Source organism: Cygnus atratus, chromosome 3, assembly GCF_013377495.2.
Source record: "Cygnus atratus isolate AKBS03 ecotype Queensland, Australia chromosome 3, CAtr_DNAZoo_HiC_assembly, whole genome shotgun sequence".
Taxonomy (NCBI): domain Eukaryota; kingdom Metazoa; phylum Chordata; class Aves; order Anseriformes; family Anatidae; genus Cygnus; species Cygnus atratus.
Genome location: NC_066364.1, coordinates 66,102,764 through 66,174,852, shown reverse-complemented (window position 1 = coordinate 66,174,852; position 72,089 = coordinate 66,102,764). Strand labels below are relative to the sequence as shown.

Below are 72,089 nucleotides of genomic sequence, written 5' to 3'. Positions count from 1 at the left end.
TGTTTCCTTCTTCCTTTTCCCTCCTTTATTTTAAATCTTTATTGTTGTTTGTCCAGGTGTACAATGCATTAGAGAAGAAATTTCTTTAGTGATAGTCATTAGCAAACAATATGTCCTATATTACTCATTTTTCAAGAACTCACATTTGTCCAAGGCAGGAAAAAATAAATAAATAAAATAAATGTGTAATTCTTTGGAACATGGAGAATTCCAAGAACAAGATATTTTCAGTGGTATTTATCCTGCCAGGGACTGCTGTGAATCTAGCTTAAATATCTGAGTCTTTCTTAATAAAATAAATAAATAAATAAATAATAAAAAAAAATCAACCAAACAAAAAATAAAGCCCACCAATTTAAAACAGAGTTTGGAAGAAGTGACAACTGTGAGACCTGGAAGTTGCGTTGTCTTGTTTTAAACAACTCAGTGGAATAAAGGATCAACAAACTAAACAAAACATCTACTGATTAGGTTTGTCAAATTTAGTCTTTGCTCACCTCTGCACAATTTCTGTTTCTGTGTATATATATATGTTTGTTAAGCTACAAGCCTAGTGGACAGTGGTTGTCCTAGATTATGTCAGGTTCACTTAGCATGACAAGGCACCAAAGATCCAAAGATTATTCAACCTTTTTGTTATTGTTATACTGGAGAACTTCAGTGTTTAGACATTTATGATTTAGTGGCCTTTGAATCCTTTTCTACATATTTGAGGGTTGGGATTTGCTGTTTTGTATTGTTTTGATTTTGGTTGGTTGATTTGTTTGGTTTGTAGGTTGTTTGTTTTGTTGTTGTTGCTTTTTGTTTGTTTGTTTGTTTGTTTCTTGTCTGTTTTGTCACAATTTGCACATGTTTGAGCATTAGACAAAACTGTGAAGCCTGTGGTTCTATAGGTGTCCTTCTGTAGGGTGGTAAACTCAGGTAAACCTGGATCTCTTGCTTTGGCTTGTACTAGCCCAGACTGCTAGTCATGTGCATGAAATCCCAAATCTTTGCAAACCAGTAAAGTTCCTCGATTACATATGGTAAGCCATTATCTGAAACAAGCTCATTCTGAAGCCAAATCTGATGCACATTGCCATGGTACGATTAATCACAGCACTGAATAACATCATTGAATTTACTTCAAAAATGAATTTTCAATAACTAACTAGCAGAAATAGTAGTTTCTCTTTGTTCAGGTATGTCATTCTATGGTCAGTTGTTGCCAGGCTCTGCTGGATTCTTTACAAACTGTCTAAGGTCCGTTGCAGCTTTGTCCTGATATTTTGCACAAATAAAACAATCTGTGTTCTTCTAACTGTACATTCATGCTGCCAGTAAGATACTTTTTTGTTTGTTTACTTTTTTCCCTATCTTTTACTTAGCAGCATGCACAGGGATCCCTCAAGAGTCTTTCTGAATCTCCAAAGACAGTTTCATAGGGATCACTATTTAATCTTTATTCAGCAATACTCTCTTTTACTCAGGAAACCTGTTTTTCATTTGAATGTGTTTTAAAAGCCATGTGAACCCATCTAAGGTCAGAGACACATGATAGTGCAAACCTAAAGAGATAAAATACTTCATTTCTTCATGATTTCTTATTTCTTTACAATTCCTTCATTTATGCTGTGGGTTTACGTACAGATGCACAAATATTTTGTAATATCACATGACACTTTTTTCCTAAGTCTTCCTCTACTTTTCAGAAAAAAATATCTTCCCATGAAACTTGCTGGAAAAGATCTGCTAGAGAACACTTTGTTTTGCATTTGCTTTTCACTTTCAGTTCATGCTTTGTAACTTGAAGATCATGAGGTGATCTCAGTGGGCTGATAGTTTTCTCAAGAATGATGCGTTTTACCTGTTAACGTTCAGCTGTTGTAAAGCTATTTTCTATGCAGAGATGCTATACGGAGAACAGCTGAGAGGTATGTCCACTAGGAAGATTTTCTGAAGACAATATTCAGTTGTGAAGCATGAGTTTGACAAGGTGGGACACTAAGGAGAATTTCATATTGATGCTGACAAGTCTGACACAGTGCAGCATGAAAAATATATTGGAAACCAGGTATAATGAATGCACTGTGGTTTATGGTATGCTATGAAAGTTAGACTCTATACGCCAATGAAGTAACACGAGCTTAATCCGCATATGTTGACTTGAGCAGAAACTCCATCTCACATACTTTTGAGTGTAAATTCCTCGTGCACTCAAGGATATTCTAGCGTCCAGCTAGAGAGGGCATTTATTCCTTTTTTTTTTTTTTTTTTTTCCAGTGTAAGGCTTAACTTCCAGCCTTGAAGTGCTTTGGGTCTTTCAATCTTGGTTACAATTTGCTTAAGTTTCTTGAGAGCCTTTTCCCAATAACACCCCTTCACTTGCTGTTGTGAAACACCTACTTGTAGTGTTAGTTTCACATTTTCATTGTAGGATTCAGCTTTGTTTGGAGGGTATGAATACTCCTAATTTGGTATGTTTGCCATTTGTTACTGTGAAGCTTTTAGATAGCTATCTGTTATGTTAAAGGTTAAACTAATTGGGAGTGATGCCCAATTCATCGTTATAAATCCAGTCGCTTTCAGTGTACTGAACTATCACGATTATGGATGCACAAATAACGTAACACACCCTCAATCTAGTCGCGTTCCATGAATTACCATGGACACACTTAAAGAGTTTGCTTGCATTCAATGAGAACTACCATGGCTAGATTAATGAGCAGTGCAATTTATTAAAGCAACAGATACACAGGTTCTTCGGATTGCCAGTGATAAATTCAATTTCTGCAAAGCACGTGTAAACATCAAAAGTATGAGTAATACAGCCTGGCTACCAACATGTTAAAAGATATAAAGTGACTCTATAGAGATTTCTAAGTTTCCCAGGGAGGCACTTGGCATAGTCATGTGTGTGAATCTTACCCAAAGGTGTCCTGATGGGAGGGAAGAGAGGCTCAGCCCATCGACTGATCCTAGAAGTCAAAAGGTATCTTTCGTGATGGTATCTTCTCTTACATGATGGTGTCTTCCCTAACATCCTCTCTTCTTTAAGCTAATCTATATAATTTTTTATCTTTTAGGTGGAGCTTGATTGATTCTAGTCATACATACCTCTTTTATGATTGGTGCTAAATTTTCTCTCTTTGCTTTTAAAGGTATAGACTAGAAAAATTTAAAGTGCAAGCCCGGTGAGGGGTGGTTGCACCTTGGAGGCGAGTAGCCTTTGGGATGGAGGTGAGTTTTGGTATTTTAATGATATTATAATGGGCAAAGTTCACCAAAAGGACAGCATTTTGTCAAAACATGCCAAGCCTTTGGACCAGGATAGCAAATATGCAGTTTGTCAGTTCTGATGTACATTCAAGTTCAAGCAATTATTCCACACTATCATACTTTGAGAACACCTTTTACAAGCATTGAAAGTATTGAAAGGATAACCCATTGCAATCATTCGATCTGATGTGCTAATGTAGGACTGAATATCTACTTTGATAAATATACTTGTTCTGAAAATACTTTTGATCCAACTGAGAATAGGGAGGCTCAAGCTTTGGCTACATTGGACCACAATCCCTTGTTACAGAAACAAAAATATCCCACATTTTAATATTCACATCTTTACATTCATCTTCTCCATGACCTTCCAAGATTTCTTTTCCAATGACGTGGATTTTGCTGTTGATAGCACTTATCATGGCTCATTTGCTATGGTATTATATTTAAAAATAAATGTTTAACAAGAGAAAACCCAGATATGCTCCTGAATTGTATCAGCTGTACAAAGCTGTCAGTAGATTTTCTACAAATTTCATTATTTCAATTTATGATATTATTTTTTGCTTAATACATTGGGACAGAGATTTCCCTGGAAGATATTCGTGCTCATACTTAAGAATGCTTTTCTCTGTTTAGTAGAGTGGAGGTCTTATACTGCCTCCTAGTCTCTCTGATGATAGTGATGTTAATTATGTAGAATGAACATGTGGCACAGAACTTTAACTTTTCTCTGAGATGTAACTTAATGACATGACCTGCAGGATGGATTTTGTGGAGATTTATTCTGCTTTTCTTCTGAATATATGAAATTAGGCTTTTTCAAATGTCTGTGTTACAATAGTAAAAATGTATATTTATTTCCATTTGTCCCATTAAGGACAACCCCCTCTTTGTTATTATTGTCTTTGAAATCACATACTTTTATTGTTGAATCTCATTGGGTACTTCCCCTAACTGTTCTCCTGGTTGATCCATTCTCCAGGTAGGTTCTTGATATATTACACACAAATTCATTTTCACAGAGGGATTTGCTCAGAAAACAATGGGCTCAGTTACCTCAAACAGTCTGCAAAGATTTCTTTTTCATCTGTATCAATCTGCAAATATCAGGCCAGGAGAGAGAGATATTAGAAAAGAAAGCTCCAAAGGCCTTTCACCTTTCTGCCAGATTTGGAAAATAACAGTTTCATTACCATTTTCCTAGTTCTGTTCTTGACTATACAATTCAAACTCCATGGGCAGTAAGTTACCTCCTTTGTACTTCTGATATCATGTTTAAATTACCCACATGTATGGAGATACACACAAGACAGGGCAAATGAAGCAGGCTTTTTGTTTATAAGATCTCTCAAAAATAATCTTCAGTCTCAGCCATTCAGCACCATGTGTGTACAAGCACACATTCATGTAAAGTAGTAACATCCAGGAGTCATTTCCTGTGCATCTGTTAAGGTATAATGCTTCAATAATCTAGCTTGCCTCTGTTTAATAGAACGGTTACAACACTTTATTCAACAGAAGGGGAATCATCATGAAGTTGAATATATATGTGCGTGCTTGAGGATTCCAGTGAAAATCATATTAAAAAAATCTGAGAGGTTTCAGCATCTCGATATTGTAGATTTTCGGACACTGCAATATGTGCAATCTGTGTTAAGGAATATTGTTCTGAGGCTCCAACAGTTCTTGTATAGCAAAACTGAACTCTCTTCAAGTAAAATATGTCAAATTTTCTTTTAAAAATAAAGTATAATTCATTGTTTTGATAAGCTACTCTTTAGTGTTTAATGGTTTTAAAGAAACTTTAGCTGTCTGAACTCCACTTGAATCCATTGGTAAATACTAATAGAAAAACCTGTCTGCGTTGTGTTAATACAAAGATCTGTGCCTCCCAAATCAAATGAAAAACGTCCTGGGAACCAGGCCCAAAATATAAATCTGAGGATCTAATATTAGCAGAAGACAAATGACACACCAAAAATTATTTTTTAGTTTGTTTAATAGTGGCACACTATATGTACTCACTGGAAATTGTTTTAGAGTAAAAAGTGATAGTCCATTTTCTTGTGCAAAAATAGACTGAATTATTTCTTAGGCACCTAAATTTGAACCGTATTTTCTTTCTCTCCTTTTTTTTTTTCTGTGACAACATGTAAATCTCATTGTTATTAATTAGGATGGATATTATATAGTAGATTCAGCAGACATCTTTTCAAAACACTTCATTAGGCCCTTCTAGAAATGCTGTACAACAAGCTGTTGCTGATGATCAATAGTTATTTTTTGGGCCACCGTATTTGAGTAAAGTTTGCACAAATATTTTTTTTTAAGATGGAGTTTCTGTTCACATAATCGGTGAAATCCAAGTGCTAGCAATTAATACATCTTGCAGTTAAGCTTATAGGAACGAGATAGTAAGTCTCACCCCCATAAACTAAATTGCTGGCAAAGGTGACATTAAGAATTCCATCCCAAATAAAGCAATCAATCAATATTCCGTCTCTGTTTACTCTCCAGTCTTTAGAACTGATGGTTACGCTAGCTAGATGGATTTACTTAGAACAGTGAAAGACATTCAGAAAGACCATCCAATTTCTTGATTTATTTGCTATTGATGCATAAAATAAGCTTGTCTGTGAAATAGCCATATTGAAATTGCTGTTCTCATGCATTTTTCATTGTTGTTATTCAGCTACGCTGACTCTTGAGGGTCAGATTAAAATTCATTCATCTAAAGTTGTACTGGTGACAGTAGATAGCCTTAAATTAGCTCTTCCAGTTAATATCTGTACCAGTATTTGTAAAACCATTAGTACTGAGAATATTCTGATTGGACAATGCATGTTTTAACAGAAATTCTTTTAACCTTCTGTGCCATGAAAACTTAGAAAGCACTGCTTGATATTCTTGACATTTAATTCATCCTATTCCAGCAAAACATTGTGGTCTTCACAAAGTCTTTTATTGCTGGTGATGAGAGGTCATTGCTTATTAGATAATCACATCCCTTCTCTGCAATAGTGGGCACACACATTTAATACAATTATAATGCTTAACACTTTTATAGTGCTTTTCTTGCAATTGCTTTACAGACATTATGTAATTAAATTCTCAGCATTCTTGGGAAATAAGCTAACTCCTTATTACAAACAGGGATATTGGGCCAGAGGCAATTTTCAAATATAGTCTTCAATTTTTAAGCTGGAAATTGGAGCTTAACATGTCTTAAGATCAGGCTGTGTGGCACCAAAATTACCAGTCATTTTGAAAGCTGTAGTATAAAGTGTTCTACCTTAGGTCAGTGAAGTAGCTAGGGTGAGAAATAGGATTGAAAATCCAGTCTTGATTCTTCAAGCTTAGAGTGAGATGCTGAAATCTTTCTTTCATGTAGATGGATTCTGCAATCTGTACTGAGGTAAAATGCCAGCTGCCTTTGACTGAGCATACACAGGCAGGCACTACAGTGCACATCCATCACTTTCCATCTTTTGATGACACAAGAAGTTTTCTGATAAATAGTCTTAATATACAATCATGTTTAAGCTATAAGTCAACTTACTCTGAACCTCACTGAATATTTACCTCACAGAAGCACACTCAGGAGCACGATGGAGGGCAGCAGGAAGCTGATGCACAGCATGTGGAGCAAGGTTGCAGAGTAAAAGGCAAGAGGAAGCAATGGCTCTCAGTAAGCCCCATCTCTATCCACAATCACTGTTCCTCAGCATCACCTGTTCTGACAGCAGCAGACACAGGAGGAAGCATTGCATTTTCTAGAAGCACCAGCATAGGTTGCCACCATCTTCTGGGGAAAACTGATGAGCCGGACCGAAACACCGCATATACCAAATTGGTCCTAATGGCTGCCAGCTGAGTTGCATGGTATCCTTTCACCTCCCACTCACCCTTCCCCAACAGCTCCATTTCCAATTCCTTCTGCCTCTCTCCTTCTTTTTTAAAATCCTTGTTCCTATCACAACCACCACTTCACAACACACATGCTAACTTTCTCTGCACTTTTGTTCCCATTTCTGTATTCAACACTTGCCTTTCCCTGAGCTGTTGTTGCCCCTTGTTTTTCCCTTACTTCCTCAAAGACCTTCTTCAGACCATTTTCATAATGTTAACACTGGTCATGCTTAAATAACTAATGCCATACTTGTAATCAAATGCTATCTTCATTCTCCTTGGCTTCTCCTTGCATTTCAACGTTAGGGTAACTGCCTTGAAATACTACCTTCCCTTTGTTTCCACAGCTCAGTCCTCTGCTGTCTCATCTCCTACCTCTCAATATTTATTTAGGACTCTATTCTGAAAACTGTGATTAAGAGCATTTATGTTCAGGGCAACAATGAACTCATATGCTTAAAAAATGTATTGAGTAAAGATGCCTTTCTGAACTAAAGCCCAAGTAGCTCTGGTTTAGATGTTACTCTTTACCATTCTTACCTTTGGGATCAATACTCCATTCCTCTGCACAATATCTCTCAGTATTTCATCTCTAAGAGATCTCTTTCTCCACTCCCATTCTGCTTCCCTCTGCCCAATGCAAGTGTCAGAAAGACTCATTCATACATCTTTGAGAGTTCCTAATGTTGATTTAATCTTCTAATGGCCAAAATTGAACCATGTCTTCTTCCTTAAGACCTCATTTTGTCCCCCTTGTTTTTGTCTGTAAAAAGTATTTTCATGTTCCTAAGCCACCCTGTGGGTGCATTCTGTCTGAAGTCATTATGTACTATACTTTACTCTACTTGAGATCATAATAAAGCAGACAATATGATGTCCAGAAGTATTGATTATTGTAAGGATGTTTATTATGTTATAGTGTTTCTATATTGTATTACTAATTTCTGTCCAGAGCTGTAATGTTGGTATGTTTTGGGAAAAAAAAAAAAAAGGGAACTTATATTCCCTGTCATAAAATTGTAGACTCCAAATTGAAATGTTGTTAAATAAACTAAATCCTAAGGCTCTTGCTGAGGAATGTAAAGTAGTTACAGGGTTAAGAGTCTCTTTGACAGTCCTCTATTTGCTTTGTTGTTCTCTCTCTCTCTTTTTTTTTTCCTTTATTTCTGTTGTAGGTTTTAATATGCATATATAGATTTATTAATCATGGTGGACTAAGAATGGCTTGGAGGTAATGGCATAGGGAGGAAACTAAATGTCAGGAGCACTGAATGGTTTCAGCTGCTGAAATCAGGTTGTTATTCTGTTCCCTTCAGTAGGCTTTAGATCGTGTCCCAAAAGGGTAAAGAAAGGAAAGCACCTTAGCATAGAAATTCTGCTAACCAACCAAGATAGTCAGCTGGCTGCAAATGTAAAGGACATGGACAATTAAACTTTCAGAGTCAGTTAAGTGTGGATATTAGGATGTTAATGAAGAAAATAAATCCATGTTAGTAAATGAACATCTCCAGGGAAAAAAAAAAAAAAAGTTTATATCTAAAGCAGCCCATATTACAGGCCATAGGTATTTGTGGGACAGTCAGAGCTGCTTTGCCCAAGCTTGGGAGGAGTGGAAGGGGTCAGGGCCATGCTGGAGGGATCAGGGAGTCAGGAAGTCTGTTATACACCACCACAGAGGTGGGGTTTCTTGGCTTTGCTTTCTGCCAGGATGCCAGCTTCTATCTATCCAACATAAAGCAGTGAGGTATAGATATGTTTGGCTGGAGTACCTAGGACGCAAAGTCCATCTGCATGGTAAAGCACAATGCTAAGCAGACCAGCAGAGGTGTGGTAGCTCAAACGCAGTCCAAAGAGGATGAATTGTGGTCCTTGGACTCATGGCATCTCACAAAGAGACAGCTGTTGTGTCTGCACTTGCAGAGTCATTGTGCCTTCCTTTGGCTTGGGAAAGGTGACTGGCAGAGTTTAATCGGATGACTTCCATAGTGTGACTCACTGCATGGTCCCTGGTGCTGTCAAGGCCATTTTAAATATTTGGGTATATCAGTGGAGACTCAAACCTCTCTGGAGTGAAATCTCAATTATTTTTCATCATAAACCAAATTGCACATTATATAACTGAACATAATCTAAGTGCTAATAAAAAATGTAAACACCATTGCCATCTTGTGGCTTAAAGTTGCTTTAACAGACTTTTATAAACATTATATGCTCCCTCTGATGTTCTGTAAACATAACGCATTTTCAATTAAATAGGCGAATCAAAGTGGCACAACATAGAAACAATGTCCAGACCTGCACATCAGAATCAATTACGGGAGTGGAGAAACAATCCTATTTGTCTAGAAGAACTAATCACATGGCCAGCTGTTGGGAGCTGAGTGTGCACAGATCATTATTGAATGAAATAGTGGTGACATATTTTGCTCCATAGAAATAAAAGTACATTCTGCAAGAATAACACTTTTGAACAACTACCTATCCTTTGTGAAAAAAAAAAAAAGTGTATAAAGTATGAGACGATACTATTTTGAGCTGATGTTATTTACATCAAAAAACTTCTTAGACTGCAATGGGAAAAAATATGCTCTTTTTATTTTTTTTAAATAATTTTATATTATGTAATATTAGATAATGTAATGAATACAGAGTGCTACAGGTACACATATATCTGCATAAATTATGTTTAGTTTCTTCATTTTCCAGTTTTATAGCTGCCTCTGCAACTGGTCCTCTGAGCACTGTTAGAAATAATATAAAGTATTAAATAGGGAATGCTCTCCTACATCAGATCAGTGGTCCATGTGTTTTACACAACAAATTCATTGGGAGCTTAATGTTGAATATTTATTTTAAAAATAATTTATTTATTTATTTATTTATTTAATTGTTTAGCTAAATAACTTGTAGCAAACTATGTCAGAGCATCAGATTTCATTTTCTTTTTCTATATTCAGTGACCAACAGCTAATGAACATAATCTGGCAGGAAACAATGTCTTCGTCCCACTGAACTGTGATTTTTCAAGATTTCTTCTGCTCAGTTCTTGTCAGAACTCAGACCCACAGAAGTTTTCTTCAGGTTATTAGGGTCACATCAGCCACAGGATGGCTGGTAGCCTTCTGTTTATGGCACTTGCTCAAGATGCTGACAGCTAAGATGAACGTCCTCGATTGCTATTCTCATACCCCCGTATTCAGTAAAACATTGTACTTTGTTACATTGCTCATTCATATGGGATTTTTATCTCTGTCCACTCTTGACCAGAAAACCCAGCCTAGACACAAAAATATTCTGCCAATAAGATATTCTCTGTTTCTTCCCATATAAACTTTGGCTTGGTTTGTGTTTTTCTCTAATTGTTTTCTTAACTTCTCCTTATTATTATTATTTAATATTTAGAAAAGCTTCTCAGTCTTAACAGAAATATTGTGGCAACATGTGAACAATTTAATATGACACAAAAAAATGATGACTAATGACCAAAACCTATGAAGTATAAATATGAGGCATTTTGTTCTGCTCAGTGATTCCATTTCTGCACTCCTCTAGTTTGGGAAAACATTAAAGCCTTGTCCGGAATTAATTTAAATTTTTGCATATTCTGAACTCTCTCTTTGTATGTCTAAATGTGTATAAATCTCATGTCTGTGTGTATGATTTTTTAGAACCTATTGTAACCCAAAGCCTATAGATCACATTTTGACTAAAGTAGAACAATGAATTTACCCAACTCTTCTGAGAAAAAACACCATAGTTGTGTAGTGTAGTAATAACATCTACAAAGTTTAATTTGATCCTATTGAGAAAAAGAGTATAACATCTACAATGTATAATACTCATAGAGAGTTTTCTTATAGAATATATTTACATCAGTGAGATTAGTTTACTTTTAAATGCTACAGATATTCTTAGTTGCATACTTGCACAAGTTGCATACTTTTCTGTGAGAATGAGATATAGGTTACTTGTAGGGTATAAATTACATTTAGTTTTACAATGGTCTGTTGAGTAACCGTAGAAGGCAAACTATACTGTCTGGACTGGACTGAATCATTATCACTATCTAGATCCAAATATTAAACTGCATCTAGTATTACAGCACCTACTGCCCCTAGTGTGACATCAAAACACAAGGTATAAGGATGCCAGACCTTCAATAAGGACCTAAACCAATGGCTAGGAACTGTCAAGAATGAAGACACTGCCCTCCTGAAAAACAGGAGCTGCTCCCTCCATGTTGGGCTCATTGCAATCAGTTTGCAGTCAATCGTCTTCCTTTGGCTAGAGAGAAGCAAAAATAACTTGGTTCCTGGAGAGTTACAGATCCTGCTGTAGTAAACCTGTGCCTCCAACAGAAGACCAAACAAAACAAAACAAAACAAAACAAACAACCCCCAAAAACAACAACAACAACAAAAAAACACCATGCTGCTCCTAGCAAAACAGCTTTCATGAGAAAATTAGGTAGTGATTACTTGATTACTCCATAGCACATCAGAAGCCAGAGGTCAGAATGTGCTCCTATGAGTTAGATGTTGTAAATTAACATAGTGAAGGACATAAATAAATGTTGGTAACCCTCATCCTGGACACCCTCTCTTCTGCTTTGCCACATTTAAGGGCTGATCTGTCATCTAATTACTAAAAATAGGTAAAATAGGTAGCCCCTGTTGGTGAAGGCTTGTGAAGTCAAAGCTTCTGGCATTTGATTGCACTGAGAAGGAGTAACAGCAGAAATGTACCTCCTCAGGATTGGGACCTTATAGTGCCAAGCAGACGCTGATTGCAGATTTGGAGAATGTTTTTTTGTTGTTGTTGCTGTTGTTAGATTTTTTTTTCCCCTCCCTTTATCAGTTAGCTTCTTCACACATCACCTCTACCTAAACAAATATATAGGTCTTTAAAAAATGCATCTTTTAGAATTTTACCAATCACCATTGTGATATTTCAAATATTTTAATCTGTCTCACTAAGAATACAAGTACTGAACATGCAGTTTGCTCGTGTACACAGGAGACAGTTTACAGAAATTCACACTGAAGTTATAGATATGAAACTTTAATGGATTTTGCCTGATACTCCAGTGCACATTGCTGGCAGATACTGCACACATGAATCCAAAACTGGATGAAAAACTTGTAGCTTATGGAGTAGGCTGTTAGATTGCAAATGTGTGATCTAGACTATAGCCTACAATTTTTGGTCCAATTTGGCAAGCAGCACATATCCATAACATCCCATGAGCAGACCAAAAAATAGACTAATTCAGAGCCATGCTTACACACTAGTTTCCTCCTTAATCTCCTTTTGGTCTCAGCACTGGGGGAGAGAGAGGAAAATAGAGCTGTTTCACAGCTCTTACTCATTGTGCAAGGCATTCGTCAGACAATAAATATGTGCATTTACAGCAACCCCCAATCACTTCACTGGTGCTCTGCCTTTTGGCCCTTTTGCAGAGCCCAGGTGTGTGGAGTCTGTAACAAGACAGCGTAGAAAGTAACAAGTTGCTTGGCTACAGGAGCCATGTACTGATTTATTTCCAGGGTACAGCGTCAAGACTGGTAAATTTTCAGATTTTACCCATTGTTATCCCGCATTCATTTAGAGATATACTAATTCCAACGCATGCTGCAATAAATCTAGCCCTGGGATTCCCATTGCAGGTTTGCACCCCGTGCTTGTTTAGCGTACATTTACCAAATGTCTTCAGATAAAGCCATTCAGGAAAAAACAACACACAAAAAAAAACAACACCTCTTTGGGAATTGTGTTTTTTTTGCCTGAAGTGCTGTCCAGTTTCCTAGGAAAGATCCTTGAAATACACAAATTATGTAAACAAATTTATAACATGCACACATTTATGCAGTAACTTAATAAATCAGAATATACCATATATTCTTTATAGTTCCCTTTAATGTTCTCTTTTTTTTTTTTTTTTTTCTGTTGAACAAGTGTCATGCTCTGCTTTTGTTGGTTTAGATACAATTTTGTTTCTCATCCAGTGCCGTAAAGAACATTTTTGTTTGTTTCTTTGGGAAAGCAGCTACTTAACTTGGTATATATGAGGCAATAAGGATTTTGATCCCATTTTTCAGGAACTGATAGTTCATATTGTAGAATATGGGACCCCACTTTGGGACCCCACATTGGAGTAGGGGCAGAGAGTGACTGTGAAGGAGTGGCAAAGCATTAGGGAGTGACCACAGCCCCCATTCCCTGTTCCCCTGCACCACTCAGGGAGAGGAGTTAGAAGAGGGTGGAGGGGGTGGGGGAAGGTGTTTTTTCTTTTAGTTTCTCACTGCTCTAGCCCGCCTGTGATAGGTAATAAATTATATTAATCTACCTATGATGAGTCTATTTTGCCCATGATGATTGGTGAGTGATCTCCCTGTCCTTATCCCAAACCTTGAGACTTTTCCATTGTAATTTCTCCCCCTTTTCCTTTGAGAAGGGGGGAAGTGGTTGTGGTGGAGTTCAGCTGCCCAGCAGGGTAAAACCACCATAAGAATACAAAATATAAAGAATATGTTTTCCCCTATTAATATGCAGGTGAGAGTAATAGAAACGTGGTTGTTTGTGTTCAGTATAATTTGTCTCATCTATCTACACCAAAAAGGGGCAACGCCAGTCCATCTTTTAACACTTAGAAGCTACTGATTTACCACTGACATATGTGGAAAAAAGTGGCTTCCATTTTGCAGGCAAACTGAGTGGGCCATTCTAGCTACTGGCAATCCAACACACATGGAAGGTATTAATTGAAATGTTATGATTATTTTTAGATTTTAAAGGATATTATCTTGCACTGGTGGAATAAAATCAAACTGAAGCTCTGACAACTTTTTAATCCCTTTGACAGTTATATTACTGGGGACTAAGGATTTTATTTTTGTGTTTGTTTTAGCTTAAAAAATTGGATATACTAAAAATAAAATTATTCTATTGTGTTAAGGACTGATTCCCATAGCTGTAATACTAGACTAACCTTTGTTACAGTCTTAAGATTTCAAGTAACCATGTACATAATGCTCATGAGAATTACAGTAGCACATACTATTGTAAGAAAATGGCTAAAAATAGTTATTAAAACTGTAATTGTATCTGGTCTATACAAGGGTAAAGGTTTGTAAGTAGCTGTGCATTAGTTACTTTAGTGAAATAGATTTACATGCAGTAAAATTGAAAGGTATCAGTCAGTGATCTCTGAATCAGGTTAGAAAGGAGTTATGCCTTTGCTTATGAGACATTCAGATCCAGTAAATATATACCTCCTTTTAAACTAGAACAACAGGAGCTCCTCCAAAACGTAGAGAAAGAATCTTAAGAATGCTGGCAGAATAGAAGCTTTCCTTTGTGCAGTTTAGAAACCTACAGAACTTATTTTCTTTCTCAAAATATGACAGATTTTTCATCAAGTTCCTGGAAAGGTGCCATTTTGGAGTCCACATGCTTTTTCTTCCTTCTTTATATCAGAAAAATAATTAAATATTTTTCTTCCCTCCCCAACCCCATCCAGGATAATTCAGAATTTTGTTGAGTAAAATATGGTCACTTCTCTGCCAATTTGAAAAAAAAAAATAATAATACAGATTTGACACACCCAGGAATTTTCTCTTTTCTTTTCTTTTCTTTTCTTTTCTTTTCTTTTCTTTTCTTTTCTTTTCTTTTCTTTTCTTTTCTTTTCTCTTCTCTTCTCTTCTCTTCTCTTCTCTTCTCTTCTCTTCTCTTTTCTCTTCTCTTCTCTTTCTTTTCTTTCTTCTTTTCTTTTCTTTTCTTTTCTTTTCTTTTCTTTTCTTTTCTCTTCTCTTCTCTTCTCTTCTCTTCTCTTCTTTTCTTTTCTCTTTTCTTTTCTTTTCTTTTTTATTTTTTCTTCTCTTCTCTTCTCTTCTCTTCTCTTCTCTTCTCTTCTCTTCTTTTCTCTTTTCTTTTCTTTTCTTTTCTTTTCTTTTCTTTTCTTTTCTTTTCTTTTCTTTTTTATTTTTTCTTCTCTTCTCTTCTCTTCTCTCTTTTCTCTTTTCTCTTTCTCTTTTCTTCTCTTTTTCCTTTCCTTTCCTTTCCTTTCCTTTCCTTTCCTTTCCTTCCCTTTCCTTTCCTTTCCTTTCCTTTCCTTTCCTTTCCTTTCCTTTCCTTTCCTTTCCTTCCCTTCCCTTCCCTTCCCTTCCCTTCCCTTCCCTTCCCTTCCCTTCCCTTCCCTTCCCTTCCCTTCCCTTCCCTTCCCTTCCCTTCCCTTCTTTCCCACCTGCCATAAAATTTAGAAATATATGAAGTTTTTCTTTCATTTAAATATTTTTTTTCCTCACTAGGACACCAGTATGGATATGGCTACCACTTAAATAGCAAGTATGCCCATCAGTAGCTTCTCTACATGGCTTACATCCAAACGGTGACAAATGCCCCTACTTCACTCAGACTTCAAGAACTAATCTGTTTCATAAGCCTCAGGATTCATTTTTTAGTGAGAAGAAGATGTTCATAGTATAACTGAAAAGAGCTGAAAATGCCGTGGCTGAATCAAAGGGCTATTTTATAATGTTTCAAGACTCTCCTGCCCAGAAAGCAATATAAATGTGTCCCTGTCTAGATACAATTCTCAAGACAACTCCTTCTCACACATATGACATTTCTTACTTCACTGAGTTAAAGTAGGCTTTCATTAGCAATTTGAAAGGGAGCTGCTACTGCCTCACAAGAAAAACTGCCACTACCATCTCTAAACCTGCAAAAATAAAAGTGGACCATCTTTAAAATGGGACAGCTATTAAGTAGAGAAATGCACAGTGAATTCTTAATCCAAAAAGCAAGGAAAATGTCTAACAACAATTTTCAGAAAATCATATTTTCTCAGACTCGTATGCTCTTAAAAATTTCTTTTTCTACGAAGAGCTATACGTTAAAGAGAGAGTGACACACTGATGCATGCTATATTAACTCTCAGTTATATAGGCTAACTTCCTTCTTGTTTGTTTTTGCAAGTGAACACAAGGTATTGCAGAATGCTAAATACCAACCAAGTCTACACAAATTACTGAAAATCTGAAGTAATCTGATAGATTTAGAAATTGCTGCAAAATTGTTCTTCTGTAAACAGAGTCTGGGATCAAAAATGATACAAACAGAAACTTACCACCTCACTTAGAAAAAGTCCATTTATAGCCAGTGAAAGTTTTGCTTTTTTGAAAGGGTTCAGCTACAGATGCAGAACGGAAAACAAATTACCTAAATCATTTACAGATGCAGAGCTTCCTGAAAGGCTGCTACAAAAAGTTTCTTCCCACTTCTTCATTAATGTCTGCAAGAAACTAAGTTTCAATATGGATAAGTAACAGTTAATGTAAATGTATTTAATATGAAATGCAGTTTCAACTATCAGCTTGTACCTTTCTCATACAGAGCATTTTACCTTAAAATGTATATTGGTTTACTGCTGTGACAACTGGACCATTTACTTGCAAAGCGTATTAAGAATTCAGATAGCAAATATATAATATTCCCAGGCAGATTTTTAATGGGAAGGGAAATGGTCTTCTTGGCCAAGCTTTGGAGGAAGTATATCAGTTGTGGCAGGCTTATGACAGCAAAGTAAAATTCCTAGTCAGTGTAAAAAAAAAAAAAAAGAAAATAATAATAATTTATGGGGGACTTAATGCCATGATGCTTTTCCTGTGTCTCTTTGATGAAATAATTTATCAGACTTTAGAATTAGTTTCTTTTTTTATCAACTTTTGTTTATAAAGGCATGTGTAATAGTCACCACATGTCTTGCTTAGCCACAACTCTTGTAAAAAAATATGAATACAGTGGAATCAGGTCTTCATCTAGCCAAAAAGTCTCAAACATTTTCTCATTAAATATTTTAGACCCATTTTGATCCCGTTCTGTTTGAAATGTTACCACTGGTAATTTCTCCTACTTAAAAATATAAATTAGACCACTGACATTGCTTCATGTAGCCCACAGAAAGATGCTTAGTACCTTTAGTTTAGTAAAATTAATATCTTTAGCCATAAACCAGATAACCCTTATTCGGTTCTGATAGGGATTTTTTTTTTCTTTTTCTTTTTTTCCCAACAGAAAGAGTATTAAATGTTTTAACTTTATTGCAGTCTCAGAGATGGTTCACTTGAAGATTGAACACTGATTTCTTCACCACTGTTGGAGGTATAAGCTTGAATGAACCCTTAGAGGAATAGTTGAGCCAAAACACTGAACTATCCGTATGAAACAGTTTAACAATGCTTATTAGCAAGATTCATTTTGTCTCTTTAAATAACTCTAGTGAGGAAGAAATAGATCATGGCTTGGCAAATATTACATTTTAGGGAAATAACTTGCCCTCAGTGTACTGAAGCCATGAGAAAATGATGCAGTCTGTCCCAAGAGATTGCCAATAACACATTAAGTTGTGTTATGACATCTATGCTTCTATGTATGATACTTATTTTACCTATCTCTAAAAACAGGTTAAAGGCAGAAAAGGGGCCTCAGTGCTAAATGTCTCTTGAAGACATTGACTTGCTTTCTATTTTAACCCAATTTGGTTAGATCCTGGGACAGTCTTTTAGGCTTTGTGGTTTGCTCTTCCATCTTTAACAGGTCCTGGGTCCCAAGAGGCGATGAAAGAAGTTTGCATTCAATGTTTAGAATAGCAGGCAATGGCTGCAATTTATCATGGTGAGGTACGTGTAAACGTTATCTTGGCCCTTCAACTAGCACTGGAGTCATATATTTACCACAGCCTAAAACAAGAGGTCTGAATATGCTCTTGTCCACCTGCTCCTCCTTTAGAAGCTTTCTGCAAAGGACTATCCTCATACTAGCAAAGCAGCAAGAAAAATATGAATTACGATTTTGTCCATTTGCTTATAAATTGAAGCTCTCTTGGGAAAGTTTTTCAGTCAAAAGGGAAGAAAAATTGTAACCAATATATTGAAAGTGCTTCTAAACCTGGTCTATGCATAAAAGTACCTTAGATCCATCTTAGTACTTAGTTCCAGTGCTATCAAACTTTACTGAACAAGAAACAGTGTTGTACATCTCATCAGCAGACTGGCAGTCTCCTCCTTCTGATGACAGAAGTCTGGTTTCCAAATCAACAAGGTGGAAATGCTGCCAATAGAGGAATGTTTTTTTTGTAGATTGGCTTTCTCACAAATGGGAGCAGTTATTTGCACATAGCAGCTGAAAGAAATTAAAGGAGAACAAGTAATAAGGCAGAGTGTGCAGAATACAACCTATGTGGAGTTTTCTGTGTATTTTGTTAATACTAATTGAATATTAATACCTGTTGTGTATTTCTATGTGGTTGAGAAAGTCTTGCAATTGAAGACGTTGCAGCATTACCTGTTACATGGATACCACTAGTACCTACATTTATCATATAGCAACTGAAAGGATTGTTTCTCAGGATACATTTTGATTGTTTTTAATCATGTTATTCAGACAATAAGTAGCTGACTACTCCTACATTTAAACTGTTAGAGCAAATGTAGGTTGTAAGTTTGCCACTCTGATCCTAATGCAATTTTTGTACATATATTTTGCAAACTTTCAGTTCAGTTTGTTAAAAAAAAACCTTCTCTAACATTTCTTCTGAACCTGTTTCTAAAATAAAGCAATGTGAGAAGAGGGGGCAGCAGATTAATTAGTGAATAAATGAACCAGTTAATTAATATTACAATTAAATCTGCCTGAGGTATGCTTATAGCATCCTTGACCGTTTCCAAGTAATGAAAAAGTGTTTGCTCTTACCCTCTTTCTCAAAGCACCACTGAAGATGTGGCTTGTCTGAAACAATGCTCATATGAAGTTGGTCAGAATGAGGTAGATGAGAGAATTACCATAATGTCAGAATTATTTTGTGTCCTATGGTAGGGCTATTCTTCTACTGTTCACAGGACTAAAGTAGAACAGAAAATTTGTAATTATATACAATATGCTGCCAAGAGATCAACTTTGTTGCTTTTGGCAATCACTAATAATTTTTTTTATTTTGCAAGAGCAGCATAATGTTTTATTTCTGCCCCCATTTTTCATAATATGTTAATTTGCATATATTTCAGCAAGAGTGAACCATGTTACTATGGGGAAAAAAAAAAAAAAAAGCTCTAAGAATCATCTGAAACAGAAAGAATTTACCATACATGAAAAAAAATATAGTAAAAAGAAAAATGAAGATAAAGGTGAAGTACAATCACATAACACATTTCAGGACCAAGCCTTCATGTTGAAAAAAAAAGGTTTGCCTTTCCTCTGGTAATAAACCAGAGTCCTATTTTGCGTGTCTGGTCATCACAAGAGTGTCTGGGGGCTAAATCCAAACAGAACAGATGAGCTTGGCTCAGTACTGAGCTCTGAACACATGCTCCCCACGGCTGGTGATGTCCCCAGCGTGGTCCCCAGGCTCCATGTCCAGCACAACCTGGCCCTGGGATTTACTGAGACCAGACAAGCAACGCATCAGTGAATACTGAAAAGAGGACTTCCCTTTATTCCAAAAGTAGTCTTTTGAAGCTCTGGGCGGGGAGCAGCTGCCCTCCTTGCCCTGGAGCTCAGCACCTTAATCAGACCCCTTTGCTGCCACACGAGCCATGTGAGGCAGCAGCAATCCTGTGTCTGCATACTAAAGGGATTACAACAGTCAGCAGTGAGCCCTCACCGGACCCTGCATCTCCTATGGGGGTTAGAGCCATGATTTTGCTTCTGGGCATTGAGAAGTATACTACCTGGGCTCTGTTTTTTATTATTATTTTTTAAACTAAAGGTGAGTACAATAAATTGGAGTAAAAATCACTGGAGAAAGGAAAGAAGAGAGAGCAATGAACCTGGCAGCCTCAAGAAGTTTTCAGTATTTCACATCTATCACTGGCAACATGTTTAAAAAAAAAAGAAAACAGATGAATATATCCACTTCTATCTAGTCATTTGAGAAATGTGAAAATGAGGGCAAAGGAAGAGTAAGTCTTTTTTTTTTTTTTTTCTTTTTTTACAAACAAACACAGTACAATTTTCTGTTGGTATTGGTCAATGACCAGGTGGAAATTTGTGACGTTCATTTCACAAATCTACCAACTCACTAACTACCACAGTCTGCTTCATCACATGTGCTCCTAGTGGAGTGATGGTGGTAGAGGACTGCAGCACATCCACTCAACAGCCCTTTCCTACTGTGCCATAAAGCTCCCATACCATAACGGCATTTAACCCCATCCAAGATTTCCTGGCACAGGAGCATGAGGGCTGTAAAATCTGCTTCGCCCTTGGACTTGTACCACTGGACAGTCAGTAACTTGGCCAGGGTCTTATGGCTGAAGAGTCTGAGCCCCAGCTTTCCAAATGGTAATAAGATCCTGCTAACAAAATGTGTTTCCAAATTTGCCCTTCCTTCTTATATTCCTCACAAACTTTATGTAAAAAAGATAAGCAAATATATTAATATGGGTATTAAATTATTATAATGCCACAATTGTGATTATTTGTGATGCTTTTGTCAGAGATGATAGCTGTACTCCAGATGAACTACTAAAATATAGATAGGAACAATTGGATAGAGCAAGCCTGCATTTTGCTCATTGCAATAATCTCCCTTCTGCTGCATCTCACTGGCTGCCACAATTGTTGCCAGAATCATGCACAAGACACAGGAGAACTAGAGGCAGCTACAAAAGAGATTAAAAACACCAAAATACAAATATTTGAAGGGAACTTGAAAAGCTATTAAAAAAATAAAAATTCTATACTTTGAGCTTTCATCATTTAGAGCAAAATTTTAATTGCCTTCTTACAGTCTGAATGAGACTCCAGGATATTTCCCCACTGTTTAATCCTGTGATGCAGCTCATTTTCCCCTTGCTGATCCCTTTCTCTTCCTACTGGGGACTCAGGCTGTAACTCACCCTGACCAGCAGAACAAAGCAGCTTCCCTTTCTAGTGGTGAGCCTATATTTCAGTAAAACTTTCCCCCACGAAGCTCCCCTTTAATTGGGATCCCAGAGAGTGAAAGACCCTGATGAAAAGAGGAGCAGGACCTACAGAAAGCGGTTCTTAACTGAGCAATGATGAGTGCCTGGGACCATGATGAGCCAGCAGGACCTGAGCAGGCACAGCCCCCTGCTACAGTGATGGGGAGATTGCAGAAGGCTTCAGTTTCATTGCCCATTCTGCCAGTCCCCTTTTGTAATCTGAAATTACTGTTGTCTATCGTCATAAATCTGATTTTCAGATTTATTTTTTTTTCCTAGGTTGATATAGACTGAATGGATTTATCCTTTCTCCTTAGCTATCAGACTAAATAGGAACTGTTCTTTTGGAAACTGAGTTCTTACCGCTTGCATTTAGTCCCTTACGTCTCATGTATTCTCACTACTTGGCTATTGTTGTTCATATTTCAACACTATTTTAAAAGGAGATATGCAATTTATAGCAAATAAAAGGTGTGAAAGACTGAATCAAGGCCATCATTGATTTCACTGAAAGCAGAGTCAAATGCTGAATCAAACGGAGCACCTTGGAACTTAATCCTACAGACTATTCAGATTAAATCCCCATTGAAAACATGGGAGAATTTGGTATAAGCCTTTCATTATCAGAAACCAAAATTTCCATTGCAAAAAACATCACAAGACTGCTACTGGCAATTAAATCTGCTCTTTGCCTGGGATAAGGACTTAATACCAATTGTTTAAACCAACCCTTTTAAAAACACTGTGTTTTAAATATATATTTGGAAGGGTGAGGAAAGGGAAAAACAGGTTTGACAGTGCATCTGAACGTCAGATAAGGTGAAGGTGTATTGTATATTTTTTTCGAACTATGTCAACAAAACAGTACTATCAGATTTTGTGCTAAATGTAATTCACAGCTAAGGCATTTACTAATTTTGTGGGTCAGTATGGCTATATTTGATCTTCACATCCACAATTCCATGAGACAAAATATTAATGATTAACTTAATGCATTTGTTAAACTATAAACTGGATTTTTTCCTCATATTTGTTCCATAGTTTTTGTATAGTTCCATGTTTTTGTATATTCAGGGTACTTTTTGTTAATTATTCATTTACCTCTTTGGAAGAATAATTACATTAAAAATATGTAAGATGGCTATAAATCTTATTTGATTTAGGCAAGGAGAAGATGGGTATTCTATTGAAAATAGGTTTTACTTAAGCAATATCTTGCAAAGAAATCATTTTTTTTTATTAACACAAATACTACAAAGCAATCCAAATATCATTCCTGTATTGTAAATCACACACTATTGCAGCTACCTATACAGATTCAAACATGCCCTTATTGTACACACACTAATGAGAAGCATTTTTGCAATAAATACACTTTGCATATGACATTTAAAGCAGTTGATTAAGCGAAAGAGATAATTAAAAGTTGGTAGAAATGTTGGATATCCATTTATGCATTTTCTATGTTTTATAATTGCATTAGTGTTATACAAATGTATTCCAACATTTCTGCAAGTATTAGGACTGGTTTACTAGATTACTTGCAGTGAAAATATTTTAAACTGTCTCTTGTAGCATGTTTCTTAATATGAAAGCCTGAGTATTTCCAGCAGCAGTGTTGTGTGGTAGTGTAGTGCAATAGGCAGCATAGAGTTAGGACATGACTAAAGGTTATCTATGAAGAAGACATGGTCAGGTGTGCCCTGGTGCAGTGAATGCTAATATGCCTTCAGTAGAAGCACATTATGCTTTTATTTCTGACTGTACACTGAATTATTTACACCTTCAAGGCAGCTGATTGAACTGCAGCATCAGTCAATTAGCAAATCAAAAATTTATATGATTCCAATTTAGCATGGAGTCCTTCTCTCTCTTTTTTTTTCTTTTTAGATTTTCACCCTGACAGTGACAAATTACTCCTCTGCTGGCTGAGATTGGAAATTAAAAGCATTTAGAGTTGCTCATGCATTTATGCTAATGAGAACTTCTGATATGATTTGCATGCAAAAGAGGACAATCTGAAAGCTCATCAGTTTTTCATGCTTCCGCATTTTGATGTAGTAGGATTTTTTCTGTTTTCTGCAGAGCAGAAAAAATTTTCTTGGGGAAACAATACTCTATGTGAACAAAAAGAGTTTTTCTTTTAAGTCAGAAAGTTTTTTTTTTTTTCTTTTACCCTCCAGATTCTTGTCAAATCATTTGCTTTGCTGTTTCAGAACTGCAGCCCACATTCATTAGCATTTTAGATGTTTATCAAAGGAACGCTCCAGTATCTGCCATGCAAGATTATAGCTCAAGGTTCATTTTAAATTCAGCAAGAAAAAAAGACCCGAGGACAGATGAGAAGAGGGATGTGCACTCTGACAGTCTTCTTCACACATACACCCGAATTAATCCTATTTAGAGCAAAATTTGATTAATCACCAAAGGTGGCAGCTTTAAGTTTAGTGAAATAGTTAACTCTGACAAATTTTGGAGACCTCTTTGGCATAGTCTTTCTGGAATGCAAATAAGAAGCCAGGCATTAAAAGTGAGACAACAGATAACTTTAAAATGATTAGTAAAGATATTGCTGCCACTTTTAGGTGTTTAATTTTGTTCACCAATTTACTATAACAAAAGACAGGGTGACAAAGAAGGGTTTGTATATAGCAGAAAACATCAGCACATTTATTCTGCTTTTGCAGTACATGATTTTGTATACTGCAGGTAGCAGAGTTAAAATAATTTGCTAAATAAAGAAGAGAATTATTTTCTGATTGCCTGCTTTTCCTGAGCAGGTTGATCAGGTTATACCTGTGTATGTTCTAGTTTTTGTGTATATGCATTTTTTGTTTCGGAAATTATCTTTTTGACACTGGTAATTTGAAAGACCCTAAGCATTGTTCTGCATTTATGGAAAGTTTTGGTGCTATAGTACTTTCTGAATATTAGCATAATCCAGTAATTCTTCCAGCTCCCAAAAGTTACTGTTTAGAGTTTTAATTTTAATTATTTCTTCTATCTTATTGTTCACCTGATCAAGTTCCAATTTACTGTTTGTTTAGTAAAACAAAGAAAAAACATGACATCTTTTTTTTCACATCTGAGTTAAAAATAAGAAATTAAATGCAGATCATAACATATTCAAAGCATCCTCCAGAATACACTTTACACCTTGGATCAATTTTTCCTCCAGGTACATACAGCAGCACTGAAGATTTGCAGGTTTCAGGGGTGTAACAGAAAAGTATTTCAATCATTGATTTCACTGGCATTGTAGCGAGGTACTTTACAACCAGTGCATTGTGTGCTCAAAACCAGTTAACACCAGATGTGTGTGTACTATGTTCTGATAACATCTTCTGTCTTAAGGCAGTATTCTTGCTTCATGTATGTGAAAATAAAATATCTGTTTCTTCAGTAACTACAGCATTTCCCCTTTCTCATTGCGTTTTCTCCTTTTTTTCCGTTTTGTTGTGTTGATCCCTGGTTCATGCAATAGATGTCTGAATTCATCCCTTGATGAGACTGAGAAGGGTGTGGTAGGACAATCACAAAAAGGGAAAACAAAATGAAGAAAAAAGAGAGGAGCCAAGGAGAGAAAGGGCCATGCAAGATCATAACTCAGTCTTGCCTGTCCTCTTTGGCACATTACAAGTTATGTTACAGCGGAAAGAAAGGAGCTACCTAAAATCTCCCCAGCCCTTGATGATAAGTTTGCCTGCAACTGCCACCATTAAATGAAACAAATGGCTTCTCATCCTTGCTTCAGAACAGAATCTTGGTATCACCCATTCAGCCATGCTTCTTTCAATAGCCAGCTAGATGGCTCTCATTTCACATTTCTGAAGGTGCCTGGCCAAAATCTCTCACAGGGTGTTCTTCTTCCAAGTCAGAAACTTTGCAGCTGCAGCTTCTGATATTAACTCCCTGAGGTTTTGAACTTTTCAAACAGTTGAACTGGCTTACCAGTGATTGAAGTCTGGCTTTCTTCTTCCTCATACATTTCTGAGCTATGCAAGTGACAAGCCCTTGGCTGTTAAGATTAGGTCTCAACAACAATGACTGTCTTCCACTTTCCTGCCACATCCATAGGAAGCCCTTGGGCTCTGTGGATGTTTCTGTCTTACAGTAAACACATTCAAATGCCACAGACACAATATCAGAAGAGAACTGGAAATATCTCCACTTGCCAATATCTTAAGAGAGGGCACCTCAAAAACTCTGTGGATATAATGTAAATCTTACATGAAGTTCTTTCTTCATCCACCTTCACCAAAGTTTTCATTTAACACAGGTTAAAAGAAAAAACCAGAAGAATTAATTACTTTTTTCCTTTCTTTCTCTCACAAGTAAACTTCATTTGCCAGGATTACATTGCTTCTTACTGAATGCCTCTTGCACTGCACAGACTGAACACTTTAATGTATCTTGCTCTGCTGTCTTTCCTGAAAAGCCCTGTTGAGTTAACCTACCAAAATACCAAATAAATTAAGCAAATTATTTTTCTAACTTGATACCTCATGCAATGTGAGTTGTCTCCAGAGTCTCTTTTTAAATCTCTGCTGAAATTCACTTTTTCTGCACATAGAATCAAAGATCTCCAGAATCAAAAAGCTACTATTTATGTTCCTAAGAAGAATTTATATGCCCAGCATTTTCTTTCATCCTTGCAAAGACAGATTTCTTGCCCATTCTGAATTCTTTTCACAGTAAGAGGATTTGCAAAGACTTCCATTTGAAGACACTCAAGATATAGCTGCTCTGATTTGAGTGAGGTGTTTTGCTTTGTCATCCTCAGTGATGGTGGCCTGTGGTGAGGAGGAATTTTTTCCCTTGAGATTTCCTTCCTAAATTGCTCCTTCATGATTCCAATTGAATAGTTGAGATCCTTGAAACCAGAGATTATAACAAACAAATGTAATCATTTTGGAATATAGTCTCCCAAAATAATGTAGTTAGTTTCTCAGGAATGGTAAGAAACCTTCAGTCTTTCTCCCTCACAGTTCATATATCTTGATCTCTCTCTTTCACTCCATTGGCAAAACACCATTTTCACAGGCTCCTCCTCCTGGCCTATTTTTGGGGGCAAGCCAGTACTCTTCATCCTTCAACAGATACCTTGTAAAACACCTGTTGTTCTTCAGTGAAATAGGCAATCCAAAAGTATCAAAAGAGAATTCTGAAGGCTATAATTTGAAGGTTTCATTCATTTTGCATTATTTTGGAACTAATCTTCTATCCTCCTCCTCATCCTATCTTCATTAATATAGGTTCAAATTTGCCAGGTAAATGAGTTCAACTCTGATATCTGTTGAGCTTTGGAGTTGATTCTCATCAGGATTTGTAAGTTCATATGCTGGTAGAATGCCTGCCTTGAAGCTAGTTCGATGACCTAACATATCTGTTCCCAAACGCAGGAAATGAACAACAATTACCTTTGCTAACAGAGAGTGCATCAACAGTTAAAATGGCTGTCCTGTGTTTGCACAGCCATTTTCCTGTGTTCAACAGGAAGGTGGGAATATTCTGCTATAAATTTATCCACATGCAATATAATAACAGAAAAAAAATTCTTTGCAATCACTCTTATTCTGTTGGGAGATTTCTTAAAATTTGCCATTTCCCTTTTATAGAGCAGTTCTGGTCAGTTATCACAATTTCATGTGTACTAGAAACTTTGAAAATAGGTTTGTATCTGGTCTGCTTCTGTAGTGAATTTAACTGGCAAATTGTTTGCTTTCTTCTATTCTGATAGCAACCATAATGATGCAATTTCTTATTGTCTTCATAACAGGCACAAAAGTAGAGTTTGACAAAAGGAATTACTGGGAATAATTTTCCATTCTTCAGTTTACATCTTAACACCAATGTAGACAAAGTCATGAATAGTTATAGGAAGTACTTTAGAAGTGTTGCATTATATTGCCATGTTCTCTGTGTGAAACTCCCCTTGAAGTCAATAAGAGTTGTGTATGCTATTCAGTGGCATAATCAGGCAATAAATTATGAAAGCTCTGCAAACACCAAACAGAACAAGCCACAAACAAATGACATTAACAAATGACAAAAATACCCACTGTTATGCTAATAAAAGACTTAAAACTAATAGTTTTGAAAGTGATAAAATTTGTGTGGTTGGTAGGATTTGGCAACCTTTAGCAATCTGGTCAGGGGGAGAAGTTCACCTAAATGTATACCTGCCTATTTCAGAATTCAAAACCTCTTCCAATCAGGCAGCAAAACTCAAATACAGCTGAGATGGAAGACCAGGCTGAATGGAGACTTGTATGCTCTGTTGTTTCAGTCTCTTCTGCTCCAGGACTCCTCATAGGAGGCTTTGCTGGGGCTCAATTTTGATTCTCAGATGTGTCTTTATGTTACTGATGTAACATAAAATTTTATGTTTTTTGTCATAAATTTTATGTCATTTTTAAAAATTATGTCATTTTTCAAAATAAAAATTATGTCATTTTTCAAAATTTTATGTCATTTTTACTGATGTAACATAAAATAACATTTTAAGTCAGTAGTAAAACAACATGTTTGAAATCCCCTACCAGAAACTTTGCTTCAGGAAAACCTGGCTACAACAACTGCCTTTGAAAATGTACTTTTTTCACAGTACATTTTAAATAAAATGTTGAAGTAGAGTTTCCCAAACTGACCACTTTAAGCCTGTAGTCCAAGATGGAATTTACTAAAAAATTCAGAAGGTCTTGATGCTTACAAAAAGAAATGAGAAATGCGAGCCTTGCGTTGACTAAAAGTGACAGTCTGAAATAGTTCTTTCAGATCTTAAAAGCCAATTAAGAATAAACAAAGGATCCCAGAGGTCTGAGATTGCTTTAGGCCCTACAGCAGAGTCTATCTTACAAGCAACAAAATCTTTTTAGAACATAGCCCTCTTTCTCCTCTGAGTATTTGTAATCACAAGACTAATGTGTGCTGAGATGCTGCAGCTGTTATCAGAAGCCAGCAGTTTATCACAAAGCAGGGGGAAATGTGGCTGTCACTGCAATGGTTCTTCCACCTTTCCATTCAGAGGATGCACCCATGGTAGTGCTTGGACAGAAAAGGTTTCTGACTCTCCCTATGAAAGCATTCTTCAGTGCCTGCAGGAATAATTCTGAAGCCTAGGTTATAAAAGGGGATGTGGTGCTCCACCCAGCCCTACTTTTAGAGCAGTGACAGACTGACCAAAAATTAATTGGGCTGATCCAACTTCTTCCTACAATGTTTCCCCACAGCCCATCTCCCTTGAATTAGCTATGGCTAGTTCCAGGATATTTTGTCTGAAAGAAGGCTCATGCCCATTGCCTGCTCAACCTTCCTTATCATAAAAAAAAAAAAAAAAAAAAAAAAAAAAAAAAAACACTCCAGAACAGGTTTTCAGTTTTCCAAGATCCTCCATTTCTTTCTTAACAACAGCAGTTGAACATAGCAAGGGTGTTATGTTCCCTTGTCAGACTTAAGAGTGGCTGCCCAATGTTTTCACCATTAGCTCCTGCTACAGCTCAGACAATTAATTAGTTTTTTTTGTGGGTTGGATAGCACACGGAGAGCAAGAGCACTCTACAGAAACAGGGAAGGAAATGCTCCATGTGTAAATTGGACAAATCTTCTCCGGGTTTATATTAAACAGTATCTGGAACCATAGATATCATATGAGACTTCAGAGCTGAAAGCCATATACAGCTAGCCCCCTATCCTGTGCTGAGTAGGCTGTTACTGCAGACCAATGAATTGCATCACCAAAGCACAGTAGGCTTGTCCTCCCTCCTGCCAGGCCTTCTTGCTTAATAGACCAGTTCTTAATTCTCTTCCTTCAGGGAATCACCCCCAGAAGCTCAGGAAAAGGTTGCTTTGGGAAGTGGGTAGCAAGGGAAAGGCCCAGAGGAGGGCCCCCGCAGTCTGGTAGTTAAGAGATTCTCTCCCATTGAGAAAGTCCTTCTACACACCTGAAATTCCCCTCTTGCCCCTTAGGCCTCATTGTTGCAAGTGTGGTCTGGAGCCCTCTGCTTGCAGGAGCTCTACTGTGATATTTTGGTTTCACCTTAAAATGTGATTTTGTGGGTAGATGATGAGCATTTTTCATTCTTGGCAAAATCAAGGGCTCTTATGGAAAGAAAGCACCGTAATAAATACTGCTTTCTGATCATTTATCTTTTGCATGCAGAAAAAAAATCGTAGAAGTGTGTGTGTTTTTCATTGATATTCATTTGGTCTTTCATGAGTTACATAATTTTCTTCAAAAAATAAAAGGAAGAGAGAGGGAGAGAAGAGATTTATTGTATAATTCCCACAAAATATTTCATACATTGCTATTTTTTTCCACAATCCACTGGTGTGGACAGCAAGAAAATGTCTATTACTATGTTACCAATTACAGACGCACCCTCCTTCAGTCTACAATTTCAAAAAGACAGTGTACATTTTTCAAGTCTGAAGAAAATTATTGTGGACATTTAGCCAGCAATAGACAGACTTCTAAGCAGGTTCTACATTTACTTGAATTACTTTTATGTGTGCCAAGGCAAATATGGCTTACCTTTATATTTCTGTTTACCATTTACTGGTTTATACTGTCAGAGTAGTTATTTTATGTGGAACAGAACATGTAGTACTTTTTCGTGTTCCACTTTGTGTCTGTGCATAGCTGGCCGCAGCTCTCATGCTTGTACTTTACAAGCACTCCTGGACAGACTGGAAGGCCAGAAACATAACACAATGCTAGCATTGGACATGTGTGCTACTTTTCATCATTCTATTTCCAGGACAGTTGGATTCAGCCTTTAGTGGTAGGTTCTCTGTGTCCAAGCTGTCCAAAAAACAAGAATTTTAATTCATGAAATGTGATGTTTAGAAATTTCTTTTAAAAGAGAGAGAGAGAGATGTCAAGACCAACCCATTGTTAATTACCAACAGTTGAATGGTTAGCCCATTCACCTACTTAGAGCATTGAATTTACTTTTGGCCTCTCCCATCCTACCAAAGGGCCGGTTGTTGTTTGCTCTCAAACTGACTTTCCTCCCAGGTAAGGCCTGAGAAACGACGGAGAGGATTTTGGATTGTTAAAATGTCCCAGACAATTCTATTTATATCATTAGCTCCAGGCTTGTTTCTCTGTTGTTGTTTTTTGTTGCTGTTTGTTTGTTTGTTTGGGGGTGGTGATGGTGGTGTTCTGCCATAGATTTCCTCACAAAAGTTTATCCTGTATGTATATTCTCAGAAAGACCATGTGGTCTCATGGAAATTTTGATGAAAGCTTCCTAGAACTTACAAGATCTTGTACTTAATATGGTTTAGATTCTATTTTCTAATGGCCCAACCATTTTCTAGACCTTCCCATCTTTTGAAGGCATGGCCAGGTCATAATTCGTCATCTGGTTTCTAAATAACTCCAGCCAAGCTCCTCTGCTTTTTGTGAATTTAATGAGTCATTTTGTGCATATTCTTTGTCTAAATGAGATACATGAATCTGAATCCAGCTCATTGTCCCCAGTAAAGGGGCAAGGCTGATCATTTTTTATATTCCCTTTTTTCATTTATGTAACTCTATAGTTGAATACAAGTTGCTGGTTGGTTTGTAGTGATCATTTAATGAGTAAACAATAATGGTGAGAGAGAGGTGTTCTGTCTGTATTTATTTTCTGACATAACTGACAGCAAGACTGATATCTTCTCCTTCTTTATTCTTTTGTTACAGCAGTACTAATCATACCACACAGAAACACATTTGTCATTATATGTAATTATGTGCAATATGTTTACATTATAATATTTTATATTGGAGAGTCATAGGTTTCATAATGTTTTTACTTCCAGTTCCTCTCTGCTACAGATTATTTCAGTTTATGCATATTTATAAATGATATTTAAAAGTACAATAGCACATTAATTATAATAAAATGGTGATTTGGAAACAGGAGCAACTAGAGAACTGATCTAGATGGCTACATAACTTCTGACAGAGGGGCAGCATTATTTTAGTGCATGCGAAAGTTTCCTTTGGCTACTTTACAGCACAGAGAGAAACCACAACTTATCAGGAAAGCTGCCATTTTTTATGTGATTAAAGCAGGTCTGAACAATCCTTGATCTTTCAGAAAACTTTTGAAATACATGTTCCTCTGTAGACCTGTTACTAATCCCGACAGCAATGTGTTTTCACCCTCTACTCCCATTTTTTTCCACTTCCTCCCTCTTTTCTCCAACCCAATTAGCAGATTAGCCAGCAGGCTGTGATGCCTGAAGAAGCAGAAATTAAATCTACTTTTATCATACACTGAACTAACTATGGAGTTATCCAAGAGCGCAACCATACCTCAGAGAGTCCCTTGCTTAAGGATCCTCAAGGGTGGGTAACGAAATCAAAGATGTTATCAAAGAGTCCTCGAAACTTATGATAATATCCATACCCAAAATATTTCCCAGTGATATATGGATGAAGCCCTGATGTTGTGGTTAGATGACATGCTGTAAGGCCAGCTTACCCCTAATGTGAGTGTGTGATAGGGCTTAACAGGACAGATGAGAGACAGAAAACAGCAGTAACCGCAAGCAAGCACAGCTCCTCTCTGTGCTGCCATCAGCAGAAGGAGAAAAGATATTTATTTGTGGTGCTTTTGTTTTTAACTGTGTAGTTGCAAATGCTGGTAATATGACAGTGCTGACAAGGCAGATGTAGTTGCTAGGTTTTAACAGGTTGAGGAAAACTCATTATGTAGGCAATAAAGGTACATTCAAACTACAGCGATGTTTTCTATATTGGTATGTTACCATTCATTTACTGGCACATGCTGATAAATATTTTGTCTACATGTGAAAGCATCTTCAGAATATACTTCTGTAAAATTCAGTCAACCTGGAGGAGATATGTAAAGGTGAAAGATCTGCACCACTTTAGACAGGTCTGAGTAGTTGTTTCATATCTTATTTTGCATAAAATAAAATATATATGATTATTGTAAAGATGATGAAATGGTGGCCTAGGCTATGCTACATGAACTACTCTCACAGGTAAAGAACAGCTTGTAAGGTTGGAGAACTATTCAGGTTTGAAAAGATTTTTGGAGGGAGGTACGGTATAAAGTACAGGTTCATAAAGTAGCTATTTCTGCATAACAAGCTATTTCTGCTCTTGAAGAAATGAGAGTGACTGTGGAAAGCATATATTTTACTTCCACAGCAGAGGGGTAAGGACAAGTTCCTCAGATAATGGACTGCCATAGAACCTCTTGCTTTGACACAACACTAGGATCTGTTAAACACTGAATATTTTCACTGTTTTTTTGCCAACAAACTCAAAAATAGACTGTCAAATGTCTCTGCCTCCATACAGAGCATCATAGTAATGTGAAGTCTGTTTCTGCACACACACACCTGAAAGACTTACTCTCTCTGCTCCATTCCATTCCTCTGATTGTTAGCGCTCAAGCTTAATGATGATGCTCTCTGTATAAAAAAAAATAAAATAAAAATAATAAAAAATAATAATAATAATTAAAGTTTTTTTTAAAAAAAAGTAGTGCAAATACTTTGCTAATATATTGTTAATCCAATCCTGCTGACAAAGCACATTCACTGTGAATATCTTTCCAGACTAATTACGATTTGAGGCTTTCTTTTTCCTTATCTTCATGAAATCAAAGAAAAAGAGAAGGTTCAAGATTTAAAAAGATCTTTGAGGATCAGGACAGAAAAGCTGAATCACAAAAAGAAAAGACAACAAAACACATTTCAGAGGAGCAGAAAGGTAAAGGAAACATTTAAAGACAGATAATTTTCATAGTAGGTAAGAGAGAATTTTAAAATGCAGCTATTCATATTTATAGTTCATGGCACATTTTTCTGTTTTAGTTTTGCATGAATTTACTTTTAAATTATTGTACATATTTTGACTGCGTGTTTTCCAAGTAAGTTTGAAGAACATGTGGGAAAATTCACCTAAGCAACAACATCCTGTAAAATTTCCAGTGGTCCAAGTGATAACACACAGAAGGTCAAGTTAAACACATATAGAAACATGCAATAATTTGCCACAAATAGAGGTAGTGCTATGTCATCCCATTCCAGCTACGGGGAACATACCACCAAAGTCTGGGAACTGGTTCATTTTTATGTTTCAGGGAAAAATCCATTTTTATTTATCTACGCAAATGCATAACGTGTCATGTTCTACGTCTTCTGCTTCAGATAGGCTGCTGTGGCAAATTCTCATGTATGTCATACAGAGAAAGTTTATTTTTTATATATATTTATTGATTGGAAAAATTAACTTTTAATGGGACGCTGGTGTTAATCATCTCTAAATGATAACAGAGGTCTGGTACAAGGAAAACATAAAGGAAAAGGACAGTAAATGATGATTGATTTTGTATCATTCTCCTGCCATATTCCACATTCCACTTGTTCTTTTTATTTCCTTACACAATAATTTAGTAACGGCCTCTGGTAAAATTTTACACCTAAAACATTGTCATAAAATATTCAGAAGTTACTATATTTTAATACTGCTGAGTAAGTGTTTTGTTTTTATTCTCTGGTGATTATAGCATGGAGCTGTATTCCTGTATGACAGGCTAAACAACAGTACAAAAATACAGACTTTATACTTAAAGTTTAACAGCAACATGCACACAAAATTTTGGGGGCATGTAAGGCTTGAAAGGCCAGGTAGCATCAGCAGGTACTCTGGCAGGTTGAATTCTCCAGGGGACGGCTCACTGCAAAACAAAGAGAGTGGAGAAATGCAGAGCTCTGCCACTTTATAGCAAGAAGTGTTGTACGTGTCTGTTTGGCGAAGAGCTGCTCTTGCTGATTACCTCCTCAACATCTTTGCCCTGGCAGACCTCAGCTGTGCTTCCAATCCCTTCCATGTGCAAATGACACTGCCTGAATATGAGGATGACATGCTACTTAATATTTGTACAGGCACACTTAAACACTAATCTGCAGGAGCTCGCCTTGCATGCCTCTCCCCTGCAGAGGGGCAGCTAGGTGGGAACTGCCTGCTAGTTTTCAGCAGAAGTGCACAATTCCCAGAGATCCATTTCTCTCTTTTTTTCTGCTTTTAAATGCTGCTGCCTAGAGATTGTTTCCAGACTTTTCCTTTATTTATAATGGTGAATACTTTGCTAGCAGTAGACAAAGAATTCCTCATTATACACCAAATACTAGCCACAGTTTTTGTCTGCAGCAGGTTGCATCAGTCATACAGAGAAGAATCCATCCTCAGTGCTGAGTTTGGAAATCACAAAGTGGTTCCAGTTTCACATGCCACTTAAGCTAATGCCATGCTTGATCTCGTAAGATATTAGGCTGAGATCTGGTTTGGTAAGAAGTCACATCTGAAAGGAAAAAAAAAAAATGAATGAAAGAGTTCCCACCCCAAGGTCTTGGTGATAAACGAATGCCTAAGTAGGAACCTTTCCATCTCTCGGGGCAAATCTGGAAAACTGAGTGCTTCTATCCCCCAGCCAATGAAGAGGACACCACACTATTATTTCTTCTGCGTGGAAGCAGGGAAGTTTCTCATTTGTTTCAGGCAGAGAGGCAGGCTCCAAACTGCTGTGGGGGAGCTGAGTCCTGGAGAGTTGATTCAGAATGTAGACACTAGAAAGGAGAAGCATAATGAAGCCTAATGGGAGAAAACAACTATGTTTTCTCCATTTCTCTAGCTACCTCTAACCATGCCAATTTTCAGATATTAACAGGAGTTTTGAGGAATGAGCGATAACACAAGCTCTTTCACCCAAGACCCTTCCAGTTCTCGTGGATGGTATTGAGCTTCTGAGGCTGGAGGGCTGCTCTGGTTTCCAGGAAATTTCAAATGACAGTTAAATGTTCTGGATAGAGGATTAAATGAGACACTTTAGATTTCTTGTGTTCCTCAAAGAATATTGATGGAGTCCAGAACACCTCAAAACATAATAATTTTTCTGGAAGGTTGTAGTTCAAGGGTGAGTGACCTACAGAGAGATGCCAAAGCCTATAAAGTTCCCTGTTCACCAAAAATCCTAGGAAAGAAGCGAACAAAATCTGTACTGAGGAGCAATCAGGATTTCTTACCTCTCACCACGCTTTCAACTGCACCTGCCAGCACAGGACTTTTATTTGCAGCAGATACCATACACAAACCTCTTTCAGATCTTAACCTAACACAACAGGTTAAAAACCTTCACATTGACATCAGTGGTGTTAAAGCAGAATAGCTTTCCATGGAAAGTATGACATTCAGATGTGCCAACACCTTGAAATAGTTATGAAAGAGCACATAAAATCATTATCTAGCTACATCTTGACTGTCATTAAATGTGGTTGTTATTATGTGGGGTTTTTTTTCATCAAGAAAGGATTTTACAGTGGCAAAGACACCTCTCCCAAATCATATTTTGATTACATGCCATTATAAACTTAGGTAATTATGGCTATTTAAAGTGAATGTTAGTGTATATTTTCCAATATATTTTGTTTTTACCCTAGCCCTTTAGCCCATCCTGTTGCAGACTGCTAGAACAGACATGCTACAAAGATTTTTTTTCATAATCTTTTAATACTTTCTGCTTTATACCATCAGTGCCTTTCAGTCAAGTGCATAAAGGAGTTGGGACTAGCAACTGTAGTGTTTTGGCAGTCTAGATATTGAAATATATATATAAAAAAAGTGACGAGTTACTAAACAATATTATCTTTTATCTTAGTTTATAAAATATTTTGAAAAAGGATATCACTTTTCACAAAAAAAAAGATACCAAGAGCATTAGTTTCTAAACCAAATTACAAAATAAAAATAAAAACTAGATGTTTGGACCAAAATGGACCATTTCAACTCATAGAACAGGTCCGTCAATATTATAAATACAAAGTGATCTTTGTTTCAAATGGAATTTCTACAAGAACAGTACAAATAATTAAATTTACAGTTCATGTATTATGAAAAAAAAAATCCTGCTTGGAAACAGTACTATTTGCAGATTTTTTTTTCTTCTTTCATCCTTTTAACTGCCTCAGGAATTGGTGCTCACTGTTTTCATCCTGATGTACAGCTATTGACCGTAAAGGAGCTACTCCCAAGTTACAGAAGCATAAATAAAATGAATGATGTTCTTTGGTTCTAACCTTGTTACTCAAGGAAAGGAGAGGAAAACGGAAACCCTCTCAGCCCAGGGAAGGTGATGTTTATGTGCTGTGTCTACTCAAACCTTGGAAAGAGTGATGTTTTTATGCATACAGCATGCAATGGGCCAGAGCAGCTGGGAAGGAGGCAGGATGCATAACTACCATATTTTGATGATTCTGCCTCTTCACAGGGGGACTCCATGCAGGGTGCCTGGAGGAGCTCAGCAGTAACCACTTCTCCCACTGCATTTCTGCAGGCTTTGCGAAGCAGCAGGCTCAGGTCTGCTCCTCACCTGGCCTCACTCCAGGGCCCACTGCACCTTGCTGAGCTCAGCTGCATGCTGCCGCAAGACAAGTCTCTGCCCCTTGGCAGTGGCAAGGTTATGGTGGGAGCAGTGACCCATGAACCTCTGTCCATCACCAGAGAGAAAATCCAGCTCCCTCTGCAAAACAGACTCTCTGCCTTTCAGGTAGAATTTTTCTCTCTCTGCAGAGGCAGCTGCTGGCTCTTTGCTTCTGCCAGGTTCATCAGGAACCCAGCACCTGTGACCAAAATATAGTCCAGCTGCTTCCACCCTATGGCAAGTACTTGGATGCACAGAAGAAAGCACTGGTACTTACCTGGAAAATAAATAAATAAATGAGCAAATAAATAAATAAATAATGTTAAAATGAAATAATAATTGTATTTTTCTCAAATAAGTAGAATTAAATAAATATTTCATTTTTCTCTTACCTTTTGGACATGGGTGTCTCAAATACCAAAATAAAAACAAAAACAAAACACATTTCCACAATGGAAGATTGTTGGGATGCCTGAGATCACATTTACATGACCAGCAGAATTTGCTCTGCTACATCTCATCTTCTATAGAAGAAGCTATCCTCCTTGCAGATTGTATTCAATATTTAATGACCATTAAAGCACCTTTTTTGAATGTGAAGTTTAAAAATGGAAAGCAAGTGCTTAGAATGAAGTAACTGAAGAGAAGGAAAGTACATAGACATTCTGTTCAGGTACATAAACTCTTTATTTCTGATAACATCTTTATTTTTTCCACTCCTGGAATGCATTGTTATAGTGTGTGTATAAACCTGTATGTGGACATTTGTGTGACACTGATCAAGGTATGTGCCATAAAAGGACTTACTGAGTTTAATTGGATGATTTTTGACTAGTTTGTTCAGATCTTGTTTTCCATCTTCTTAAAGACCTGAGATCTATGAAACAAGTATCAGCAGTGGTTCAAGAGGTTTTACATCACCAGAAGTTCCAGTGCAAAGGGATGCTTCTCAGAAAATCCAACTATAGTATTATGCCTTTCCTAGTATCACATGTTCAAGTAAATATGGCTGATTTGTTCATCATCCCAGAGCCCTTACTGTGTTTTCTGACAATTGTGTCTGTACGTGTAGCAGTACAAACTAGTGGTTATTACACAAAAAAATGGTTGGGATTGCTTCCTAGAAATTTGTGCCTAGTGGTTTAGCTGTGGTAAATACTGTTGAATAAAATAGTTTAACATGATCTTACATGTCAATGAAAACTGGGATGAGTGTAAACTAAATTTTGTGGGTATCTAGCTACTGGTTTTCCACTTAACTTGATCACCTTCAAATAATAATAATAAAAATAAATAATAATAATAATAAAATAATCAGATTGGTGGTACTGTATTTTAAAATATTTTAAATGAAGTAAGCAGTAGATAAAAAGAACCTCAGGGGACTTACAAAATATTTTCTGTAGAGCTACATATAAGACTGTGGTTATTTATTTTGTGGAAAGCTCTGATCTGAATTACTGCCCTATCATGTTCAGCAATGGAGAAATAAGAAAAGAGAAGGTGAAAAATAGATAACACTTTCAAAGAAGAATTTTTAATAAGCATATGATGGCAAAGTACAATAGATTAGCACAACATAATGTGTCTTGTTAGAAGACTGGAGACAATTTTTAATCTCTATGATAATGGAACAGCAAATCTAAAACACAGATGTAACTGAGGATGAGCCAGTGTTGAGAACTGCCTCCTGGCATCACAGAGAAATAAATCATAAATGTAATGGACAAACAGATTTAAGACAAGTTCCACACAAATATGTGGCAACCATAGTTAGAACAGAGACTGCAGTCTTCTGAGTGATGCTTCAAAGATCATGCACAAACTAGTATTTTAATGTCCACACAGAGATGACACAGGACTTCTGCCTCAAGTGATTCTTGGTGATGAAAGGGGGCTTTCCTACGATACTGTCATAGTATTCATTGGGGGGCTCTGTGCAGACTGCTGTAAGAGAACCCTTTTGTTAATTCCTCATTAATGATGTCCACATGAAGAGGCAGATTAGCAGTTACTCCTGTATTAGACCTGCAATGACAAATAGCACTGATGAGCAAGAGCCATTTAAAACTTGATTTATTGCTTATGTGCTATTGAGAGATGATGTGCTGCTCTGATTCAAGTACAAGGCCAGTCCAACAGCTGGTAAGATTACAGTGCATTTTCCCAGAAGGGTGAAAGTTTGGTGCCTTCCATGCTGATTGAAATGTGTGTTACTTTCTGCAAATACTTCTTCCTAAACATGTTATTTCCAAATAACTTTATTTTTCTTAAACCACACTACATCTTTCTTACAAGTGCAATTTTGCACATACATTGTCTAGAATTTCCTACTTTGCTCTTAATTATCCATCAGCCACTTTCTCCCTTATTAATTAATGCTCAAGTTTTAGCAGCAGCTTGAATCGGGTCACTGTTCACATGTTGAAACAACAGATGCAAAGGGTTTTGTGAGTGACAGGATGAAAATTAGGCACTGTCTTGGCATGGAGCTTCAGAAAGATGTTAAGAAACCTCTCTGCATTTCATGTTGGAATCTATTCCACATCTCTGAGTACTGTATATACTGTACAAATGCTTCATTTTAAGTCTGCCAACATTGCCACTCCAATTTGTCAATCCTGGAATTCTTTTTAGTAAGTGCTACAAATGTACGACTCATCATTGTTATTATGTTCCATTAGAATATTTGCCAGTTTTGAGTTCTGTCAGATATGTATGATAGCATTTGATGAATCACTACTGAAATGATCCACTACAAACAACATCCAATTTCTTGGAGTGCTTTCTACCAGTATTGATAAGTATCTAGGGTTTAAATGCAATCCTGCTTCTATGCACTCAGTCATACTGCGTATTGCAAATGTTTGGAATGAGGTTGGTATTGGCTACTTAATTAATCGTCTTGGCTCATAATTTTTTCTGTCACTCAGGGATTCACCAGTTTAATTTCATGATGATATTTTGTTAGAGAAAAGGTGGCATATTCAGTTGCATGGCTGATTTGGTGACCTGTTTCCAACATCAGAGTGCTTCAACTACATCAAACCTTCATTTATACTTGAGACTTGCATTTCTTTCACTTGTATAGTATTTTCTGCATCTGGGTTACTGCAACAGACAGGACATGGCTTCGTAAATATGCATACAAACTCTCTTGAGCAAGTCATTGATCCATAAAATGTCCTGTAGAGCAAAATATGCAAAGCGGAATGCCTCACCCTGTAAACATACTCCTTAGGTACTGTCTTGTGTAAGTATTGGGAAAGGGAAAGAAGCAAAAATTAAAAACAAAAAAGAGGGAAGGTACAACTTCGGGAAATATCTTTGCATTCCACTTTCTGTTGGAGCTGAAAACATTTCAACTAAAAGGTAACAGGATTTTTTTACTGATATATCAAAATGAAGTCAACAAGGAGCTATATTCTACAATACACTCTGAAGGCACTACTTTCACCATATCCTACTCGCAATTATACAGTCAATACATTTTTTGTCACTTTCTTCTTGCTAGGGAAATTTGTCTTATTTTCAGCTGATCATTTACTCATTTGTATCCATTTTGCCTCACTGTGGTCTGGAAAAGACCTTAGACTTATGATTCTTATTCATCTATTGCATTACCAAAGAACCGAGGAAATATAGCAAAAGACCGGTTTCCTAGGCAGTGAGGCCCTGCCCAAGAATAGATCCAAAAGACCTACTGTCTGAATTTAAGGTGGCAGCAGGGCAAGGATATAAAAAGATGACAAATAAGGAAATCAGCTTTGTTTTCTGTAACAGAGAAGGAAGAACCAATAAAGGGATGAATAAGAATCCCTTTTGGCAGCTCTTTGGAAGAGAGGTCCTAGAGAGGTAGGAGAGTAACCATGACAAGTACAGGAGGTCAAGGAAGATGACATTTTAAAAGCATGATCAGCTGTGCTAAGAGTATCTGAAGGCATAAAGAATTGAGAAAGACTGAAAAAAATAGAGGCTAAAAATGCCCAATTTTTAGTGAGTGTGTTAATTCAGTGTTCTGTGAAGCATGTTAAGGCTAAAGGGTGCTACAGAATAACAGAGTATCAGACACATCTAGGAAACAGATTTTTCCCTAATATTGATTCTGAAAACATTTGAAAACTTTCTACTTGTTTTAAATCCCAAGTGCTTTATATGGACAGCTGAAAATCCAGCAAAATGAAATACATTAAGGAAGTTACATATCTTTATAAAACAATAAATAACCTCCTGTCTTTTCCTTACTTAAAAAATTAATAAATAATAGTAAAAAAAAAATACTTACTTAAATCTCTATGCTGCCATATTACTCTTTCTGTCATTAATTCTTTCTGCCACCCATCATAGTGTTATTATGGTAAAGAGCTTTCCATGAGCAATTCCACTTCTTCCACTATTCTAGTATCTCCTCTCTGAGAACAAACCTAGATAGCCTTCTGCACTACAGAGGAAAGCATTTCTGACATATAAACTTACCACATACCTGTGGTGTAATTTAGATCACAATCCAGAACAAGATCACCCCTTCTAAATATCATTTTCTTTTCCCCAAGGTTATGGATTTAACCTCATAAGCTTTTTTTTTCTTTTTTTTCTTTTCTTCTTCTTTTTTTTTTTCCCTCAAAGGGCAGCTCTTTAACCAAGAAGTACTCATAATTCTTTTCAAGTCCTGTCTAGCAAAGAGTATGAAATAGAAATGTAGAGTGCAAAGGAAATGTCTCCAAAGAAGCAATAAAACATCTCCTGTACAGCTACTCTAGACCACTAAAATATACCACAGGCTTCTCCAAACAGTTCTAGCAGATTTTAAAGCTACTGCCTCCTGCAATTTAGCTTTGAGAAATTTCCCTTCAGCAATCAAATTATACCTCCTTTCTGGCACAAGGAGGTATAATTTTCACTCCCATGCCTTGATATAACTTAGTTATGCTGTGCACTCATCCAAGTTATATCTCAAGTGTTTGGGTCTTGTTGAAACAAGACAGAAATCTAGGAGTTCTTACTAACTTGTAAAGTGTCTCAAGGCAACCTGAAGTTCCCCAGCTTTGTTTTCGCCTTTCTCCTAGCCCCTTGCTAGCTACAGTTATCTCATTGATAAATGGTATGTTTAAAACACAGACCATTCAGTTACCTAGCAGACTATAGTCCCATTCAATTGATGTTACATCTTTCAGTTGAATCCTTCCGGCTTTCACTTAGAGTTTTTACTTCTTCTTTTGGTTTTCTCCTTATTCATTGAATCATGTTACTGCTTCCCCTTTTTACCCATTTTTTTTTTTAATCTTATTTTCCAGTGTGCTGCCCAACAGCCTACTGCTTATTCCTTCACCAGCTTCAGGAAGGCATTTATAACAGTAAATAAGCAAGCGTGATGAGATCAGCAAGATTAGGACTACAGGCAGCCTTAGAAATCAGGATAACTGGGCCCTCAGTCACCAAGTTGATCAGCTAGGTCCCCGACTCTCTTCTTCAGTCAGTGCAGCATACAGCCCTTTACGGTGAAAAGGACCATAACTAAGAATTATCATAGCTTTGAAAAGGGAGGGGATAGAAAAGAAAGCAGCAGCATTTTTCTGGATTTTAACTCAGGACAATCCTGACTCTGTCTCCAGACCTGATCTAATCCAATATGATGGGTCATTCCCTGGGACCTTCAATCAGTCAGAGATACCCAATAGTGGGATTTGCTATTGGGCACTTTCACTCAGCATGTATTCCTCTCTTTCTCTTGCTTTAACTTTTTTTCTGCATTAAGCAAGACAGACAGTCTTGTTTCAAATCCACAGAGGCAAATGCACTTTCCATCTGCTTATAATTATGTCTACGAAAAGAGGAGCTAAATTAGAGGCAACAAGTGCAATGGGAAACAGCAACACAACAGCTGAGGTATAGTGAAGAGTCAATCATTATCAGGTAAATGGAGTAATATTGTCAAATCTCTATAAAGTCCAAAGGTCACGGAACATCATGGTATGTATCACAGAAAAAAAAAATCAATACTTATATCTAAACTATCCATTTCCCATGCCTGGCATAGGCTGTCAGCACTGTAAAGCCTTGACATAACAGCTCATATTAGTTTTTGAAAGTGGTATTGCTAAGCAGCTGACTGAGATTTTGGACCTGCCTGCTTTGGAAAGTAGTTACTATTTAGCTGCTGCAAGAAAACTTCACAATGTGGAAACACATCTTATGCTTGGAAAATACACTTATGTCATTCTGGTGGCAGTATAGCACACAGAAATCCCCCTCTAAAATGTGGAGATCATATACTTCACCAACACAAGGGTTTCGAAACTTTCAAGAACAGATAAAAGCATGAAGAAAAAAATACTCTTTGAGCTAGGTGAAGGAATGATCAAAGTTCCCTGAACATAGAAATAGTTCTGTCATAACCTCAATCTCAGGCTGAAAAGATCTGAAGGTAACAATCACGTATATCTGCACACAGATTAACATGGTATGTTCCATACAAATATGCCATCTCCAAAGAACATTGAGCAACAAGACAGAGCATTTAAGAATCAGAAAATGTCAATACAGTTGAACTATTATTGTAAATCAACAGAAGATACAGCTTCTATTAAATAATTCATGCAATAATGAAATTAGCTGAAGGAGTAAAATTGTCTCCGGTAGCTTATTAAATAGACTGCAATCAAGTAATCTTATCTTGCCAAAATGTGATCACAATTTAAAATTCAGCCAAAAATAATATCTGGAAGATGCCAAGGAAAACAAATGATTACCATGAGGCTAATAACCATTATTTTTTTCATACAGTTCTGAAGATCAGCCATAGAAGAATAAGAGTACAACTGTCCAGTTCAGCCATAGAAGAGTAGGATTATAACTGTCTAGGAACGATTTCAGTTGGAAGAAGCTTTGGATCCAGTCTCTCATGCCCTGTGAAAGATAAAATTAGAGATGAGACATGGATTTCTGAAATCCAAATCTGTTACAAAAATGTGAATAAACAAAATGATCTGCCAACTTTATGACCCAGATGAAAGCAAAAGAAAAAAGAAAAAAGAAAAAAAAAAAAGAAAGAAAGAAATCTGAAAAGTAAGGTGAAATGTGCCTAAGAATTAATTAGCTGATTGATGGTGTCTGAATATGCCATACGCTCAGACTAGTGTCTCACTAACAATGTACTTTATAAACAGATCAACAGACCAGTTTGCAGTAAAAAAAATATATCTTTGCTTTTCTATTCTCCCAGATTCATGTTTAAAAACATTAATTTTTCATTATAATGAAGTATTTCACTGAAAAGAGTCTCAGGTGGAAAAAAAAAAAAAAAAGTCTTCCATGCACAGTGCTTGACTCGGATTAATATTCATCGAGTTTTATCACTTATGCAACCTTGGTTGTTCACGCAGCATTAAGCTGGACTACTGACATTTCAAAGGATTTGCCAGGTTTTTGTAAACTGACTAGAAGTTTAAGGAAGCAGTTTCTTTCTCTTTAGCTGCATTTAATATCTTATAAGATTCCTTGCAGAATCAGATGAGAATGTTTGCTGACTGCAGTACAGTTTCAGTTGCAATGGATAAAGCAAGAGTGATATATGAATGATCAAAGGTCCACAGACATTTTCTTCCGTTCAAATTAAACTGTTCACAAAATATTTCTTTCAAAGATGAGCACAGACATAGGCATTTAATGTAATAGATAGGACAAATAATCTCTGTTTTCAAATGCCAAAGACCAAAACAACAAAATCCTCATAAACTTGGATTGATTTGAAAAATGCATTGGATATTCTCAGATTGAATCCTGACTGAAATATATTCTGTTTTACACCACCTGTATTTCAGAACTATAATAATTTTATTTTAAAGGATGCAAGTGTTGTAACATCAAATGTCCATCTTCAGTAAGTAGGAAATGGAAAGCAGACCATCTCTAGTTCAAGACAGACAGACACAGGAAGAAAGTACTGTATGTAACTGAATTCTATTGTTAGACAGTTTGTAACATTTAGATAAGATATTGGCAATTCACAATCTATAAGATACAAATAGAACAAGGTAATTTATTTACATTTCAGAAAAATGAATTTATCATATTTCTGTGTCTGAGCAAAAATATGAGTCATATGTAATTAATAGTTTCTAACAACAAAAAAAAAAATCCACATTCCTATGTCAGACCAGTTCATCTTGACATTTCTTAAATTTTTAAGACCTTTGGGTTCAAGGGCTAGAAATCTGATATGTGTTTTGTTGCCAAGAAGGAAATCAAAAAGTCTTTTTCTTTTCACCCCATTTAATAAAAATACATTGCTTCAGGGATAGGACTTCCTCACCTCTCTCAGAGTGCTTTTGTCCAGAAATTTTAGAGCCATCTTGTTACTGTCTTTTTAGCCATTGATTATCTCACAAGATCTGCATAGCAGAAAACATCTAGACAGTACCAGGGGAGAGGAGGACCTCAGCATAGGTCTCAATCTCAGGTGGTTGTCCTGAGGACCTGGTTTATAAGGTGTCAGGCTCACGGTTGTACTCTCTCTCATCTGCAGATAGCATTTAGGTAAGCTATTTAGTGCTACAAAGCTTTAGTTCTCCTAAAATGTAACAAAAACTCCACTAATCATAGTGAAATATTTCATTTGATCTGAGATGAGGTTGTTTGTTTTTTTTCCAATTTGCTTAATTTTTTTTAATTTTTTTTTAAGGACTGCTGAAGAATTTTTACAATTCTATTCACAAGTGACCTTCAATGAAGCTTTATACCTTTCTCAGTACTCAATGAAGCATTATTTTTTGTATTTGGTTTGTTTTTCCACTAAAAAGAAAAAGAGTCTACAATTGTAGAACTGCATACTTCAACATTCAAGTCTGCATGGTGACAAGATATTGGCTTTCCCCATTGTCTGCTGGTGGAACAAATCACTGTCAGGCTCATACATCAACTACTAGTCTGCCAAAAAAAGTTTTCTTCCAGCATTTGTGGTTGTGCATTGTTTATGAATATGTGAAATATCATAAGGCTTGTACTCAAGTGTTTAATTTGGGTTTATTAATATTAAGTGGAACAGGTAACCTTTGGCAGATGTATTCAATTTACAGTGACATTAGTAAACTTAAAAAGCCTGAAAAATACAGATGAGTAAAAGTCCAGAAAACTATTACAGTATGATTATAAGCAAGATTCACTGGTTCATTAAATCTTTTTTACTGTGTCACATTTCATGTGACCACATATTCATGTAGTTGATTAAATATTTTCTTAAAGTCATGCATTTATTTTGAAACCATATAAACTGTGATCCTAAATTTATATTTAAAGACGAATTATTTTGGGGGGACTTGTCCCACCTGAAGAAGTTAGATGTTTAATATTAAATTCTTAATATTGTAATATAAAGGTAATCTCTTTTTATTGACATATTTCTTCAGCAACAGCTGTTACATGTTAAGTCAGTGTTTCTCAAATTAGTTTAAAAGTTTTATTAATCAAGAATAATGTTCACTACTGAGTTCACTCATGTCTTTATGCACAATGAGCAAAGACAATTTCTTTAGTGACAAAATAAATGGTCATTATCTTCAAGTACAGGGAAGAAAATGGACCTAACCTATCAGGCCCTCTACAAGCAAAACAACTCACAATTTATATTCTTTTGCATCAGAAGTGAATATGTCTTTGCAATACATTTTACCATGGCAACTAATGGCATTAAAATATCCTGCAAGCTATGCAGAACAGAAAAGCTAACTGCCAGCTTTAAAAAAAAATATTGCCTAAAATTAGTTGAAGTGTATTTTAGGCAACCTCCTGTGTATTTCAAAATATTAAAAATCATTGTTTATTCCCAGTTACCACAAAGTGAACAGTCTAAAAATCAGCCATAGTTAGAGTTCATTAATTCACATACTGAAGTGTTAACTCAATATATATTTGCCTGATTGTTTAAGATAATTGTAACTTGCGTCTCTGAAAATTATTTCACTCTGTTGTAATCTGAGCTGAGTTTGACTAAAATAAAATCTTTTTATAGTGAAAAAAATAACGGCTTTACTTACTTGTACTTCTGCTTCAGACTGCCCTTTTTCCTTTTAGCTAACTAATGCCAAGACCCATATGTTTTCCTACCTATTCCCTTATCCTTTCATTCTCCATATTCATTTTCATAAGCTTTCTGCCTTTTCATGCCTGATGCATATTTTAGATCTTGCACCAACTCTTCATAAACAAGAGCTCAGTAAGCCACCGATCACTGAGGTAGTACCTGCAACAAACATCCTCAGGGAAAAGCCTGGTACAGCTCTATCTTACCATTTCATTTGCAGATAAGAAAAAAGCCATTTAGAGAATTCCTGTACCTGCACATAAGCAAAGCTGATATGATTCTTCTCAGCTTCACTCTTGGGTGAAATAGCTGAGGTGGAGCCACCAATTTTCTTGGTCCCCAGGCAGGGACACCATGAGAAGGACCCATGATATATGTGCTAGGACCTTCAGGTTCCTCCTTCACAATCCTTTGCCAATCCTTCTGCAAATAGTTTTGTTTGTTTGCATGACATTAAAAAAATAAAATAAAAAAATAGAAAAATCCCATTCAAGTCTTTCACAGTATTTTGATACTTTTACTGCCCCCCCAAGCTTAACATGAAATGCTTCTGCACATTAAAAGGACAACACTACAGTTTTCAGAATGCTCTTAAACCTCTCAAAGGAGTTCCATGGGAGGCTGGGTTGATTGCAATTTTTTTCCTGCCTAATCATGTTTTCTTTATGCCTGAAGTGCTTCTAACACTGAAGATTATGTTTAAGCTAGAGTACATGGAAGAGTGCTTGGAAAGCCCCACAGAAACATAAAAGAAGATTGTTCAATGAGCAAGAGGGGAGGGAATGAAAAAGCTTGGTAGAGACATGGATTCCTGACCGAATGAGGTTGTGTGTCTGGTATGTCTGGAATGCTTAATATCCAACACACTGGGCAACTGCTGCTTAGGGAAACATCTGAAACCATAAATATCTTTATTACAATAACTGACCTTTCTACAGGTTTTAGTAGAACTGTGTAGAGCAAAAATAAGGTTCAGTGTTTATTTCTACATTTATATACCTAACATTGTTACAGTGCATGTATTTAGAAATGAAAGATTTTCCTGAAAGTTCTTATTTTACACTGCAGAGAATTCATGCTCTACCAAATATATGTTCAAGGTATTCTCTGTACTTTTACTGGGACTGTACTTTTACTTTTACTTTTACTTCAGTGCTTTTAATTTATCATATCCAATGTCTACACAATAGAAATGTATTCAGATACCCAGTCTTATATAAAATACATAGTTGGCTCATATACTCTTGTTTTATTTAAACATTAATAACACATATATGCACTATGGGTCCAATATGGATGTTTTAATAGCATGTCTAAATCTCAGACAGGAATGCTCAAATTAGTACTTAAATCCACGGAGTGGGCATTTACATATCTAAGCATCCATGTAAGTAACCAAATGTGCAATTTGGGTATCCTATTAAGGTGCCTAGTTTTGAAAATTAGGCTGACTTCCCGGTATTTTTGGCAACATGTTGCATAGTGATTCTGGCAAAAATGCAAGATTTTAATTCAACTGCACTGAGAGGTTTCTGATGGCTTGCTTTGGGGAAAAAGGAAAAAAAAATACTGTTCTATAAATAGATTTTACTCTACTTTTACTTTCAATGTTTGTCACGGTCTTGCAATTGGGTATTGAGATAACAACTGAATGTTACTGCCTGAAGTCCAGCATTCTCATGAAAAAAAAAGAAGTTCTAATGTCTCACAGCATGTATTGAGGTTTGTCATATTTTAGTGTGAGGAATCATAAAATGCAATATCAAAGGGTGCTGCAAGTTCAGTACCCACTGAAGCAAAGGAGTTAAATAAGCTCTCTGTTTTATGGACCCTTAAATTGTAAGTGATGTTCTGTGTTGCACATTGTGAGTACAGCTATGAAACAATATATGTAACATTTTTCTAATTCTCTATAAAATCTGAGTAGGAATCTGAAAGCCCGGTAACCTCAGTGGAGCAAGTGCACCATAAAAGCATCTGCCAGACAACTGTAGTCAAAGTAGGTGCATTAAGATTACCCACCACTTTGGAGTATTTACAGTAATGACCACAAAAGTAACATGAGCCATCTTAAAAAAGGTCTTCCAACTTTATTATTTTATAAGGAAAAAAAGTATCTTTTTGGCCATGAGGTCTGAAGTTTTCCCTCTTTCTTAAATAAGGAAAATTATTCAAAATAAAATGATCCTAAACTAAAGTAGAAAGCATAGAGAAAATAAAGTCTGATAGATCATAAGGAAATGCATGTCGTTGCTTCCATTTCTTTTATAAAACAGCAGTACCTGTTTTGTGACAGCAGTGCCAAGATTTAGCTAGATTTCAGCTACTTTTAAAGCAAACCTGATCCAATATGTCTTTTTGGGCCTTAACATTTTTAACACAGACCACCCATTTATTACTGCAAGCTTTTGTTTTAAGTTTGTATTTGAGACCTGGTTAAGTATTTAGGTGTTTGAGAGGTTATATCTTTTTTTCCCCATATCATATGGGAATAAAGCATATTATCCCTCCCTGCCAAAATTTGCCTGTACTAGAACTGTGTATTTCACAGCTTATGTCTTGTCAGTCTAATAGGCACATTAAAGATAAATCCTCCAACTCAGATTTTGCATGTTTTTGTATATCCTAAATTGTTGTTGGTCTTTATCAGGCTCCAGGTGTTTTCAACTCATTTACGATATCATGTCATGCCTTTTGTAAGTGGCTTTATCATTTTGCTTTAGATATAATTTCCCTTTCCAGTTGTAAAATCAGTCTCTTCCCTTTTTTGAAACAAATACATTCTCATCACTTATTAAGTTCTTTGTCTTTCCTTTTTTTATCACCCACAACAAATGTACAGTTTGTATAGCATGGGTCTACACTTCAACTTTCAAACCTCCCTGTTTTATATCAGAGTTGCACTTATTCATATCCCAGTGAAGACTGTGAGCCATACATGATGTTGTTTTTGCCTTCTGTATTTGTAAAATTTCACAGTTACAGTAGGATGCAAACTAAAATAAAAATCATAACAAAGAGAATGCTGACATAGGTGTGCACTCTTTATATGAGTCAAACTGACAGTCAGGCTTCAGGGTGCTAAAGCACAATGCTTCTGTGTCACCTTCACTACAGTCATTTTATCTTTATTTTAGTTTTTGTAAAGTATATCTCATCCAAACGTTCAGCTTTTTTGTTCTAGTGTTGAACTGGAGGAAGAATCAAGTCGACAGGAAAATATTTTGTTTTCTGAACTGATGTTCCTCTGGTCATAAATCTGAATACACCAGCCCATGCTCATACAGAGATCCAGCTTCTTCCTGAGTTTCTTCTATATTAGTAGTTGAGTAACATCTCAGAAAAACACTGGATTTTGTTCTGAATTTGGCATGTGCCTAACATGTTTGCCTGAAAACTTTATTTTCATTCCTCTCATTTTCTTTTTGTTTATTTATAGGATTATGCAAATCATTGTTACAAATATCTATTACTTACTGTGTATATTTTTTAACTCTTGAATTAGATCAAAAAGGATTTAACTATTCCAACAGGTTTGCACGGCACTTCCCAGGCAGCACTGACAGTTTCCATCCCAGAGTGTGGACTCGATGCATTTCAGTGCATCTTTTCACTTTGAGGCAGTTGTATGCTTTCAGATACAATAAAGATGCCATTTAAAATACTACTTTGTCAAGTAGCAACCACTGAGTAACAACTCTGCTGTTTAAAACTAACATACTGCAGAGAGAAACAATGAAATTGGTGAACATTTGACCTGAAGAAAAGCATGTGTCCTTTTTCCTGTTGCAGCAAAATGCCCTCAAATTCCTCAGAGGATCCCCTTTCCAGTTAAATGAATGGGTATAACTAACCTTGAATGACTTCAGTTAATTACAATACAGTTATGACGAATGTGCCCCATTAGGAAGACAGAATTAGTAAATGAAAATTTCTTCTGCCTAAAACCCAGCTTTTCTGTAAAAAGATTACTTAATACTTTTTTCCACAAATTCTGTTATATAGAAGGCAGGAGGAGCAAATAATCTTTCTTCATCTCCTCCAATTACATATTTGTTAAAATGTATAAACAGTCATAGTCAAAAAATTCTGAGTTTTCTTTTTTTACCCATCCTGTGTACAGAGCAGTTTCTCAGCTACATCTGAGTGTGCACAGTCCGCCCATCGCTTGCACCTGGAGCTTGCATCAGACTCATAGTGAACTGCAAAATGAAACCCAGAAAAACCTGTATGAATAACTGTGAACTGTCCTAAGAAATACACTGTAATGTTATCACAGATATCTGTGAGAAGGAAATTGAGCATTCCCTAATATTTTATGGACCAGTATAGAATTGGACAAAATAATTTTGATAATTCAATAGTGTGGTGCCATATCCCTCATTTGCAACCTCTGATTTTCCTGCTTACTCTGTCATGTCCTTTCATCTACATTCACTACAGCATGTCATAACAAAAAGAAGGTAAATACTATCAAGGAAAGCAACATTTTACCAATAGAGGTTGCTTCTAGTATATAGGAAAATTTTTCTTATGTGCAGAATAATTTAGTATTTATTACATTTTCTGTAGCATAATATCAGATTAACTACACTGAAAAAATAGCATAAAGAACCAGAAAAGTATCTTCTCCTGAAACAAAAGCTGCAGCTTGCATCTCCTTCTGTGGTTCATACGTGCTTTTCCTTCCTCACTGGCCATTCCTTTTTCCTACTTCTACCTCACTGCCTGCATTGCTTGAGTAGGAAGGAAAGTATATAGATTCAGGGCAGGAAATTATAAGCCGTGTTCCCACTGTTTACAGAATTATCACCGTTCCAACAACTATCTTTCCTTAAAACTTACCAGCTGAAGCAGTCTGTAAGGTTTTCCCCCAACTACTCTGAATACAGCTGTAGTTACAATACTTTCTATGGATATGGGTCCTATCTCTAAAGTCTTTGCAGGCATATATTAAATTGCTGTGAGTAAAAAAGATTAACTTTTGTTTCTGTATTCCTTAAATGTAGCAGTGGTAGAAAATGGGGAAATAGAGCAGAAAAGCAGGCTAGAACACACAGGCTAGAAGCACAGAACAGAGTAATTGGGTAAGGTGCCATGGGAAAAAAAGGGAAGGACAACATGAGAAAAAAGAACTGAAGAATAAGGTTGCAATGAATAAGTAAGAAACAGAAAATTGTGAGCAAGGAAGAAGAGAGATGAAAACAGGAAGGTAGGAGGATGAGAGAGGAATAAAATACCAGATCCTAGATCTATGCAAAAAGTAGTTGATGGGTAGTTTTTATTTTATTTTGTTTTATTTTGTATTATTTTTGTTTTATTTTATTTTAATTTTATTTGACAGTCAGAGAGTCTCCTCACTTCTTTTAAGTCAATATAAGGCTGAAGTTAACATTGCTGGAAGAAGAGACTTAGAAAGTTCAAGTAACATCAAAGAGCAAGACTAACTCTTTGTTTTATATCCAAAGCTAATATTAAAGAAAATTGGGAAGTACAAGAAATTTAGACACAAAAATACAGTGAAATCAATATTAAGACTAAGAAAGTTTTGTACAAAACACATTATAGGCTGAAAAATCAATTTTGGAACTTTCAGATACACTGTAATGAAAAATTGCTGTTGAATGGAAGAATACTCCCAACCATGGAAGTGTGAAATACCTCCTTTTTCTACATAAAGAGATACAGTATTGCAATAACTGTGAAATACTTACTTTACCAACCAGCATTAGGAAGTCAATAAAATACCTCTATACCACATCTAGGAATATTACAGAGACTGGTAAATATGTGCTTAGAGGATATTCTATGAAATAGCTGCAGAAGAAAGAGATACTGAATTGCTTGAACTGGAAAAAACATGTACTTTATTAAGTAACACTAGACAAATTGTGAAATACAATAGTACACATACGGAAACACAATGAACTAAAAGAAGTACAGAACCTAATCCTGCCTGAATTTATATTGAAGTGATGCAGTTCAAGAGAATTGAGCTATTGTGGAATCACTGAGTGGTAAGCAAAAGAAAAAAAAATCCCATTGAGTATATTATTTAATCTTAGAGAAACAATAAAAATAGTTTTGGAAGCTAAAAATACCTGCTAAGCATACAATAAAGTTCACTTTTGAAATATTAAATTTTAATGGCCTTTCCATGAATCTTCCTCTGACAGCTATACAGTGAAATGTTTGTGGAGCTGCTGAATGTATTCCAAACAGCATTTGTTTTTCTAAAGCTACAGTTACTGTTGTAGACCAAGTATAGTCATGGATAGACTGCTTTGTGCAATCCTTACAATGAATTTAAGTGTCATATTTTGCTGCAGCAAAAATGGAAGTGACAATAAATAGTTTTCTTGTCCTAGTTAGAAGAGAACTCATGCATTCAAGGGGGACAAATTGTGACTATTCTGTATGCTGGGTTTGAACTTTGGATGCTCTTCTATCAGGAGAGAAACCTATGGTGGAAAAAAAATAGTGAATTGGAGGATATATTGTCAATTCCTGATTTTTATTGAGAGCTTTGTGCTACATGGTAATTTTTGTAGATCTCAGCTCCTGAATTAAAGGGATTATGTGAAAATTTCTGTTTTCTTTCTCTTTTTAAAAGTATCTTGTTTTTGTTGTGCTACAAAATGCTTCAAACCCAAATCTTAATTTAGAAAAAAAGAGGCAAATATGAAGAAATACAAATATATTCTTTTTAAGAATTTGAGGGGAACTGACTAATAATCCTGACTGCCTACCTTTGTTGTTATCCTTTCTTCCCCTCAGTAAGTTATAAAAATTCCTGGTCAGAGAACTTCTCACAGACAATAACTGGACTCTAATCACAAGAAGCATTTGTGGAGAGGGAAAGTTGCACTATTTTCTATAATACATTATTTCTTATTAAATACAAGTTTTTCTGTTTGCACTCACTGGCAAAACTGCATGCTTCTGCCTATGTTTAAATAACCTGGTCTATCCTCTAATAGTATGTTTTGCCCATTATTGTGTTACATAGTCCTATCACGGAGCAAAAAAAATTAAAAGAGTAAGAGGCAAAAAGGTCTTGGTCACTATAGATTGCCTAGGTAGACACAGTCTGTAGTCAAATCTATTTGACCTTCAAGCAAGGGAAAATTCTGTGTTGGGTACACTTTCCTTGGGTACACTTTCCATCTCCTTACCCCCAAATTCCTGTGATGAGAAATTATGTTATTATTCAGTTCTACAATCAGACTGAAGGATAGCAGAGACTGCAAGGGCAGCACTGTTCATTTAAATACATATTAGACTAATCACAATCCACAAAATTCAACTGCATTTGAAAAGACTTTTTAAAGTATTATTTTGCTGAATTCATGAAACCCTTATAGAGCACAAAAAGCAGCAGTGATCTGGACAAAGGGAAAAAGATTTTCCAAGGAGTGAAGCGATATCAGGACATTAAGAGAGAAAATAGGTTTTTCATGAGCTAACAGAAGAAACAATAAAGAAAGGTTTTGTGATGAAAAGAGAACTGCAAGAAACAGTGCAGGCAATGCTTAAATTAAAATGCATCTGATCTAGAATTGCTTTACCCAGGCTCTCCAGGGCCGATGCTCACAAAAGATCTCAGCTGTCCTGGGGGCACTCAAATGCGTATTTCTTCCTCTGAGGGCAGTCTCACCTAAGGGAATAAAGCAGCTTTCAGAAAGAAAAAAATGTCCTTTACAGCACAAGCAGCAACAGATTGTTTGTCACCTGAACAATTTCCTCTCAGGCATGGTAACACAATGCACCCAGGTTTCTCAAAGAACATATTTCATGGTAGAGCTTAAGACTAAGATCTGTATGTTTACCAGATCCTGAAAAATAGTAGCATATCATGAAGACTAGCAGTGGACAGGAATTTCCCACCTCAATCTCTTCAGTAGAAAGAAGGCAGAAAGGAAGCTGATGGGTTCACCTGGGCATGGGAACTCATCACTCCACTTCTCTGACTGCAAACAAATGTCCAAGTCCTATTTCCCAGCCTCCCTTGCTGAAGCTGCTCCCTGTAAAGCAGCTCCAGCTGCCCATGTGCCATCTACAACGTGAAAACACCATATAGAAGAAGCGTAGAAGTCTGCAGTGTAGAAGTCACCAGTAGCATGCAAGACCAAGGCTCAGTTTTCTGCTACTTTGCTGGTCAGCTCCCCTGGAGGAGAGAGAGACCCCTCCTGAGAAAAGTCAGCGTCTAACAGCCAGGGTATGAGAAGGACATGTGGAAAGTCAAGAGGTGGGTCTTTAGCCTGAACCAAGACAGGTGTTTTTGCTGAGCTCCCTTGTCATAGCACTGTTGACTACCTCTCCGACTTTTGTCATTATTCCTACCCTGAGCCTGCAGAATCTTTCTCCAAAAGGTAGGATGAAAGAGAAAGTTTCCACTGAAGGTTTTAGGTTTGATGAATCATTTTTTTTATGATGAAAATACATTTTCTCACAAAATTCCTGGCAAGCTCTAGTGGAGATACTATTGTCTAGCATATCTGTCAGACAGCCCTCCTAATTAAGCTATTTTTATACAAGATTCTGGGTATAGTTTGTGAATCACAAATCTTATGACTCTAGTTCCATATCACCACAGGGAAATTCTCCCAGAGGGAAATTATAATACTGTGCTCCACAGCCCAAAATTGTTATATAAAGCATCTACTCTTCCATATTGGAACAGTCTGTCCTACTATCTTAGCAGCCTTTCAATTTTCTCAAAACATGGCACAAAAAGGAGAAGACTGTATGAACAGAGAGGCATTTGATCAAAGCTTTTCATGTGTTGCTGGACGTAGAATTATTTCATAATGTAGCAGTTAGACATATTCATATCAAACATATGGAGACGGAAAAGGTAAAATGAAAAGTAAGAAAGTCTGATGTTTATTTGAAGTAATAGCAACGGATGTAAAACCATGTCAAACTATCATGTCAGTACTTCCCAGGGGGTTGAATTGTTCCCTGACTTCTACAGCATTTATGCTCTATTAACAAAACTTAATTGGGTGATGAAAACATTTAAATGTTTTTAGTCAAAACTCAAGTGCAATTTTGTAAGAGAAGCCTTCTAAAAGTCACACAGTAATTATTAAAAAAAATAAATAAAATAAGATACAATGACAGCAGTTACATCCATACCTTCTTAGAGTCGCCTGTTTTTCACCCCACCGTAGAATAAAAAATTGTATGATGAAAGTGGAAGAAGAGTCTTGGTTGGTACATTCCAGCTCTGGCATGCATCATCACGAACAAGGGTCAGTTTGTCATAATACCACCCTCTCCACATTTGACTCTTGCTCCAGACTCGTTTCTATTTTCAAAGTGGCAGCCAACAATAATTTTATAATAACATTACTGATTTTGCCATTACCATTACTTCCTTTCCCTTCTCAATTCATTTCCAGGGCCTCTTTCAGTCACCATAAAGGTCATCCACCTATTTTCTCATGTTTTAGTGTATAAGGCTTATGGGATCACCACTGTTTTATTGTTTTCTCTATTGATTCTTCCTTTCTAAAGGATGGCATGCATCTGAAAACCAAAAAATTAAGGCTCACCATAGGAGAAAAATCACTTTAACAGACCTCTGGACATATACGTCTGTACAGGTTTTGTTTACCACTAACTCTTGTTCATCTTTGTTCAGCTATAGAGCTATATTAATGCCATGAACATAATCAACAGCAAGGAGGAAGCAGGTGCATTACAGCAACAACCCCTTTAATGTGTTGTGCCTGAAGACTACTTAAGAATTGGTCAAAATCAAGGCAAGTCACCTGACTAGTACCCATTCCTTTCTATTTTTACTAACCCTTTCAAATGCTGCTAATATTCTGAATTGCCATACTTGTCATGCAGAAAATCATTCCTTGAAAATACCTACTCAACATGCAGCTTCCACTAAACCCCTTATTTTCAATTCCACACAGAATTACTGGATCAGAAAGGAGTGATGAAACTAACTTGATAAAAAAAGGAACACCACAATGTCTGGTATCCAATAGTGTGCACTGGACTTGGCATTCACCAAGGAGGAGAAGAATATTCTAGATATACAGTCTTAACAAATATTTCCAAGTGACTATATGTAAAGTTTTGTTGAAATCATTAATAAGAAAATAATTATGTATGATGACTAGCTTCCAATTAAATAAAAGTGCATGAAAACTATAGCCTGAAAACTTGAACTTTTAAATCAAAAAATCAAGTGTGGCAACCTGAAGTTATGAACCCAGCACACATTCTGGTGCTAATCATCTCTAGATCTTCTTCATCTTCATCTCAAGCTGACATGGAAAAAGAAAGTAGATAGTCACTGAAAGTGAGGACATGTGACATGGGAGGACTACAGAGATGCTGTTCACCATTGTAGAGAGAAAATTTGTGTAGCGAAAGCTCAATTAGAGTTGAAGCTGGCCAGTACTTGGGAGATTTTTTTTATTATTATTATTTCTTAATATGTTAAGAGCAAAAGTAGGACCAGAGAAAATATTGGTCTGTTACTTGATGAGGATGGCCACCTCACAAACAGGGATATAGACAAAGCAGAGATGTTTAACCACTTCTTCACCTCTGTATTCAAAACTGATGGTGGGCTCTGGGACCCCTGTGGACCTGAGCTGGAGGACAGTGACTGCAGTAACAGTAAGTGTTAACAGTAAGTATTTTACATATTTATATTGCACAGTTACATTATTGTAACTGCAGTAAATCCCTGCCAACCCCAAACTTGTGCACGATTTGCTGCTCCAGCTCAACCTGGATGCACATAAATATGTAGAGCCTAATGGGATTCATCCCAGGGTACTCAGATTGCTGACTGATGTCATCACTAGACCTCTCAATTATTTTTCAAAAGTCTTGGGAATCTGGAGAGGTCCCAGCCAACTAGAGGCTGGCAAACTTTGTTCCAGTTTTCAAGACGGGCAAGAAAGAAGACCTTGTTAATTAGAGGCCTGTCAGTCACACTTCAGTGCCTAGGAAAATTATAAAGATTATTCTGGGAGTTACTGAAAAACACCTGAAAGACACTGGCCACAGCCAACAGCGGTTCATGAGGGGAAAGTCCTGTTTAACAAACTTGATTCTCTTTTATGACAAGGTCACCCACCTAGTTGACCAAGAGAAGCCAGTTGATGTAATCTTTTGGGATTTCAGCAAAGCTTTCAATACAGTACCCTTCTGGAAAAAAAAACATCCTGCATAAAGCTAGATAAATACATGATATAATGGGTGAAAATTGGCTGATGAGTCAGGCTCAAAAGGTTATAGTAAATGGGGTTACACTGGGCTGGTGGCAAGTCACTAGTTGGGTTTCATGGGGCTCCTTTTTAGGGCCATTTTTCTTTAATGCTTTCATAAATGACTTGGATGCAGTATTTGAAGGTATACTAAGTGAGTTTGTGAATTATATTAAATTGTGAGGAGCTGTTGACTCCCACAAAGATAGTGAGGTCTTGCAGAGAGCTCTTAACAAATTAGATAGCTGGGCTATTGCCAAAATATGAAGTTTAGCAAGAGCAAATGCTGGATTCTGCAGCTGGGGTGAGGCAACCCTGACTATACATACAGACTGAGGGATGAGAGGCTAGAGAGCAGCCCCACAGAAAGGGATCTGGGGGTTCTGGCCTACATCAAGAACACAAACCAGCATTGTGTCCTGGCAACCAAGAAGGCCACCATATCCTGTGGTATATCAAGAATGTCATTTCTAACTGGTTGTGGGAAGAGATTGTCCCACTCTGTTCTGTGTTGGTGGAGACTCACCTCAAGCACTATGGGCAGTTTTCGGTGCCATAATAGAAGAAAGACACAGAACCACTAGACACTGTCCTAAGGAGGTCTACAAAGACGGTGAAGGGTCTAGAGAGCAAGACATGTGAGGAGTGCCTGAAGTCACGTGGTTCGTTCAGCCCAGAGCAGAGCAGGCAGAGGGGAGGCCTCATGGTGGCCTGCAGCTCCCTCACGAGGGGAGCGGAGGGGCAGGCGCTGTGCTCTGCTCTCTGGGGACAGCGACAGGACCCGAGGGGATGGCGTGGAGCTGGGACAGGGGAGGGTCAGACTGGGTGTTAGGAAAAGGTTCTGCACCCAGAGGGTGGTCGGGCACTGGGACAGGCTCCCCAGGGCAGTGGTCATGGCAGCAAGCCTGCCAGAATTCAAGAAGCACTTGGCAAGACTCTCAGACACATGGGCTGATTTTTTGGTGGTCCCGTGTGGAGTTGGACCAAACAATCCATGTGGGTCTCTTCCAACTCAGGATATTCTGTGATTTTGTGATCTCAGAAAGCCTGCTCTATTGAAGAAGATAAGTGAGGATACCAGTGAGGACAGAGGATTCTAATCAAGCTCTCCTGTTGACAGTTTCTGCCACTGTGTTACTCCTGTAACAATAACTGTACTTTTCAAATATGGATATGTCATCTCTGTTCTATAGCTGAGGAAAAATTAAAAAAAAAAAAAAAGTATATATTTGCTGAAAGCTATCTGTGAATAGAAGTTGTCTTGAGCTGTGTGTCTGGATATATGCCATATATTAAATTTCATCAGTATAGCTTGCTTTTTTTTTTTTTTTTTTTTTTCTTTTTGCCACAGTAGCAGATATTTGTGATGAGAACAGCAGGTATCATTCCATGGTACATCAAAAGTAATATTGCATTTTTAAGGGTCTCTGTTACTATTTGCTCTCATTATAAAGAAGAACATATTTTCTACCACACTCACTATTGGCATGCAGTTGATGAAACTGTAATAAGCATACAACAAGTATAGTAAAATGTTAGGAATGCAAGAAGTACTTTAGTTTGGAGCTGTAGTTTAAAACTTCTTAAAGCTAGACTTAAATCATAGAATCACAGAATGGTTTGGATTGGAAGGGACCTTAAAGATCATCTAGTTCTAATCTTCCCACCATAGCCAGGGACACCTCCCACTAGACCAGGTTGCTACAGTTAACAACCGTATTTTGAAAGGAAACAAGTTTATTGCAAACAGGCATTATTTCAAGGCTCTAAAGTTCTCTTAAAAATGCAGTATTATGAGTTTCAGGCATCATTCCATAAACGGTAGTTAATTTCTGCAAGTCAATTTTAACTCTTTTTTTTTATTTATTTTTTTGCATTACTTGTCTAAGAAGAGCAAAGTGAAACCTGAAATAATAATAATAAAAAATAAAAATAAAAACCAAAACAAACAACAACAAACATGGCTGCTTTCAGATGGCACTATAATAATGAAAGTCAGAGTCTGTGTGCAGTTAGAGAATCATCAGAGGATATAAAACTTAAGAGGCAGCCTGGGCCTCTTTTTGACTTTGCACAGAATAGACGTATCTAATCAGTACCTTTGCAGTGGTGATACCAGGAGAATTTTGGTTGCTTTGAGAGAGTGCTTTCTTTTTCAATTTGGTGCTCACTACTCAGTGAATCTCAAGGGAAGGAGTGGGATGCATATTCTTATAGTCTGCAGATATATGTACTCATACATGTACTTGCAAATGTCAAATCACAAAGTTTTGCAACATCACAAGTAAAGCTTACTTCACAGATTTCCCTAATATATGGTCTGATGTAAATCCCAGCTGCTGCAGAATATAATCCAATCAAGTTCCCTCTGTAATACAGTCAACACTATTTAATACCATACAAAGGACATTACTTTTCCTACATCATCTTTCTTCCTGAAACACTATGCTTCTATAGACTTAGTGGTGCTGGAGCATTTTAGCTATAAGTCTTTAATTTGTTTATGCAGATTCATTCACTCTGTGCTGTGTAGCTTCTGCACTACAGCACTCTAAGCAAGACTTTGTAGGTTTGCCTCCCATAGCTGATGCCACTTAGCCTACTGCAAATTGATGTGGATGGCTCTTTTGCTTTGGAGACTGAACATTTTCACCTTCACAATACACACAGCTTTCATTGGCCTGGGGCTTAGGAACCTGAGATACATTCTTAACTAGGAAATTCCACTTTGCATTTCAACACACTATAATCATACCAGTGGACTAAAATTTCAAGTATCCTAGAAAATTCCACCTTGTCACTCTTCAGAAGGGCAATGGTTCCAAGTATTAGCACATTTCCCCCGTCCCCTCTTCATATTAACACTTGAAGCTAAGTATAGATTTTAGCTCAAATGATGGAAGTCAAAATAGTCAAGTACAGCTGGAGAAGATTGTGCATGTTTTCTGTTATTATATTAATTATACGCATAATAATAGTGTATTTATGTGATCATTTTCACACACCCTTTTTATACTGCTGAATGCTTATCAACGTTAAAATCACGACAAAAGTGATTAAAGCCAATTCAATTGTAGGAGTGGGACTTGCTTTCTTCTTGTACTACCGTGAAGAAAAAAACAGCCTGTGACCAGCATCACATTTCAACCTCTTGGATTTTTTCAGTTGATGTCACAATCTTCTGAGAAATGTTTATATCTGTTTATCCTTTTTGATGTTTCTCTAAATGACAATTTACAAAGCAGGTCTTTGGAAAATATTTTTCGTGAAAAGATGACACATTCAATGCTTTGAGTGATATGTAGACAAGGTGGTCGGACACCATGAATATCTGCTAGTTACCATGAGGTGCTTTATGACCTTCTAGCAAAAAATATGTACTTATCATTAACTTACGGACAGATATAACCCCCTTAACCTACAAGTGTTGCTTTGTACACAGCTGACATCAACACAGTGTAAATTACTGAAGTCTATCCCCAGAGGATTTGTAAATAACATTATTCCTTTCAATACCTGCTTGCCAAATATCAGGGGAAAATTCATAAAAAAAAAAAATGAGGTTAATTGAAATTAGCTTCTGACCAGAAAAGGAGTCTTGAATTTCTTCCTGAAGTCCCTTTGAGTATGTATACAGTATTTATTCTCATGTGGAAGGGAGAAAGTAATCTGATAAATACTTGTGACTGCATTCCCATTTTTCACCTTTCTTTATGCCTCAGTTTTCCTTCAAAACCCTCACCACATCCTGGGAATTGTTTCTGTGATGCTTTCCAGTATATTTCTTCTTTTACCTTCCTTCAGTGGTGGATTCCTTGCAGTGCCTCATGAGGAAGACTTTCATTCTGATGTCCTTCAGCTCCAGCAGCCTTTCTGATGTGTGCTGCTAGCTGCTCACTAAATAATCCCTCATTCTTCTGCTGGACAAAAAGCTTGCTTTAGTGTCACCCACATGCATATAAACGTAGACTTGTCTTTCTAAAGCAACCACTGAAAATTATGGATTGCATTTAAAAAGCATTCATGGAAAAAGTTTACATACTGAAAGCTCAAGATCCATGGCAGCTGACAGACAGTGGTACAAAATGTCTATGATTATAGGTGTTTGTGGAGGACATTAATCTCTGGGAGAGCAGGAACTGGTATTTGTGTGATCCCTGCCACCAGCTTGGCTTCTGAAACAGTCTTAATTCCTCCTGGAGCTTCATGTGCTAGGGCAGCTGCAGACACATTTCGCTTTACAGTGCTTGCTCTGCTTGCTCCTGCAAGGTGGTTCCCAAATTGATTCCTGCAGATCACAGACAAATACATGCTGCTTGTGATTAGGGCAGTGGCAAATCATATGAGTTTGCTTTCCTCTTTCTAGCTGTTAAATTACATTAGATGACAGGAGGAAAAAATAAAATAAAATAAAATGCTCTCTCTTAACATTGTTTCCATATAATCAGCTGCTGTAAATACCACCGGAATGGCACTCAGTCAGCAAAGAAAGGAAAAGAAAATCCATGAAACCTTTCTTTTAACAAGCCATACAAGCAATGGGAATATTTGGAAAAAAAAATAATAATAATAATTGAGGAATAGTAGTAATATCAGCTCACTACAGGCATCAAGGTTTTCACAGGCTTTGGGTATCAGGGTGATAGACACCTCATGTCCATTCAGTGGAACAAGTGATCTGCTACAATACTTCAAATCTTTGCTCTCCATAATCACAGTAAACTCACCTGCACTACCATGTGATATCTTAAAATCAACTAAAATCTGTGCTTTATATTATGGTTCCACTTGTAACATAACGAAACATAACTAGCAGCTTAGTTCATGATTTACATGTCAGACAAGATGGGACAAGACATAATTACAAATGGGACACGTATTTCATGTGGGTAAAAGAACAAAAAGGTTCTATTATAACCAATATATGGAAGAGTTGGGCCACTATAATGTTAAAAACAAGGATGGTAGAAACACTAACAAAGTATTAATGCATTCTAGACATAGCCTTTGAATAACATATGATCCAGGGAAACCTGTCTCTGGAATTTCTGATGGGAAGGGAGCTACAAATAAAGGTCAAAAAAAAATTATACTGAGATACTCTCTAACTATCTTTATATGTGTTACGGTAGCTAGGGCATTTTAGTCTGCTTACTGGGAGTGGCTTAACTGAGATTTTCACTGTTGGGTAGATCAATCTTTCCTTTTTATTTTAACACTGTTTTTTTGTCCTCCTCTGTTCCATACTGTACTGTCAGTTCTCCATTCATTCTTTTATTGTCATTCTCTCTCTCTCTCACTATATATGCACCTGATTTGTCTCCTGCTCAGTAACCTACCTCTTTGTTTCCACTTTTTGTTCCATTTATCTCTCTGATGGCTGACATGATAGAATTTGACAAGACTGACATAATCCACAGTAGGAGTCATTTTAATATTATATTAAAAAAAAAATCAACTGAAAAGTACATTCCCAGAATATTTTAATCACAATATTTTAAATAATGTTTTACTCTGAAGGCATAAAATTTAAGGCTATAAAATTCATGTGTTTGATATTATATCACCTTAACCATTAGTACCATAAACAGACAATAAAGTTTCATGGTGTCACAAACATAAATATTTGGTTTGTGTTACAAATAATCACTCTCTTCAGCACAAACACACCGGATAGTTAACCTCCATTTCTCAGGTGGGATGTTGTTCTATTATTTTTCATCCTTCAGTCAGAGTTGACTAGCTCTGGTCCTACAACATTTTTTAGCCTATCTACCTTTGTATGCTAAGGCACACAATGTCTTCTTGGCAGTTGTGTAACTGACCTACCATCCTGTGATCTCAAAACAAAATTTTCTAATGACTGTAAACAAAAGTTTTGGAAAAATTCAGAATGCAGCAATACTTTTGAATGGAAACATGTAGTGAGAAGTATAACATTTATGCCATTGCAAGGTATGTAAGACTGATTTATTTCACTTATAGCTCTTGAGGCTGCATTTATGAAGCCTTCATAGGTGAGCTCTCATGTTTTCTTCTGTTGGGAATGTTGGGGAACATGAAATCTGTGAGAACATTTTGGTAACACCAATATGGACTTGTCAAGTTGCCAAGGCAATGTTAGTAGTTTGGAGGACAAGAAACACTGAATGGAACAACCTCAGTCCAAGAAAAATATTTCAGTTAGATATAGAAATTTTGTTTATTTTATATTCTGTGATTGAATTTGTGAAAACCAGTATTCATTTTTTATCAACAAAACCATTAGTAAGAAAGAACTGAGTAACATAACTCTTCTGTCAATAGGCTGTCAAATCACCATGTCTCTGCTTGTGTTCCTGATTGCTTCAGGACCAGATCTGATAAAAAAATAAAATAAAAAACTTAAGCTATCTGTTGTTATGAGAGGTTTTTGCTGAGCTTTGAATGTGCAAAATTACAAGTTAGCTGTTCTAAAAGCTGATCCAGTGGCCACTTTAGAAAACAGTTACAAAAACAGTGTTCACCAGGAAAATTAAAATAATAAGATAAAATAAAATAAAATAAAATAAAATAAAATAAAGCAATACCTTAACCCTACAGTTCCATAAAACACATACTGTCTGAAATCCAAATGCATCATTAATCTCTATCAAATCCCATTGAATCTATTGGTGAACAAAGTCATGGTTACCTATTTTGAGAAATAAACCCTAACTTTGTGCTAAAGGTCTCTAACAGTTGTTACCACAAGGCCACTATACGTTATACTAATCTTACTTAATTATGATAAATATGTTTAAATGTGATAGATATTTTGTGGTAGATCTCAATATTCTTTAATGAAAATTATGGTTAGGTTAGATCAAAACAAGAGAATTATCAAAAACACTTAAACATATTTGTCTATGACAAAGAATAAGAAAAATGTAGGCTTTGTTCTTTTTTTTTAATTTTTACTAGAAGCAGCCATTTAATAATCTTTTTTTATTAATGCTTTCCAGATTTACTAGTATTTTTTACTAGCCAAGCATCTGATTTTTCACAAATCAGTACGTTCTCATAACCAGGAGAATCATGTTGTTGGCAATACTGAAGAAATTTAAACAACAACAACAACAACAAAAGTTTTAATCTTGAGTATTATCTCTGGTTTCAGAGAAACTTTCATAGAGTCACAACAGACTTATATCACTTGAAAAGAAAAATTACAGTCAAGACAGTAAAAGGGATTTTAGAACATTTCAGGTTCCTGGACATTATCCAGCACACAACTATAAATGTAACTATCAAACCAGAATAATTTGATGACAATGGCTTCTTTTATCATTATTCTCACAAGTGTCTCACCTGTAACTCAGTTCTCAAAATGCTGTCTTTAATCTGCTGGATTTAAGTGTTAAAAGAGTTTGCAGACAATGGATAGCTGCTGTAATCCTTCAACAAAGTGCAGGAGTTTAAATAGCACTGCTTTAGTCATGCCCAAGTTCTGAGATTTGTAAATTTAAGTAAAACCTTTTAATGCTGTTTGAATATACCCATTTTTTTTGTTTGTTTGTTGGTTGGTTGGTTTGTTGGTTGTTTTTTGTTTTTGTTGTTGTTTTGCCAGTTAAATTGCTAACCAACTTGCTGAATCTCAAATTGCTCCAATTTTTATGGGAACCATACCAGGGTATTACAGACAGAAAGGCTAAATTGGTCCTGTAGGGCACCATAAGCTATTTAAAATAAGATTACATTTATTTTTTAAACATCTTGTTTGTATGTATGTATGCATGACTTAGAGTGTTGCTATTCTGTAATTTAACTGTACGATTTTATGCCTGCTGAACTTTTGGATGCTCATGAAAATTAGGTGCCTGTTTCTCTTGTTCTTCTGATGAATGAAATTTTAATAAGTATTGTCTTAGCCCTTTTTGGCTTGCCTTGTGTTTTCATACTAACCATTTTCAATCATGGCCTGCTATCTTATTCTTTCCTCTTTAATTCTACTTGCATGCATCTTTACACCCTTTCTTGCATCAGTCTGTCTTTTAATCTCCACGTTATAACTCCTATTTCTCTTCCCTCACTTATTTTCCATGTGATACCTCTTAAAACACTCTTAACCTTTATCCTTTTTGTATCAGCATCTCCACAAAACTGCTGTTACACACATTCAAAAATTGCAAAGGAAAGCATAATTCCCAGGGAGCAGAGAGCAGGTATTTGTGAGAATCCAGGAAGGACTGGAAAACATCTCCACTGTGTGACTGATTCACCTTTGGAAAGCACCTGCTGGTGAAGGTTGTTTTTTTTTACTTCATTGAGCATGCGCAAGGGAGAGCAGAATCAGTCCCCTTGTCTTCCTATCTGCAAAGACAGGCAGGATCAGGTAACACCTCTTATTGCACAAACACAATAGCACCTGCCAGAATTATACTGCACTACATCTGTGTTTAACTTGGAAACAGCATTTATCTGTAGAAATGTTAGGCCAGATAAAACATGAAACAGGAAACAGTGTAATCAGAGAAGATAACTAGTAATCTTGTGCTTCCTGCCTACAATGTTACATTACAATGTTGAAAATATTGTGGTTACAGAGAGCAAAACATTATTTTAACAGCACGGTAGCCCCTCTCTTTAAAATTCTTCTTAACTTAGCTTTCTGATCTTGACAAACAAATGGAGGGTATGCTCTATTTGATCTTTAAAATGAAATTGAGGGAAAAATATTTTTCCCAAACAATTGGAGAATTCCTTTAGTACTGGTGATGGATTACCCAGTTATTTGACTTGCAGGCAGATTTTTCTCTTGCAGTAATTATGTATTTAAGATATGTAATTAATCAGTTTGTAAACTGATGTCTCAACTGCAGGTCACTCACTGAATTTGTAACCTTTCTTTGATATACAGTTTAAATGAGAACCTTGATATTTGTTCTACTAATTCAAAATGCACACATTTCTTTCTTAATTATTTTATTTTAGAACCAAGGACTGTAAATTCAATACTCTGAGTAATTAAAGACTATAAGAAAATTTTGAAAGAAAAATGATCTCTTCATTGGGCTACACAAGCTTATGCGAATCATTTTACCTGCCAGAAGGAATTAAGTCTGCTAGACTATAACAAACAAACCCATAGTCATTGGTAAGTAAGAAAACACAAATAAATTAAAAGAAGAACAAAACAAAATGAAACAGAATTTAACTGCATATGGGACCTATCCACGAGCACTGTCCATATTGACACTTTCTAATGAAAAGAATGAATTCAGCTTTTGGGGTTGAATCATGCCTTTTCTAGATGGAATATTTTTTAGTATGATTTTTCATCATCACTGCAATTCAGGAAGAGCAACTCATGAGACTGTAATGAAAGAGAGGTTTTTCCCCTTAATAAAGACTGGTGCTTTCATTATTCAAGGTGAGTTGGGCAATCAAGGCACCAAGCATCTGAAGTATCAGTCCAGCAACAAAATTTCCATGGTAACTTCAAGAGTTCTTTTGAGTCAGAACTTCCAGTGATATAAGTGGTCATTGGTCCAGTAACTTAATGTTATAGGTCAAATTCATAGAAGAGATCAACAGGAAAAATGTGGGTGTCACTGCTCAACCACTGGTCATGAGAAAATCCTATTGGGTTTGCAGACAGGGTTAAACTAAGCTTCAGACCATCCATTAAGTTGTCCCCACTACAAATGAGTAACAAGAAGATAAGGCATTGCTAGAGATGCACCCCAGCCCTGGCAGGACCATATCTGTTATAAAACCAAAAAACAGAAATCCTCTTCATGTAACTTAACCTTATGGTCACTTTTCCAGCTTATTGAATGAAATCAATGTAGTGTCTGAATAAAACAGCCAACAAGTCAACCATTCTTCTCTACTGGTATGCTGAAGAAATTTATTACAATCAAGAGCATAAAGTAAAATAGCAAAATAAGGTGGAGGTTTTTGATCTTCTTTTTTATTGTTGTTGTTTTCCATGGGAGAAATCTACACGTGGGGCTCACCTCAAAGGGTGAAGGGAGACAGAAGGGGCCGGGAAGACTGTGGGTGGTGAATGCTGATTAGGGAAGGTAGTTAAGGTAGTTACTGGAAGGACCCACAAAGCACACATCAGCATACAAATATGACACTTGTATGACACCATACATGTGGCTGCCACCTGCATTAGATTATTATTGCTTTTGTGTCTCAGCAACAAAAGGTACATCTAGGTAGCAGTGATCTCATCTTGAAAAACAGTTTTTTTCACCTTATTAGGAATATTTTGAAAACTATGTTATTATTTAGAAAAAATTGAAAATATTTTGAACTAAGGAAAAAAAAAAAAAAAAGCTCAAATCCCTATTTACCAAGACACCATCCATTTAGCATCCTATATCCCAGTTTTCTTGAGAAAGATGTTTCAATACAAAGTCACAGCTTTCACACAACTTTCACTATCTATGACTGATGATATTTATTGTAATGGGTATATCTCAAAGTACATTGGCATCTCTCACAAGTATCAGAAAACTCCATCCTCCTTCACCTAGTCCTTATCCATACAGATAAACATCAACAAATGCCTACAGGGAAATCAATTAATAGAACAGTATCTGAAGAATAAAGGACATTACACTCAACATAAATTGCATACAAATACCAAAAAACTATTCTTTCACATAGGCTTGTTATAGGTTATAATCAAGACTAGTAATACTATAAAAGCAATAAGACTTGTTTATAAGCTCCATATATTTCTATGATTCTACTTCACCATCTTACAGTGTATGATGATTCACAGTCTTACTAAATTTGCTCTCTCAATGTTTTTAATCACAGATGTATTTTAACCTAATTTTCAGATCACCTTCCCATCCAACTTACACATAACCTATGAAACAAGACAGCATTGGACTGGCTGGCTGAAAATCAAGACCTTCATACCCCATCCGTGTGCAAAATAGACACCTCACGGCATTAGCATGTCTAAATCTTAAAATTTCAGAAGTCACTTGAGAAGCATCATACACCACACTCTCAGTAGATTCTTTGATCTCTTGTGACTGAGAAGTCAATAACTCTTTCTTTACTTCTCCACCACCCCAGGAGGTATGCCTAGAGGGGTCAGGAGATGCATACCTAGACAGTGACTTAGACAATAAATCAGGAGAATGGGCTTCTCAGCCTCCCTGTTGCCAGCATGTCATGTTTGCACCATCTCTATCCCTCTGGCCATCTCCCAGGGATTTATTCTTATTTTCCTTCTAGTGGTCTATTGTTGTGAATAAACATTTCAGAAAGCATTTTAAATTAGATCAATATGGAGCAAACTATGAAAATGTACCTACACTATGTATGTAAAGTTGGCTCCTCCCTCAGCAACAGTACAGATGGAGTTGTGTGCGTAGGCTAAGTTTTACCTCCTCAACACACTCAGGCTTATGGGAAAACTTTCTCAGGTCCCCTTCCCCTCTCAGAAACACTTGGTTGCTTATTACTACTTTAAATCTTCTCTGACAGAGCATGTAGCAAACCAGGAACAAAAACAACAACAAAAACCAAATGGTTGTATCTCAGTTCTATGACAGACTTACATTTTGACAGAATGTTCATGTGGAGTTTAACTATTTTACAATTTACAATAGTTTAACTATTGTTTAATACTTTACAATATTAAACAAAAAAATAACAATAATAAAAAAGTTTAATAAATTACAATAGTTTAACTATTTTACAATTCAACAACAGGCAGAATTTGTCAATTTGTCAAAGTCATTTATTGAGGATGGAAACCGAAAATCATTTGACCATTTTTCACTCACTGACCATTCTTTTATGCTGTTTTTTATTTGTTCATTTGTTTTTGTTTGTTTGTTTGGGGTTCCAGAATATATTTGTTCTTTCTTAGGATCTTTCTTTTTGTTGCCATGGGAGTAATCCAATATTTTACACACTTACTGCTGATTACCATTCACATAGCTTGTTCAACAGTAGATTTAAAGGATTTCCAGTTTTCTTTGTGGAAACAGCTCACTTTTCATTGTTCAGTTTTAGAGTATGAGGAATGAATTTGTTCAAAGAGACCAGTAGATCTTTATCCTTTGACATTGTAGCAAATCCTTTATTCTCAAATCAGGCATGTTTTTTCTAATACTTTCACCTGGTGCTCCATAGCATGCTGGATAGGTGTGAGGAGCATCCTCATTTATAACAGGGTCTTTTAGTCCTGTTTTGTTGTGCTCGATAGCTAATTGCTCATAATTTCCCTAAACTTTTCAATGAACTTCAAAGTGAAAAGTGTTCAGGCGTACCTTATCTAGCACTGAATCTTGTAGGTCTGATCAGCATTTTCAGCAGAACTTCATAGGCAACTGAACCTATGACATTTCAGGGGTCTAAGAAACACCGTGAAACATCACTGGCATGATAACTCCATGCATAACATATCAACAGAAAGTGAGAAAATCAGGAACGCTTGTGTGAACTAAAATCAGTTTTTCACAGCTCAAACAATCTATAAACCTTTCTCTTCAATGCTTTAAGAACTTGTCACCTTTTCACTAAAATAAAAGCTCAAAATGGAAGAAATTGAATACCCTGTCTTTTTATTTTCATATTTTCACAGCTATGCACTCTGCCAAAACATTTTTCCACTAAGGGATATAATCCTGAACTCTCTCCCACTCTGCCTACCTCATACCTCTGCCTACGTTTCCATCTTGTCTCCTTTCCACAATCAGCATAGTAGACCAAACAAGCAATCCTTTTATCCAGAATTGTCTTAAAAAATACCTTTTCTTTCATTAGACTTCATTGCAATATTTGTTTATGTGCATCTGTGCACTATATACATGTGTATGAGTCCTGCATACACTTGTATATATTTGCATGTGCCCTTGCATATGTATTGTGCATGCTCTTTCTCTCCTGTCTGAAATCACCAGCATTTTCATAGCACAGTTCAGTGACTCAGAAATATATTAACATTGACCTCCTTCTGAGATGACAAGTCAACCACAATTTCTCCTTGTTTCAGTTGTCTCCTCTCTGTGCCTCTGAACTAAGGGAAGAAGAGCTAGAGCAAAAGCAGATGAAAAAGGGTGGATGAGCACTGTTACCTAAAGGTCATCAGTTCCTTAACTCACAGGGATCTACTCAAAAACTCTGCTAAGAGGTTTTTTTATTGTTTTCATTGTTAGCATTGTAATAGGAGAGATGATAACTATTTCTTCACAAAAACAGAGTGACAGCTACAGTTCTTCTCAGCTTGTTTCCAGGTTATAGTGATCTAGTCAGTCTGCAAGGATCCCCATTTCCATCCTCAACAGGATCCACCCAGGCTACACCTTCTCAGTGCTGAATCCCCTGGAGCTGACAGAGAAACTGGGTCAGAGCGGAGAAGAGAGAAGAGGGGCAACATGTTTTCTGCTCTCATGTGTTGCGAACCAAACTGAGGAAAGATTCAGAAGGTCAGAGGAGGCAAACAAAGGTTACCACAGCCCTACCCTCAGATCATAATTAGAAGTGAGACAAAACTGAAAGATCTAGTGCTGTGCACACCCTGTCCTGCATTGCAGGATATTTCTATAAAGGGTTAAAGGATAATTGCCAGTATCCATTCATCTTAAAACAATGAAGAAATCTGTGACTATCACATTCTGTGTTAGGCTTTGACCTCTCTCATTTGTTTGTCTCTCACTGTCTTTCTCCATCCGTACATTGCATGTTGTTGGGACCTAGCTAAAGCTGTGGGCTCCTTGAGACAGGACCCTGCCTGTTAGCTTGCAGGAAATGATAAATGGCAGGGTAGTGATGCTGACCGACTGACAGGACCACTGGGCAATGAAAGTTCAGACCAGTTTCAGCAACAATATATGCCTGTTATTAATTTCACCTTAGAATGAACAGCACAGGATAGTGGCAAGGGGTAGGAACACTTTCATAAAAATGAAAGTGAAATAAAAAGGCAGATTTGCATAACAATGACAAGTTGTACAATTAGACCACGATTAACTTGTTCTGGGATTTTTTTTTTCCTTTGTATTTTTTCTTCATTTATTTTAATAGTAACTCCCTATTTAGAGGTCAGTTTTATTATTAAAAAAAAAAAAAAAAAGGAATTGTAAACCAAGAAGGACATGGAGGTGCTCGAGCGAGTCCAGAGAAGGGCAACAAAGCTGGTGAGGGGTCTGGAGAACAAGTCTTATGAGGAGCGGCTGAGGGAACTGGG

At 36.5% G+C, this 72,089-nt stretch overlaps 1 long non-coding RNA gene across 2 annotated transcripts; it reads right to left on the bottom strand.

Annotated features, from left to right (window-relative positions):
* Positions 1–37,359: 37,359 nt before the first annotated feature.
* On the bottom strand, positions 37,360–55,898 carry LOC118244187 (uncharacterized). Of its 2 annotated transcripts, XR_004777490.2 has the most exons (5): positions 55,800–55,898; positions 54,227–54,315; positions 50,767–50,860; positions 43,330–43,486; positions 37,360–38,608 (listed from the first exon to the last, which is right to left on the bottom strand). It is a non-coding gene; the product is annotated as an uncharacterized LOC118244187 (long non-coding RNA). The 2 variants fall into 2 exon arrangements; XR_004777489.2 differs by lacking the exons at positions 50,767–50,860; positions 54,227–54,315; positions 55,800–55,898 and adding an exon at positions 46,912–47,182 and having other exon boundaries at positions 37,364–38,608.
* Between the last annotated feature and the right edge of the window lie 16,191 nt (positions 55,899–72,089).